Consider the following 70,258-nt stretch of genomic DNA (forward strand, 5'->3'; position numbering starts at 1 on the left):
ATCAAGTGTGGGCAGGGATAGGTACCTCGATGAAATGAAAATAGAGTAATTTAGTGTCGATATTGTCAAACTAGATTGTGTTTGTATATATTATCATAAATTTGATCAATGCATGAAATTTCTTTAGATATGATCAGTGACGACGGTTTGTTCGTCATTCTGGATTTGTGTTTGAATATGTTGGCACTTCATATGGGGGTTAAATGTCTTGAAGAAGGTGAAATCCTTGATCCTCGTGAAACAGAGTTTCCTTTTTATGTTTGGTAACATGGAATTGAGCAAAAAAAAAAAAGAGGACCTTGTAGGGTCAAAAACTCGCAGCTTCTGGAGCTGAAAGAAAGGGCTTTCGTTTTCAGGCATGTGATAAATGCATCAGAAAACCCTCCTTTCTCTTTCTGACAGTAATTAATTGTTTGATGGGTCTGCGATTTTGACCCCACCCGCCTCGACAACGATAATATAACTGCCGGGGTGTAGCGTAAGCATGTGGAAACAGCGAATCAAAGGTATGTGGATGCTGCTTTACCCTTAAACTGGTCGCATACGAGGCTCTGATCTTCCTATGAACAGGCAAACATGAGGAGCAACGAGCAGAGCAGAGCCCCATATTTCATGGAAACTAAAAAATGAAGCTTCTTTCTGTTCTGGTGATCGTCGCCAAAACTCACTTTTGGCTTGGAATATTGCAGGCGGCACGTAATTATAATTTTGGTGTTAGGTTAAATAAAATAGGTTAACATTATGATGCAGGTGAAGAATTATGTGATGATTGTGATAAGGTAGCAGTAAGAAAGGGTAATTAAAAAGGTGGAGTATTTATGTGGGTTTTTAAGATGCTGACGAGGATGTGTCCTTGTGAATCACGTGGTGTCCTTGAAGCTCTTTCAGGAATCATCACTGAGGATTTGCCAGTTGCTACCATTAATAGGTCCCTTTCCTTCTCTTGTGCTGCTCTATTCACTTTCTCAATTTCTTTCTTTCCCTAAGCCATCAGATTATGCTCACATATCTCATATTTATGATAGAATTTGTGCTACTCCTTTTTCATGTAAATAAATGTATACAGTTAATATTCATCAATTAATTACAAAAAAAATTATGAATATCCAATATATCAAGGTATATCCAATTAATCTCAAGGAATAAAACGCCATCTGCAAACGGAACGGAACTGTCTCCCCAGATAATCCCCTTCATCATTTAATTAAACTCTTGCCTCTTCTCCCATGACACCATTTATGATTCCCTTAATTTCCACAAATCTGACATTTTTAATTACATACGAATCACGAACTTTAATTTACTTAAACTCAGCATTTTGTACATGGCAAAAGCAATTGTACGATGTCCGCTGCAACTAATAGAAATTGGTTCTTTATAAGAGATATAGGAGGTGTTTGGATAGAAACCAAACCATGGTTTCAGAAGTGTTTTTACGGATTACGAAATAAATATGTGGAGAAGATTACCTCGTTTTGCGGAAAAGTGCTTCTGAAACCATGGTTTTAGGTTTCCCAAACACCCCCATAGTCACTTAATTAGCCACGATATTTCAGCTTTGAGTTCGTACTTCGTACAGATACAAAAATATGTTTTACATTCAAAAGAATTATTCTTATTTAGGCAATTAAATTGTCTCAATTAGGTTTCAGCAGTTTCCCCACAAAAAGAAAACACACCGACATAGGCACAGAAATCAGGAAATAATAGTGTATACGTCATGATTGAGGATATTTGGTAGTTGGGCTTCGAAATGTGGCACCAGATCTTTAGTGCTTTTTTTATTTATTTGTTTTTTCTTTTGCGTCAAACGAGATTTTGTGGGTGGATTATTTGATCTAAAGTAATCTAAGAAGCGGACCAGGGGGGAAAAGCCAACATAATTTAATTACAGGCTAAAAGTGCATATTGTGTGCTTTGGTTTTATATAAGATTTCAGTTTGATTATATTCTTTAATTTTATAAAGTCTCTTTCCAATTTTCTAATCCAAACAACCTTAGTTATAATACTGAAAAATTAACTTATGTATGACAGTTTTTTTATAATATTTTGTCAATCTTTGAAATTTCAATATTAGAATTCGTTATTTGTGACATTACAGTTAAAAGACTGAAAAGTTATGCTATAGCATAAAATCACAGAGTTAAAATAAAACTTTATATAAAATTAAATGACTAAATATATACTGTTGTCTTGGTCAGTGAATGTTCAAGTCTGCTTAATTAATTAATTCCTCGCTTTTCTTTCTTTCGCAACAACTAAAGTAGATCCACGAGGACCACGGCATAACACAATTTTAATAAAAGAAATGTAAAGTAAATGGGATGAGATAAGATAAATGCTAAGAATTAAGGACCACTTTAATTATCATTAACATACAAGGGGCATGTGGGGACCCAAATATCAGTGTTTATATATATATATATGTATGTATGTATATGTTTGTATATAGGTTCCTTTCCCACACATTTTTTTGACCTACATATGAATGCTATCCATGACGTGTGATTGAAGTGAGAATATAATCTATATGTTCTTCAATCATTAGAATTAACTAGTTTGAGCAACACATGTTCGCTTTACAACCAAACTTTGGTGTTACACATAATTGTTAGTTAGGAGCATTGCTTTAAGATATGTTTTACGAATTGAATATTAAGCATGTTACTTTGGCATACATACTTTGAGCACACTATATGTAAAAACAATATTTCATCATATTAATAATTCTTAATGTCTGTTTTTAACACTGTCACATCATGAAATATGTAGTGTTTGTGCGTAAACTTGGATGACAATAATATAATTCACGTAATTTCAAGTTGCTTGACATGTTTTTAAGAAAATAATTGAGAGTTGATGATAGTAATTTTGGATTTAAGGGGAAAAAGTAGAATGATATTAGTGCATAATAACTTCTTATATCATATTATTTTTATTACTCATTTTTAATAAGATTTTCTTTTTTTTTATGCACTTAATAATACTTTCTTTAATAGTGAACAATAAACACCAAACGTCCAAACCGGATAGTTTTTACCCTTTTTTTTTTAAATCTTTTGCCGAGACGGATAGCTTTTACTCAATTTCAAGACCTCATTTATCAATAATAAAATACAAATATACTGATAAGAATTTGAGTCTAATAAAAAGAGCTAGCCCCTATAATATGATGAATTAAGATTCGGATCTCATTAGAAATTATCTGACAGTGATTCAAACAAACTAGAGGATACTTGCGCTTAGCCAAAAAATAAATAAATACCAATATTAAAAAAATAACATTTTTTAAATAGCATCGTGACTAATCTCAGATTTTGAGCAATTAACTTTACTCTGTCTTATTTTTGGGCGTGTTTTTTATGGTCTTCATGAAACTGTTTTTTTTTAAAAAAAAAATTTCTTGGCACGTCATAAGCGATAAATATAATTTTTCTTTAAGACATTTGAAGATGCTCACACAAGTATACTTCAAAGAAACAGTCCTGCTCTTACAAAGGCAGTAGATCGAAGCAGACACGCGCGCACACATCAATACCGATGCACACATTGTGAATATATTTTTTTTTTGATCTGAAACACATTGTGAATATATGAATCATATGCTGAACACAAGATCGATGAGTGCTACAGGCGAGTGATGTCTAATCAATGGAAGACTCTGGGCACAAAGAATCATTGATGGGCGGCATATAATCGAGCTTAGCTGAAACACGTTGGATGAATTGAACAATACTCTCCTGCTCTTATAAAATACTCCGAATAAAAAAATCTTAAACTTTATTAATTTTTATTTAAAATTTAATAACTATTTAATATATATTATATATCATGTAAACAAAGTCAACACAATAATAAATAAGAGGTAAAAGTAAAATTATATATCCATATAAAAAATTTCTTTCAATTTCATATAAATAGGACAAAAAATATCTTCTCTTTCTGTTATATAAATAGGACCAAAGAAGTATATGTATGTTGGATGCTCTCTTGGATCTCACCAAATTAAAAAATCCACATGTATACAAATGCCATGCCCACCCACACATAAGCGCGTTTGATTAATTAAGCATGACGATTCCCAGTTTCTAACATTTTAATCATTAAAAAAAAGTTTTTCACTTGGCACAGTTATTGTTGCTGACTTAAGACATGCGCTCAAAAAAAGCTTCCCACAAGTTCAAATCGGTAGGTCCACAGAAATAAGGTTCATGCACTAACCCTGGAACACACGGTGGATACACCTGCAACATGAGATTCTTAACTTTTAGCACATTAGCGTGGTTTGATTTCACACTATAGCTTCACAAAATTCAATGTTCGTAACCATATATATGCATCCATTTGTGAGGAAAAAGAGAGGAAAATTTTAGACTTCTCTCTCAATATGAGTCACGTGCATGACATCTTCCATATGTGTATGACTAAACTTCTTACACTATAGACTTTTTGAAAGAGTTTTAATGCTGTCCTCAGGGCTCTTCTCATGCCCATATAACTTTTTAATGTCTAAAGAAGGAGTAGTTAGTGGTTATTGCATACACACGCAAATAATAGTTCATCATAAGCTAACGTCATACATGAGCTTCTCATCTATCACTCATGCATCTTACAAATCGATTTCTGAAAGCAACAGTTCTCTCGCAATGAAAATGCATTGGATGGTCTTAACTTTTGAGGCAATTATATTTGCTCTGCTGTTGATTTGATACCAAATGACCCAAAATAGACCTTAGTTGTATAGGTCATGACAAAAGTTACTACCTCTAATCCTTAATATAAGGCCTTATTTAATTTTTATTTTGGTTTTAAATATAAAACTTCAATATATTTTGTCTCTCATATTTATGTATTTTTTTTCAAGGTAGTCCTTCTAATAATGATAGTTCTAGCCAATACACTTGATTAGCAAGGATATTTTAGGAAAGACAACACATATTCATTACAAATAACTAACTTAACTTCTTTCCTTAATCTCCTCAAATTAGTTAACTAGCTCTGATAATTAGGACCAGAGGTACTATTATGTAGGAACTATTTACGGCTAGCTCTATTCATGACTTAAGTGAACTGTGTGTCTCTTAAAGTAGGTTTTATATATTTATAGATATCTAACCAATCTTTCTATTGTATTTTATATGGGTACGTAATTAAAAATTCTCGCTTTATTGATGCTGCATCTTTGCACTGCTTCCTATTATAGAGGCAGCTCGAAGACTCTATCCGAGCCAGACAATTATTTGTCTTCGATGCCATAAGCCTACTCATCATCACCACATGAGCACCTTTTATAAGCCAACATAGCATCTAAATATCAGTTAATTTGTGCAAAGCACTAGTTGACAGCGAGAAAATCCCAAGTGATTGTTGAAAGCGAGAGATATTTAACGTACTTAATTAGTTGGCAATCTTTTGAAAAAAGAAAAGAAATCAAGAGTCACAGATCACAAATTCGGATGATGGACAATAATTTAGGAACCAGACGAGACAAACCGTAAAGGACACGACCATTCACCCAAATTTAGAAACCGACAGCTAAAATTTGATCATGGGTCAGAAATTCATGCTAAAAGACAGCGATATTTGTTATTCTTAATCACCTAACCGAAACTAAATTTAGAAACATCTCTTCTTGCCTCGTGTATTGCAAATCTAAAATTTAATGATGTATATAAGTCATTCAAACCGAAACCTGAATCCTAAGCATCCTATCAAGCTTCTTCCACCAACCTTCTCATCATAGCCATCTTCCATGCTCTAATATAGGAGCTGGGATTTGGATTTGGTGATTGCTTGGGATTCACGTAACTGCATATCATCTTCTTCATCACCATCACCATGAGTCTCAATTGTCTGGCATGCACCCTAATCCCAAGGACAGACTCCCACAGGGAGCATAATCTCAATGAACGCGCCACCAAACTGCGAGCCCTGATCGCGAGAAGCTGGTCGGGGGCAATGATTCCGGAGGACGACAACCCCCAGAAATGTCATGATCAGCAAAAGAAGGTTAAAGGTCCTTTGGCCAAGATCAAGGCCGATCATCGCCGGATTCATAGCGCCAGCGACGTGGGCTTTCCTGGCAGCCTCGAGCCGAGGTTAGTCCGGAGCTGTGGAGTTAGAAGAAATTGGAGTTTTGAGGATTTGACGACTCAAGATATGGACAATAGGATGGAAATCCATTGAAGTACGAAATTTACCATTCATTGCTAGCTCCACATCGTTCAGACAATATAATGGCAAAGAAAACAGACATGAAAGTCTTATATTTGACGACATTATTGAGTTTTTCCAACTGCGTATATGCGCGATCCGTGTTGGTCTGATTGTCGGGGTTGGTGATGAAGCAGAGATAGATGGGTACGTGGTGGAATATTATTGGATGGGGAAATAAAGTGTAAATTGAATTAAGTTGATAGGGATTTATTTTTATAAGAACAAAAGAGATTGGGGTTTACACTGTAACCTGGTATTATTTCAAGAGAGCCTGATACATATTATATCAAGGCGCTCGCTTTTTTTTTTTTTCCTCCCATCATTTAATTTATATCTATTAGATTCTTTCATTTTGTTTCTTAAAGTGTTCTTCAATGAACTGTTTTTTGATTTCGTAATGCGAATCAAAATGCTGCGCATCTTTTGTTTGTTTGGCAGAGGAAGCTAATGAACGGATAATATTAATTACGAAGGCATGGATGTAACCGGACTCCTTGTCACGGGTTAATCATATTTCAAAAAAAATTATGCCCTCACGACCTGACGTTAATGCATAAGTCAATCCCCAGCCGATTTTATCTAATTATTCCGATGTCACATGAGATCGCCCTCGGGGTGGTGGCGCAGTTGGCTAGCGCGTAGGTCTCATAGCTTCTGAGTGATCCTGAGGTCGAGAGTTCGAGCCTCTCTCACCCCAAAACCTTTTGGTTACTTGATTCATGAGAACAGTGCAATGCCGACCTGTTCTTTGGCACGTCATCTAATTTTGTCATCTCTCTGTTAAAGTAGCAGTCTACGGCTAATGGCATTGTGTTGCTGGCAAAAAAAAAACAAAAAAGTCTATGGCATTGTGTTGAGATGAGATGACCAATTTACCCTGCCAACTCCAAATGTCTCTTCATTTCCACTGCCAAATTTTGAAGCAACAACTTAGATAGGCCCACAATTTAGACACGCATTCCCGCATGAAGTATGACAATGTCTAAAGCTTCAAGTGAATTCCACATTATTCTCTTGTTAGCGAGAAATTAGTTTTTAAGTAAATTAAAAATATTAGTTAAATTAGTTAATACTATCTTCAATTTTTAATATAAGAATTTGTTTGACTTTTATTTTGATAATGAATATAAGACTCTGATCTATTTTATATTTTATATTTATGATTTTTAAGGTAGTCTTTTTAATAATGATAATTTTAACCAATACATTTGATTTGTAAGGATGTTTTATGAAAGACAATACCTCTTTATTACAAATAACTAATTTAATTTATTTTTTTAATCTATTCAAATTAGTCAACTGGTTTTTATATTTAGGATCGGAGGTAGTATAATATTTTTTTAAAAACACACTCTAATTATTTTCTTTAACTCCCTCCTTCCCTCTCTCTCCTACTTGATTATCGTTAAGGGAATATCAATAATATTAATTTGAAAAAAAATTGATAAACATGTGAATTAAGTCTTATATATAAGACCTACAATAACTCTCTAATTAGGTTCTATATATTAGGTCCTATACTAAGAACAGGAAAATTATAAAATATGAAAATTTTCAATTATGAGCCATGAAATTCATAAATTGTAAAGTATGTCTTATAATCATCAGTGACATTATATTGCGTTCAGAGGGACTAGTCACTATGTATCATGTTTATAAAGAGAAAAACTGTCTTGCAGACAGACTAGCAAAAATGTCTCGTAAGTTAAGTTAGATACCAACTGGTGCTTTCCTTGATCAACCTCCATCTCTCAATTTCTTTGAGTTGGAGAGTGATGAAGGAAGTTGATTGCTTTCTTGTGTGGTACGAGGTTGTTTCAGTGGACAATTGGACATTCAGTTTTAATAAAAAAGAAAAGTATGTCTAATAATTTCTTTGGCCCAACTGTATTATTTCCTTAAATGGTAAGAATGCTTATGGCACTGACACAAGTCCGCGTTGTGTTAGGCCCAAAGTGTAATTAGGGTCCAAAGTTGGACTTCGTCATCTTCCAGAAACAAAAGACTAGTGAAGTGGCGACCGCGGACTCAACTCAGATCCACTTCTAGCTTCAAGAAGTCAAAAATATTTATATTTATGATATTAAATAAAGAAATAATCTTGTGGGAGAAATGCAGCGACGAATAATGATTCTGTTATGTTTGACTTTGGAGAAAATTACACTCAGGTCTCACAGAGCACAATTAATATAAAAAAGGTCATTCGAAATCGCGAAATGATTCTAAAGTCCTCAGGGACCTGTATGTAATTAATTCTAATTGTGAAATTACGTAGTTATCCCTGTTAATTTGAACCTATTTACAACCTCAACAGTGGCTGTTAACAACCCGAGAAGAGGTGGTTAACAACCTCAACAACGCTCCTGGCATTCCACAGAGTGAGTTGTCATGAGCATTGCCAAGGTTGTCAATCACATCTTCTCGGGTTGTTAACAGCGACTGTTGAGATTGTAAACGAATTGCTGCAATAAAATTAACAGGGGTAAGTAGGTAATTTCACAATTAGAATTAATTACACACAGGTCCTTGGGGACTTCAGAATCATTTCGCGATTTTGATAGACTTTTTTGATATTAATTATGCTCTGTGGAACCTGAGTGTAATTTTCCCTTGACTTTGGGCGTGACAGGCTCGCAATTTTAATTCGAATCAGCGTTTGCTTCCACACCAAAGCTTCGCAGTTCGTCGAGCTGTTTGTATTGGACGCACTACCTCTAGTTTCTTTCCAAAGTCCCACCCCATGGACCCCTCATAGCCACCTCCTAAAAGCCTAAAATCCTTTTCCATTTCCATTCATTTCTACTTTGACCAATTCTCTACTTGATGTCTTTACCACTTTAGGGTTTTCTTTTCTTCTCCTACTCTCTGTTCTGCCATATACGAGATCCAATTGGGCTTCCCATAAAATCCTCTCTCTTCTTAACTCATTGGTTCGGCGCTCAGATTCATTCGTTTCACGTTTTATCTTTCTCCCCTTTTTTAGCTTTTCTCAAGGGAATTCCGGGTTTTGCTTCGCTTGGAGCCGTGCTGGGTATACGGCAGAACTTTAAAGGGGTTTCCTTGTGGCTTCCGAGTTCTTTTGGATTGGGTTAAGCTCGAATACGGGTATGTTTTCTGCTTCTAGCCTCGGATCTTGGGTTAATTTTGGGGCTGTTGGTGGGATGGATCTGTATGTTGCGTGTAGCTGTGGTAAAGGACAAAAGCGGAATTGAAATCGAAATCAGAAATCCTTTAGATTGAATTCAGGAATGATTAGCTTAGGGCTTTAGTTTGTTGAAGTGAGTGTGCATCAGAGTTCGAAGTTCTGCGGTTCTTTTGGTTGCTTCGAAAGATATCGATTTTTGAGGGTTAGAGCTCGGATTTCATAACTCTGGGGCATCTTCCGAAGTTTATGCATTGGTTTAACGTAGTGGAACAAGAAAACAAGTAGTAGTTTATTGTTGGTGCAGGTTTGGTTTTGTGTACAAATGGATAATTCCAAAAACAGGCAAAGTGATAATTTGGGCGTGAACAAAATGGGAAAAAATATAAGGAAGAGCCCACTACACCAGCCTAATTTTGGTAATAATGCTTCTAGACAACAGCCTCAGCCTCAGGTATACAATATAAGTAAGAACGATTTCCGAGACATTGTCCAGCAGCTTACTGGATCACCTTCACACTCACAGGAACCTCCTCCGAGGCCTCCTCACCATCCACCAAAACCACAGAGCAATCGGTTGCAGAAAATAAGGCCTCCCCCATTAACACCCATCAACAGGCACCCCATGCCTCCGCCAATGCCAGTCCCTGCAGCCTCTCCCCCTGTTCCTTATAATAATAGCTTGCATAGGCCTGCTCAATTAGGGCAACCATCTCCAACTCCTATGCATCCATTAAATCCAGGGGACATGATTTGGTCTCACCCCACTGAGTCACCCATCTCTGCTTACATGCGCTACCTTCAAAGTTCAATGTTGGATCCAAGTCCAAAGGGTGGCCAAGCTCAACCTCAACCTCAGCCACAGCCAAACCTTCAGTTCCAAGGGCCAGGCAATTTTCAGCCCCGACCACCATCATCTGCTTTGCTTCCTAATCCTTCTGTGCCTCTGCTCCCTTCTCCTAGGCTAAATGGTCCTATTCCACCCATGAATGCCGCTAATCCATCTATGCCGCCAAACATTCCCTCCCCGCAACCAAATGGTCCTCCACCTTTACTTTCTCCAACCTCCCAGTTCCTCTTGCCATCTCCTCATGGTTTCTTCAATATGCTATCCCCACGGTCACCTTATCCGCTTTTATCACCTGGAATGCCGTTTCCATCTCCTCTTACACCCAACTTTCCATTCTCACCAATGGCACAGTCAGGGATTTTAGGCCCAGGGCCCCAACATCCACCTTCTCCAGGCCTTTCATTTCCATTGTCTCCTTCAGGTTTTTTCCCTGTCTCAAGTCCTCGGTGGAGAGATCATTAGTCTTTTCATATTGATGCTTCGTTGGGAAGTGCTCTTTTCCAACTGGACTAATCTTGATTCTCGCAAGAGCTTTTGTTCATTGCATGTAATGTACAATAAGTTTTATAAGGTCTTTCTGGCTTTTTCTCGTGTTCCCTTTTCATTTCTCTTTTTTTGATAACTAGAATGGATGCAACCCTTGTACTTTGACAAGTTTTACATTAGCTTATATATTGAAGAACAGACAACTCGATTGGACAATTGGACAAGGGCGACATGGGAGATCTGAACTGTAAAATGAAAGGAAGTAGGATTACGGACAATATTTTTCATGTAGAGTAGATAAAGTTCTTTTATGATATAATGGGGTTTCATATTTTGTCTTTTCTATGGAAGGCGTCTTTAGATGATATTGTGCGCATTAGTCATTACCATGTCATCTGTTCAAAACGATATTTGCTTTCGCAGCTGTACAAGTTTTTGTCGCAAGGATTTCCTTATTTGATTGAGAGGCTGGCTGGCTCGATTGATTTGTTTTTCTGCTTCAATTCGATTTTGCATATGCGCTTGTTTAATAAAAATGATTAATTCCTTTGGATGCGTCTCATAAGTCATAAGGCACTGGAACAATGCTGTGTTAGAACTTAGATTCGATAAATCATCATCAATAAGGATTTGAAAAAATTGCCAAGGGCTTGAATTCAACATTAGTGGCAATGAAGTCCCTTGAAAACAAAAGTCATTTACAAGAGCCGGTGGTCAAAAATTTGAAATGAAAAATAACCAAATGTCATAGTAACGTCTTTAAAACTGATGGTAATGTCAATAAAGAAATGTTACCATGATCTCTAAGTAAGTAATTCTGTCTTATAAAGGACGTTTTGATATAGGTATAGGCTTGGCACCGTTATTGTCAATAATACTTTGTTACAAAGAGAATATATTCAAGCTACAACGTGAATTGCAAATATTTTGACTTAGTGATTCAATTTATGATCACTCTGAATTCGTCATTCGCACTCTCACCTTGGTGTTTCTCCTTCGTATGTTTGGTTTCCTTTTTGAAAAGTGTACTCCTCCTTCAAAATGTCAAAAGTTTAATGATGTCTTGCTACGACCAACATATTAATGTTACATTACGTGTGCTCTCTTCATCACCCCGCCTACGTGTCATGCCCTTCACCATCCCTCTTCCCCTTAAAGCGCCAAGCTATTGATTTCCAATCAATCAGGCACATCAGGCAGCGTGCAACAAAGAGTGATCGCCATTCAAAGCAATCAGCAGGCATGTGGGTCAGCAAACACATGCATCATGAATACTCAGCAGAGCTTTTATCCTTATCAAAAGAGCTATCAACCCTTATAGAAGGTATTGGGTTTGAGTTTGTGTAAATTATTTTTGGAAGAGTTACCCTTTCATTTAGGATATAATTCCGATCAATGTTCAAATCAATCCAAGTTACAATTCGATGCAAAGCGAGGAATCTTACTAGGACTTGACATGCCGCGAATCCTGTTGAAAGAGAGGGGTGCCTTCGGGAACACGGACGCAGGTGGTGCATGGCTGTCGTGAGCTCGTGCCGTAAGTTGTTGGGTTAAGTCCCGCAACGAGCACAACCCTCGTGTTTAGTTGCCAATGTTGAGTTTGGAACCTTGAGCAGACTGCCGGTGATAAGTCAAAGGAAGGTGAGGATGACGTAGAGTCATCATACCTTTTGTGTCCTGAGAGTTGAATATATTTTTGTTATGCCAAAAAAAAAGAAAGAAAAATACAGTTTTGAATATCACATGATTTGTTGAAAACCCCAAAAAAAGAAGAAGCAGCCAACATGGAAGGAGACAGGCAGACGTGGTGATGTTGATATACAGCATACGAACTTCCATTGCTAATCAAGAGATGCCCAACACTTGTTCGCATCATTTTATACGGACAAAAGTGCACATTTATTTATTTTCAGTTTTATATAAAGTTTCACTTTAATTTTTTAATTTTATTAAATATCTTGTCACTCCTTCAATCCTAATAATACCTACAAAAAAATTGATATCAGAATTTTAAATATTAACTGATTAGAGAACTGAAAATACATTTTTACCTTTTATACCTGAGGCCCTGCCCCACAACAGCAACACTCTCCCACCATACCTATAAGCAATTTGCTCACTAATGAATTGCTTCATCCCTCTCCAATGCCTTCCTAAAGCCACACATCCCTTATCTTATCCTTCCAACTCAGCCCCATTTAGATCATTCAACTCAACCTGCTATTACATACACCTCTCAACCCTCCTCATTCTTTTTGTGTGTGTGTTATAGCTTTATGCCTTACAGTTACAACATCTATGCTTTGCTTGACTCTTATATGCCCTTAGCTACATTTAATTTCTACCTCAAATATAATCCACACATATAGTGGTACTAACATCTATATTCAAACTTTTATGTAAATCTGATCTGACAAACTTCCGACCGGAGCACATTCTCTATGCTCTTCAATTAATGCATAGCAAGATTCTTGCTCTGTATGATATCTCCCACATGCGAAGCTGACATGCCTATAATCCCCAGGATTTCATCCCCATTCAATATTCTTTTACTGTGTTCTTTTTTTTCAAATGCGACATTACATTATGTTTCAGTTAAAAAGGTCTGATCTGAAAAATGATTCATCATGTTTCATTGACAGAAGTATTCGACTTTTTTGTTTTCTTTAACAGTTTAATCTTTTTTTTTTGGGGGGGGGGGTGCGTAAGGATATATAGAGAGAGGGAATTAAAGTGAGAAAAAAGGGTCCAAAATGAAAGGAAGAGGCATGAAGCATTGATTCCAGATCTCCTGATTGCTACTCTGCATTACGCTTCATCGGTGGACGATGTGGTTCTTTTCAATCTCACTAATTGACAAAGCTAATTACCCGTTTGTTTAAGCAAAAAATACCTTTTTCTTTAAAATAATCAGTTGTAACAAATTTCAAGGTGTTTGCTTAAGATTTTAAAAATAATCGGAATCTAAACGTAGTCAGATATCTGATTATTTTGAGAAGCGAGTCTGATTGGCTTCTAAAACTAAGTCATATGTTAGAGAGAGAAGATAACTGAAAACTCGGAGATTTCTACGAAGATACTTCCTCTGTAGTTAATATAAAAGCTAGTTTGATATTCAATTTAGTTCTAAATATAAGATCACAGTCCACTTTGTCTCTAATATTTATCTATTTTTTCTAAGATAGTCCTTATAGTAGTTATATAAATGGTAATTCTAGCTAATACATATGATTAACAAGGATAATTTTAAAGAAGATAACACCTAATTATTTCTTTCAAATAATTAACTTAATAAATTTCTTTAATCTATTCAAATTAGCTAACTATTTCTTATATTAGGTACATGAGGTAGTGTTGCACAAGACCACATTTAACTCTGTGTTTGCTCTGCACCTTATAAAAAGGATTACACTATAGAGGGAGTAATAGTGAATTTATTTTTTATCTCAAACAAATATTATAAGATGAACAATACTTCTATGGGTTATATTTCTATAATTAGCAGACAAAAAGTATTGATTATTTTTCATCTTAAAATATAAGGAACGTTTTCATCTTATATCCGTATCATTTTCTTCACAAAACTACGTCTTTCAGCAGATAAAAAATGACACATACAGATTTAAGAAATTAGTTTAAAAATCGTGTTTGCATTAATTTTTTCGCCGGCGGGGCGTCTTCCATCCACAAGTCAAAATTTCTTGTACACATGCATTGACTGAATTACCCTCAACCTCACCTTTAATTGTTCCATCCAAATATACCCCAGTGAGATTACTCGTAAAACAAGAGGATGATCTTATGCACAGTTCGCGGTTAAAACGCGACTCCGCCAAAAACAGAAACAATACAAACAAAAATCTAAATAATATAGTAGTCTCGGGAATCCTGTTGCTCGTATTTTATTTGATTTGTGGGCTTTGACTCTACTTACCGCCGTCACCGCGACAGTTCATCCCTTCCGTGACGGACGCCAGCTTCTGCAAATTGAGCTTCACGACGGTATCGGCAAACAGACGCGTGTCCTCCCTCGTGTTACCTTCTGGTACATCTACTATGTAAGATTCCAGAATAACGGTCCAGATCTTCCCCTCACCCTCGAATCCGTGCACCGTCGTCACCGACCTGTAATTCCTCAGCCGGTGCTCCCCTCCGATAATTCTGAAACCCGTGACGTATCGGTCATCGTCCAGTATATCAAGCCTCTCCGTGCTGGTTTCTGCCGGTAAACCTGATATCACATTCACGTCTCTAGTGCAACCAACGGTCATTCTAAATCCTTCTTTGAGCGCGCAGCTCTTGATGAAGTGCTTATAAACCTGAGGCTTGTCGAAACGCCGCACCACTGACCACACCGTATCGGGCTGCGCGTGGATTCGCTGCGCCAGTAAGGATGAGCATTGGTCAGAGCCCACCATATAGGTGTGGTGCTCCGTCACCGACCGCTTCAGCCCTTCGAACTCGTCGTTGGTCAAGCCGGATGGAGCAGTAAGGTGGTGTTGGGTCGGGTTATTGACTTCGGAGTCCGCTTTAGAGGTGAAGCTTTGGCCTTTCTCCATTGTTGACAGAGAGAGAGCGGGGAAGAAGCGATCGATGCGAGTCACACGGGAAGGAGATATTGAGGGATGAACAGGGGCAATTTTGGAAGAGGGGTACGTAAAAACCAGCGATCGATGCGTGCGATTTTTTTCCTTCTTTTGCCTCGGAGCGTCAAATGGTCCTGGGCTCCTGGCTAAGCTCATGCAAGCCACGAGCCAACTCCAGCTGATTTTGGAAATCACATCTAAAGAGATACTCCTCCGGTCTTTAATATAGGATCCAATTATTGAATTGATTTTGGTCCTAAATATAAGACTCACTTCTCATATTTTTCAATTTTCTCTAAATTACCCCATGGATACTCCTTCAATCATAATCAAATAGAAGAGGGAGGTGGATATTAAGAAAGATGATTATGGTGTTTTAGGAAAAATGTGTCACTTTTCTTATAATTAACTAATTTACCTAACTTCCTTAATCTAATCAAATTAGTTAAATGAGTCTTATATTAAGGACCGGAAGAGTATTTAGATAAAAACCAAATCATAATTTTAAAAATAATTTTATGAAATTTAAAATAAATATGTGAGAGGAGTTTTATCCTGAATCATATGAAAATACATTTTCAAAGTGTTTCCAGCACTTTCCAAACAATCCTATCCGCAAAATTTACAGTTAAATATTTAAAAGTGTCAAATCATGAGCAACAGATAGGTAGTATAATATAATAACTCATTATTTAAAGGGAAAATGACAAAAAAAACTGAAAATTACTATATCTTAAATCAGGTTTGGTAATAACATTTTATTTGGTAATGATAACACTAAATTTGTAAATGACAACAAATTTTTGTTGATATTTTTTATTTGATATTTACAAATTTTCAGCTTTTTTTTTAGTCATTTTCCCTTATTCAAACGTATGGGGCACATTTAGTTATTTTTTTAAGGAAAAAAACTTTAAAATCCTGAGTTTTGATGAGTAAGCAAAAATATTCAGAGATTCAGAATTTAACAATAACTATAGTTTCTTAAGGGATTTCGAAAGATGGTTCATGCCAGATCCAATTTATGGATTATACAGGCTACAAGATAACTAGGTAAAAGAGGATTCGTGTCTAGCTATTTTTTGAAAATATATTGTCGAAGTACAGAAATTTATTATTCAACTTTGATATATATATATATATATTAAAAAAAAAACAGATTGGCTTGACATTTAATCGTCAAGATATTTGCGATTTATCTTTTAGTTAAATAAGATTGAGTTAGATTAATGGAATCCCTGTCCGGACACAAAGAAAGCAGGCAAACACCAAATATTAACAAAGAGTAATTGAGCTGCCAATTAGCCTAAGCCTCTTGTGTCTTTAAAAACGAAAGGAACGTCCCATTCAAAAGCACATAAATAACTCAAGAGTAAAGGCTGGGTGATGAGAAATCACGATAAAATAGAGCTTGGTGGTGTCAAAAGACCAGTAGGTGCATCATATGTAATGTCCAAAGAAATAAATGCAGAAAATATTTAAAGATGTTGAAGGGAAGGGAAGGGAAGGGAATGTGTCAACGGGGAAAGGATTAAGTTAGCAGCCTAAGAGCCTGAAATGTGGCCAAGTGGAAGGAGGCACTGATCTTTTCTTTCCTGCTTTGCTTTTCCTCTCACTCCTCTTTCCTCTGTTCTTTTCCTCTTTCTCCTTCACAGCACTCCCATTTTTCATCTCTTGCTGCTCCTCTCTCCTTGCCTTTTCCTGCATCCTTACACTCTTCGTTTCCCAACACATCAATTAGCAATCTGGGTTCTCTCAAAAAGAAGAACTAATCAAAGTTGACAGATAAATTACCTGTAAAGGATCAAGTGTGTTAAGATGGGTGTGGGGAATTTCTCTGTCTTGCGGGATGGTGAAGGTAGGGAAAGAGTAGAAAATCTCTGTCTTGGTGCTCTGGCTGGACGAAGATTCGCCTGATGTTTGTGTTGAAGCAAGCGACATCAGGTATGAACTGCTACTTGAATCTATCTCCAGGCATAGCTATAATCACATTCCAATCACAATCTTCAATTTTCTATATTACTTGACCTCAACAATTGATATGTGAGTTTTCAATTTAGTCTCACCTGGAAAAGTCTCTGTTCAAGAGAAGCCACTCGATCCAGCAATAATGTGTCCTTATAGTAACTCTGTTTTGCAGTAAAATCCGGAGGCATGCTTCGTTTCTCAGCGTATGCATTGCTCCCCGCTGTTTGTTTCCTTTCTAAGTATTTGATCTGCCATTGCACCACAATAATCAATGGAAAACCCAAAAAAAAAAATGGTATTGATTGATGCAGAAAGTAGAGGGAAATTCAGTAATATGTAGAGAAAAGGATCAAGGGAGAAGCTCACAATGAACTCCAGATGATCTACCCTAGAAATGAGAGGGAGGGAAGAGTTAGATGGTAGTGTGGCTTCTTCCATTACAATACAGGTTTGTTTGTGTTCAGATGAGAATGAGGTCATTATAACAATAATAATTCAGAAATTAGGTTTGGGATTAAAGCGTTATTATTTGATGAGAATGAGATGATTCAGAAAAAGGTAAGTAGATGTTTCAGCTGCTGCAGTTACACTTTCCCTCGTGTTTTTTGGATCCATATGAGAGGACCTTACTGGTCAATCGCTAGTTTGTTAATTACGTGTCACACAGCTAGACTTCTGCAAATTACCATTGTAATGAAAAATGGCATATGGGTGGTCTCAATGATCGGCTTGGCTTTGATATTGAATCTGTTTTATAGGCTTGGTATTTGGTCTTGACTTTCTGATTGAGATCGATTTAGTTGGGTCAGCTTGAGTTTCATTTATAAATATATATATATTTTTGGAAAAAATTGAATATTTTTTATAAACCCATACGAAATCACATATTGCCTTGTGTTTACAAAATTATATTAATCTTTGTCAAACTATATTTTAATCATTAAAAAGTATTTTTTTTATATAGTTGTATAAAAAATTCTAAAAAAGATATGCACGATCAAGCCAGAGAATCCTAATCAAAATGTTACTCGAATCCATCTCCACGCATAGTTAAAATCATCTTTGTTAAAAGGAAAAACGGCATAACTACAAAGGTCACATTCATTAACAATGTTCTATTCATTAGCTTCAATGATGGACACAGTATCAGAAGTCATGCAATCCCATCGCAAGCACAGCGTCGGAATCCAGCGTCATATCCATGCCTTTTTACTGTGTTCATGGCAGAATTTAATGATTCGGAAAATGAATGATTCAGTATTTCTGATTCATGAAAGATAACAATCCCTCGCTCGGAGCACTTTGAGGGCATATCTACGTGGCAAGCATCCTTGTCAGTTTTATAATTTTACTTATGATCATTTATTATAGCTGTCTATCTATTAAGCAATTATGCCCATTCATTATCAGACCTTTTCACCTTTCTTTTTCTATTTTTTTGATCAATTTTGAACTATTCGTGGGGACGGGCGACTCAAAGCATCGTTTTTATGCGTGATATATTTCAAATAATGGTTTTTGTTTTACGTCACTGTTCGTGCCAAAGCAGCATGGTTAGATTCCAAATCTTCTGTGTGTGTTTTTTTAGAAAATCATGTTTGATCCAGATAACCGTAACACTTCAACTTTTTCTCTGCCACATATTTCCAACGCATAACCATTTATCCGTCTCTGAATGAAAATATGCCAATCCACTTCTAAATCAGCATCAGCATCTTGCACGCTTTCTGGCACTGACAGATCAACCAATCCAAGCCCCTTTATAAAATTTCAAGCATGAACATAGAACGAAGGTGTGGAGCGAGAAGTAAATATCACTGCTGATAAAAGAATGATTATTCCTCGAAGACTAAAGATTGAAGAACTGACAGAAGATGAACGGGTGGGGCTGTATTGCAATGAACATAAATATTATGGCTTTTGCCTTTTTGGGACCAGACTAAGAGAAAATGGGAGACCTGGGCACTAAATGGTATCCTCATAAGAACTGATCAGCCCAGAGCTGATCTTGTCATCTCAAAAGCCAAGAAGCAAGCGGCATTTGCAGGAACACTTCGCGCCATTGCAGGACCAAAACCCTTGTAGAGGCCTTTGAATCCCTCTGAAGCTTTAATCTTTCTAAAGGCATCCCATGAACCAGAATACCTGGGATTTTTGTGATCATCTACCTGAATCACACTCTTCACAACATCAGTTGGGTACACTAAGAACCAGAAGGAAGCTCCTCCCAAGCCTCCAGCAACTAGCAAAGAACCTCTACCAAGTCCAGAAGTATCCTTGCCTCCAGCAATTAATTGCTTTATTGCTTCATATACACCAAACATAACAGCATTTCCAGGTACTTCACGAGCTAATGTCGGAACCAAGCCCTTAAAAAGACCTCTCGCACCCCCTTCTGACCTGAGAACTTGCCGGGCCACATCCATGGGTCCCCCATACTTCACAGCCACAGTAGCTGCTCCAGAACCTGCCAGCGCACTTTGTGCTTGCAGCCTGATAGCATCAGGAAACGAACAGTTAACTGAAAGATCAATATATAAGTCCAGTACTAATGTATCAACAGTAACAATGGCAGAGAAAATTAATCGAGACTACAAATTTTAGGCTAAAATTTAGCTTATTCTCATTACTCATTCTTCTGTTTCAGCCAACAATTAGAGACAAAATCAAGTCTGGTAAGGCCCTTTATAGTTCATATGTTATAACAAATGAAACAATAAGATGCATGCATACATATGAACTTGGGACAGTGAATAAGTAATTATTGCGAAGCTCTCATAGAAATTACAGAGAAGTAGAGGGGGAAAACAAGCAGTCATTCAAAATAATAAGCTATATCAACACAGAGATTAATTAAAAAACACCTCAGGTAGAAAACGAAATAAAAAAGGCCGTGAACAGAATAACAGAATCAGTGACCTGCATTTGATTAGCTCAGTTGGGCACGCTAGAAAGGAAACAGCAACTCCAGCACCAGCACCACAAACAAACTGCTGATTTACTGTAAGAGGGGCACCGGGATGCGATCTCAACAATGCCTCCATTTGTCCCCTTACTGTGAACAGGACAGCATTGAAAGCTGCCACTGTTGCAAGTGGAGCGCCCATACCTTTGTACAAGCCCCTTGGGCCTTCAGCTGCTAATGTTTGCTTGACTGCATCCATGGCGCCAGCATACTTGGGAGGCTGGCCAGGGGCTGGTGCGGGCTGGCTTTGAAGCTTGACCTTTATGGTGTCAAATGGGTGTCCACATATCAATTGTGCTGCCCCTCCAACAGTTCCTGCAGTAAGGTCCTTAGCGACGTCTCCCATCTGCAAAATAAGGAGGAATAAAAAGGATTGAAATAACGTAATATGAAGCATGAATTTAAATTACCATATGATAAATTTAGGGTCCTTGAGAAAACCAAATTGAGCAAAGTAAGAAAGTCGGGTCTGAAATCAATAATGTTACAAACCATTCAACCAAATACAAATCCAGCAATGGAAAGGCCGACAAATAAAAAATTTCACTCAGTCAGCTGAAGATTGATTAACTAAAAAGCATCTAATATAAAGAACTATAACATTCTAAGTTATAGTTGATGCATCTACATTCCTTACAGAAGCAATGTTGGATTAATTAGTTATGTTTTAGCGGCTCAAATCCACCCTGTATCCTTTTGTTCTTCAACGGCCAAGAAACTGAACCGAGGAGCAATACAACAAAACAACTTAGAAGTAACACAATGGCAACAGCTGAAAGGACCTGTTCGATCCAGCCATATGTTTGAGATAAAACCAATTCACATAAGTCCTCCTTTCCGCATTCAGACGTTACAAACTTCTGAAGGGTAAGATAAGAAAACATCAACTGTCTCAACTCTCAAGTAGACAGCCCAGGCCATATTCTTTTTCATCCAAAAGGGATTGTAGCTACTGAAAAATGTTAAACAAAATTAAGCGGTCTATTGACATTTATACCTTATGCACTAATGCTACGTGATATGTTTATTGCAACATCACCACCCGATGATTACAATGACACTCACAGGCTTAGAACGTCTGAAGAGACAAAATTTTAAATATGCAATAGTTCCGGTTTACCATTTCTTTCAAATGAAATAGATGGAAAGCTATTACGGCACTTTACAAGTTCTGCTTGACAGAAGCATTGCAACATCGAACAGATGTTTTGTGAAAATCACCGGGACACTGTGACTCAATAATAAGGAAAAGGTGCAAGTCCAAGGAGAGATTTCAATCAAATTTAATAATTATTCTTAATAAGAAATTTAATCCCTAAACGACTAGAATCAGGTGTATCAATATTCTACTATCCGACTAGATGTATGCCATGGAAAATTCCCTCAAAATACCCTCCACGTATGCGCATGCCTATGGTCCACCTACTCTTTCAGAGTATAGCACAAGCATTGAAGAAAAGTATAATAGAACTTGAAAGCGAATATGAATAAATTTTAGTTCAACCTATGACAGGCGAAAGAAAATGACTCTATATCTTCGCTTCTTGCGTTAAAGATTAGGAAAGAAAACAGTGACAGAGAGCCTGACATTCAATTCCTCAGTATGTGTATTGAAACCGATACTACTATACATTTTAAAAATATTTTATTTAAAAAAAAAAAAAGTCGCACAGCTAGATACAAGCACCCGTTAATCACAGACACACAAAACAAGACAAATTAAAAAAAAAAAATTATGTGCAATACAATAGTGGCACTAAGCAATGGAACAAGCAAGTTCACTGATGGTCACCAGAAAAAAAGATCAATTCGGGTATGGAGACCTGACACCAAAACTTCGTAATCTCAGATTCAAGATCCAAACACAACTTGCATAGGCTGTTTCCAATGCAGCAACTCAAGCCAAAACTCATATGGAGTATCAGGAATCAAATTATCGATGGCATTCGCAAATCAATAGTAATTAATTCTTTGAACTTTCAGCGTAGAAAAGAGACTTCGGACAGAAGCTGGCATCTTACCGTGCCCCTAGTTGTGTCCCAAGGAATCAGATGTAAAGCAGAATGAAAATGAATCAGATAGACGAATCTGAGATTAAACAAACAAGACAGAGTAGAAAAACTATCTATCCACAATGTAAAGCCGTAACGAAGACTGTAGCTTTACTAAGCTCGAAATGTAAAGTTGGGAAATGGGTTCGTGAATCAAGATATAAAGAAACGGAAAAAAGGGGAAAACGAAACCTTTGCTAGGGATACAGAGCCACAAGCGATAAGTGTGGGGGGTAAGGAAGAGCGTGAGTGTGGCTGAGACGCAGCCCAGAGAGAGGGGGAGAGAGAGGCACACCCGTGAGAAACAGATACGACAGAGATTGTCAGAGAGGGGAGAAAGGGGGCAAGAAAATGGGAGCAAAAGCCAATCTCAGCCACTCTCTCGCCCTCCAGCCCTCACCAAACAAGCCAGACTTGAAAAGTACACATATTTTGGCAGTGGTTGGTGGAGAATGGGATAGAGGGGCTCCTTCACTGCCACTCGCCAAGCGGCAGGCGCATGACATTTGAGTACGCACACAAGAATGAATTTGTTAAGATATACATTATTTACAAAATACAAACCATGATAAAACTAATCAGCATTGGAGTGCTACTTTAGTTACAGGCTAAAAGATGATTTATTAAATTTTAGGAAAATTCATATCTTCTGTTATTTTCTTAATATATTAATGCAGGGATTTTTAGGATTTCAATATCAATTTTCTATATGAAATAACCTTTCCAGGTTGTCAGTATAAAGATAAAATTTTTAATTTTATAATCAATCTAATATTCAATTAAAAAAAACAATATATATATATATATATGGAGCAAGCGGCCTAATTTAAAAATCATAGGCAAACAAAGATGGATCTGAGTAGTATGAGTTCATATTCTTCAAACAAATATTTAGGGATTTGATTTTCTAACTTTTTAATATATGAAGCTTAATTAAATTCAATATTTGTCCTCTTTACCTCAAAGGATACTCCTAGTGTCTGAAAGGGGGGAAACAGTCACGCTAATTAAATAATGAATTACGTTATAATCACATATATAACTTATGAACGCATGGCATATTATAGATTTCATATATCATCGTAATTATTTTTTACATTATTAAATTGAGATGAGAATTAATCTTTTGGGACAAAAATTAATTTGTTTTCTTAGTATGAGAAAGGGAGTAAAATGGACTAAAATATCGCACGGATTGCGTTAATCGTTTCCTTTTTCGTTTAAACCATAAATGTGCGAATAATGGATCGTTATTGCGGTCAAATTTTAACAAATCGCGGAAAACTACAAGGGTAATGACCGGAGTTATTGGGCCAGAAATCTAGATTTTAATGGACATGAACGACGATTTTTTTTTTTAAAGATTAATCTGGGTTTATTTTGGAACCAAATGATGCTAAAAACAAAGAAAATAGAGAATACAATATTAATATATTATAAATGTACAACCCTTGTTCCCTATTGGCGAGTATGAGTAGGCAGATACTTCTTATATCTGTCAATTGTCAATATGCTAATATTGATAGTCAACAAAAAGCATTAGCCCTTAAAGGCTGAACTGAGTCAGATAGTCAAAGCCAAATGCCCGTCCAATATGAAACACTATCACTTAAGCAGATAGGAAAACTTAGTTGAACATGGTTGTAACCAGATTAATGGCCTCTCCAAATTTTCTTCAGTGGAAAAGCTTTGTACGGATCGAGTTGGTTTCCGGCAATATTGTGAAGATGGACAAGTTGGACTCGGTTTAAATGGCTTATTTAGCTGTCAAAACAGGAGGTATATTTTAACAAGGACAATAAATACAAGCAAAGATGGTTAAGTTTACTGGTTGCTTTGGTGTTAATTTAGGCTTATTCAAGTCTCTTTAAGGAAGTGGCTTCTGCACACTACTTACAGTCCCCTATTACATTACCAAGCTGTTCCAAGATTGAAAGTAGAACTGTGCAAGGTGGTTAGATGTCGGGTGAAAGAAATCGAAGACAAAACAAGCAACAAAGAATTGACATTTTCCATCCAAAAGTAGGGAATGCTTATAGCTCCATCTTTGGGGTGCTTGAGTGCCCGTTTGGATCAGCGATTGGAAAAGCAGCTTATAGAAAAAGTAGCTTATGAAAAAGTGAAGTTGGTAAAAGTTAAATTGGATAAGCTGAATTGTGTTTGGATTGAAATTCAGAAAAGTTAGTTTGTAAAAATAAGATTGGTAAAAGCTTGTTTGGATTATAGTTAAGCAAAAGTAAGTTCGGCTGAAAAATTACCAAAATGGGTATGAGTTTTAATAAATAATGAAACATGATAAAAAATTGATTTCACATAATATAATGAAATTAAAATAATTTAATTTGAAGAAATCAAATTTAATGAGTGAATTAAATTTTAAAATTTGAAAGAAATCATAAAAAATATTTTAAACATAAATTGAAACATAAAAAAAATTGAGATAATATAATGAAGAAGTCAAATTTAATGAGTGAATTAAAATTGAGAGAAATCGTTAAAAATATTTTAAGTATAAAGTGAAACATGATTAAAAAAATGATAAGAGAATAAATTCAAATTAATTTTATATGAGTAAATAAAATTGATTAAGTGAATTAAATTCGAAAACATTAGAGAAATGAGAAAAAAAAATAAGGCAAATAAAAACGAAACAAATAATTAGTTAAAACTACTATATAAAATAAACAAGGATTTAAGATAGGGAAAACAATAATAGAAATAAAAAATATTATAAATTTAACCTCATCCCATACTTCTCTTTTTCTTTTCTTTTATGTGGTTTTTGGAAGAATTAAAAGAATATGCTTATAATATAGAGAGGGGGAAAAACATAAAGAAGTGTTATAAATTTTTAATAAGGGGAAAATGTGAATTTACTTTATACCAGTAGCGGAGAAGCGTGGGAGCTCTCAGTGAAAACGTGTGAAGATTGTGAAAGTGAGCTGGCTCGAGGGACTGAGGGAGGAAAAGGCATATGAAAAAGAAAAAACAAAAATTATTTGACATGGCAGAACGGCTTTAAGCTCCTCTGATATAAGAATAAGCTCCTTCTTGGAGCTTATTCTAACTAGGCGTTTCAGTAGCTTAAAATTGGATAAGCCCAGTGAACTTCAAGCCTTGCCAAACGCCCTCATTCTCTCAGCCCAACTTAATTTAAAATTTAAGCTGTTTTTGGGTCAGCAAACGCTGACCCAAACAGACCCTGAATCACTCTAAAAACACTTTTAAAAAGTGCTTTCATGTTAAGATAAAACTCTTCTTTTATATTTACTGTAATATTATTTTTAAAATCATGACTTAATTTTCACCCAAACATTTTTCCCGCATTGCTATTTGAAGTAGAAACAGAGGGTCACCAATTTACAGTAGGGAACTGCAAGTATGAGGAATTTGATCCAAGATCTGCTCTGTTGGGCATAAAGACACACCCAAATCATGATATAAAAGAAGCTGATTTTCCGTCTGTATAATTGACGAGGTACCTCTCTGAAATTCTTTTGTCCGAATTGTCTATTCATAGGACCAGAAATAATGATTACCACATAGGGGTATTGTCTAATCGCGTTGGAGTCTATGAATCTTCTTCTTCATTCATGTGACAAATCGTATTAACCAAAGCAGTGTTTTAAGTTCGGTTTACTGGAGTTTACATTTCTTGCTTGTAAACTTTTTTCCTCTCATTTAACTCAATAACTCACACTCATTTAAACGCCCCTAACTTGTTAGCTTACATTGAACTGTCTCCTGTTGACAACTTTTTCTGTGGAGTTCATAAACTTCGGCTTCCTTCGTACAGCGTTACAAAATATCTTGTTTGATCAGGGAACAAACAGAGCTCTATTTGATTGATCACTGGTTCCCACCATATCCGTGGAGTGGGGCAAATAGAACAAGATATTAATGCTCCGTGGTTCTTTTCTTTTCTTTTGTACTGTGTTGTAAGTGCTATTGCCTCTTAGGGAATAAAGTAACTCCATCGTCCTCTTTAATTTCAATCTGCCAGAAGTTTCAAGTTTGTTATTCTTGGGAGAGCTTTTTTTTTCCCCCACTTAATTCGACAATTGACTTGTCAAGCATGTCCGGTTGGAACTTGAAGGCCTTTCGGATGAAGGGATAGTCGTACAATTTATGATGGAGAGTTTAAATGGTTGTGTGGGAAAAAATCGAGTATCGTATATATTACTATTGCTAGTTTATGCCATACAAATGTTGAGTGATCAATATTTAATTTTGTCATTAGGATTTAGGAAGCACGCGTGGTCATAGCTATAACTCCTTCATTTTGTATAATTTTTTTTATGTTATACGCGGTCATAAGCTTCATCTTCAACAGTTAAGGCGAAGTTAAAATACTGCTAAGCATTAGATGCCCATAAAATAAAGCACCCAAAACTGCCGTCAGGTTCTGAATTTAGCTCAGTTCTTCCCTGCTTCTCTCTTTCTACCAATTAATTAAATTTATGTCAGTGATAATGAAGAGTTGAACCATTTTTGCTAGAGTGAAAAGAAAAGGATTTAACTAAAACTTAATCTCAAGAATATAATAGTGATAAATACATATCAATCGAACGGGGCAATACCAAAGAAAATCTAACGACTCTTTTATTCTGACATATAAGCAAGCAAGCCCCATTCAACTTAGCAGCACTCAAGTCCCAAGCATTAGAAGATCGGACCGGCAGCAAGAATCTCTTCGGTCAAACTGTTGTCATTCCCCTTCGCGTAGTTTGTGAAGGTTTCAAAATTTTTCTTGAACAAACCAGCTAGCTTCAACAGAGTTTCGTTGTATGCCCGTTTGTCTGACCACTGCAATCCAACAAAAATTCCATGTAAAGAGATATTCTGGAAAGGATATTCTGGAAAAGACCACAACAAGAGGTAATGAAAACATAGTTCAACTTACTGTGTTCTCTGGTTCCAGAATTTCAGAAGGAACTCCTTCTACTTCAGTAGGAATCGCGAGCCCAAAAATCTCAGTCTTTTTGTAGTTTGCCTCCAAGAGGCTTCCCGAGTGAATGGCATCAATAATCTTCCTTGTGTATGACAGTTTGATACGACTTCCAGAACCATAGCTGTAATTGGCCAAGGCAACAAGTTCAGATTTTGCAAGACACTGTTTTACTCAAGTGATCAGAACTTATTGAGCTAAAACTTTAACCGTACCTCCCACCAGACCAACCAGTGTTGACGAGCCATCCAGTAGCGCCATGCTTCTGCATCTTTTCAGAAAGCATTGCAGCATATTTAGTTGGGTGTAGCATTATAAATGCTGCACCAAAACAAGCTGAGAATGTGGCCTGAGGCTCCTTTATACCATCTTCAGTACCAGCCACCTTTGGTCATTAATTGGCAGGAGCAAAAAAAATTAAGGAGGGTTTGAGGTGTAATACGAAAAAAACAAGAGTGTAATAAGTTAGTTGCGATAAATTACCAGGGCAGTATATCCACTGATGAAATGATACATGGTCTGAGACAAGCTTAGCTTACTCACTGGTGGGAGCACGCCAAATGCATCACAAGCCAAAAGTATAACATTCTTTGGATGAGGTCCCACGCATGGTAACTTTGCATTTGGTATATACTCAATGGGATAAGCAGCTCGAGTGTTTTCTGCAATAAGGAGGGGAAAAAAAAGTTGGAGGTGTTTTACTCTGTTAGACTTTTTAGTTTGATTCTTAATATTTTAGAAATTCGCAAGTGGTCCTTATAGTTTTAGATTATTAATTAGGTGCTGTGAAGACCGTAAACAATTTAACCACAAAGTCATTTTATCAGCAGCTATATTTTGTATTGATAGTAAACATGCTTACGGAATCTTGTGTTATATTGTAATGAGTTGACTTTACCCAACAGATGAGGTGCGATTACGATCCCCACCACCGTACAAGCAAAGTCAACTCATTTGTCATCATAATCACATTCACACGTCAATTCCTCAAAATTATTTAATTGAAACAAATCAAGTCATCACTCAACGTTATCAAAATCGTTTCAAACATGTTAAACAACGGCAGCTAAGATAATTTTGATTTAAGAAATTGGTACTTGCCTGTAACTGACTTGTCAGAATAATCTACTTCGCGTGTATGCTCATCAAATACGACGTTTTCCAAAACTGACAGTAGAAAAACATTATCATTAAGAATTAAGAAAACATATATAAATGGGAAAGGATAGTTTACATCGAAGTGATCCTGAGATATATATTACCTGTACCGAATTTGATTGCATTAAAAATATCGGGCTCTTTCTCTCTGGATAGATCAATACACTTGGCATAGCAGCCACCTTCGATGTTTGAGACACCATTCTCACTCCAACAATGTTCATCATCTCCAATCAGATACCTATTATGATCCGTAGAAAGAGTTGTCTTTCCCGTACCTGATATGGATGAAGAGAAGTAACCATGAGAACAGATCAAGGGAGGCTGGAAGAAGCCATACCCCATACGGAGTAGTAAGCATTATTCATACAAATGATTCAAGTATGGCTACAAGGAGGATTAAGAAGAGGAAGATAAGGCAGGGCAGCGTCCGGAGGCACCGTATTCCGACGTGGATGGTTATGATACTCTACCTGACAAACCAAAGAAGAGAGCAACATCGCCATCTTTGCCCATATTGCAGCCAGAATGAAGAGAGAGGATTTGACGCTTAGGCATGAGATAATGCATAACACTGAAAAGACCCTTCTTCATTTCCCCGGCGTACTGTGTGCCGAGGATGACCATTTCCCTCCTAGCAAGATTAATGTCTATGCTAGTAGAGGATGTCATGTAGTGAGTATAACGATTACACGGGAACTGCCCAGCATTGTATATAGTGAAGTCCGGAGTACCGAATTCCTCCAGCTCTTCAGGAGTGGGTCGGATACACCTGCCACCCACCCAGTTATCCATTTTGCACACTCAACTAATACACATTCATTTCTCACCCTTTTCCTCCACTCAAGCATGGATCATAATATAAATTAAAGCTTAATTTCAACGATGAGGAGACTTATCTGGCGGCCTTATCTGAAAGAATAAGCAAATAACAGTTGATAATGGCGGTTTATCATTCTTATGATTTACTTACATGTTGTGCATAAACAATGAATGGTAAGCTCTGGCAGAGACTATCCTGACTTTGATTCTGTTCTCAGGGTCCCAGTTCAAGAATTGATCATTGACAAAGACCTGCAAATTGAGAATTATCATCCATGGAATTAGATTGATTAAAAAAAGGCATCTTTCCAAGGAAAATATATTCCTATCATGACAACACAACTTGGTGTTACAACTATTTCTCATACTGTAGATGCCATCCAAGCTCAGCTGGATTTTTATTCTAATGCTGCCAATCTGTTCTATTTACAATCAGGCTGCTCTGAGGGCTCAATCTTGCAAAAGCATATATCCTTAATAATTTTGCCCTGGCAGGGAAGCTAAGGTCCCAACAGCATGAATACGACTTGTGCATAATAAATACAAGGCTCCGCCTAGGAAAACGATACCTCTCAATAATAGACACAACGACTGTGTGTGTGACACGTCATGTCACTACACCCAAGAGATAAGTTGTAAGGGGATGTTTCGCCAACTTGGACAAATGAACGATACCAGCACCATCCCCACGTTACCATCATATAAAAGCAAAATAATATCTTATAATGGTGGATCAAAAAATATATATATTTGGTTGGCAATATATATGTTTCATAATGTATATTATTATTAACTAATAGCTCTTTCCTTTCAGGGAGGCCTTTTTTCAAACAAGTACCATGCCAAAAGAGAAAAAAGATAGAGAAATGACCTTGTCCAAAGAGTTCAAGTAATCAACAGCTCTTTCTCTGTTTACCAAGAAAGTATGCTCGTCCATCTCAATATTCGGCGAACCCCTATAAAGCACCAAACACGCAGAAGCTCAATATCAAAACGTATAAAAATAAAAGAGAAAATGGAAGAGGAAGTGGGGAGAGAGAATTACGTACTTTCCCCACCAAAGCTCAGCCTCAGTATCGTCATCCTTTACAACACGTTTATCCCTGGGAGATCGTCCGGTCTTTGCACCAGAAAGGGTTCCCAAGGCTCCCGTAGAAGTGATGTAAGACCCTTTCTCATACTTAATCGCCTGCTCATACAGTTCTGCATCAAGCCCATAAAAACACTCAACGGTCGTATATTTTATTTTTATTCCAGATTATGACGTGTCGTTATGTATCTGGAATTGTACGGTTACGAAATTCGAAGATTATACGTAGACTTCCATAAATCAAGGCGAATATTTTATTCATCAGTTGTTATTATGCTATTGCTGACTAAGTCCGTTCAAAACTCCAAACACAAAATATGCAATTGCATAAGGGTGAGGCTTAACTCATTTTCGTACGCTACATGTACTTATTGACGTAACAGGTGAAAGAACAGAAAAGGAGGGAAAAACAGACCAAGTGAACCGCAAGATACAAGTAACGCCGAAAGATACGATTTTTCAGGAAACATAAAAGCGCAAAGGATTAGAAAATACCAGCTGGGGAGAGATTGTAGAGAACATGCGTAAATTTTAAGGAACTGTCGCTGACGCTGATGGTGGGTGTGACATGGTGGTGCGATACATGAGAGACCGCAGAGCGTTCCGATTTCCTAGCCGGGTCTCCTTTCACCACCTTGGGTCCGGTTTCCCTCGTCAGCGAAGCCAAAGAAGCACTGTTCCAACACCCAAAAAAGGATTAGTTACACAAAAAGATAGTCCAATATTTTGTTTCGTCTTCAGTAATACATTTTCTAAGTTGTTTTGTTAAACCGCGTTAACTGGATCCAGTTTTACAGAGAGATCATATAAGCGAATCGTCTCGGATAGTGAGAAATAACAGAGCTTGGTAAATGATCCGACTTAGTTTAATGGGAAAGATCCGTGTTAGCGCCATGATGGAAGAGGATCCGAATTGGCCGCAATGGGGCATCTGCAAAGGTGTCGTTTTTATTACAGGCCCGTCATCTTGGGTCCCCCATCAATATCATTCGAGTCCTTCAAGATCATCTCCGCGTGACGGTTTTCTATTTTCCATTTTCCTCGGTTTACATCTCGGATCGGGCCCCACATACACATTGTATCGTTCCCTTTCTGATTAAAATGTTTTAATTAATAACTTTGAATATTATTATTTACCGGTGACGGTGATTATGACGTTGTGTACCTGATGGATTGAAGCTGCAGTTTCTGGCGCTCTTCTTCGGACAGAGAGGCGAAGGTGGTCTGATTGTTTTTTATGGGAGTGTTGGGAGCAGACTTCTTCCTCTGGAGCGAGTGAAGCTCATCGATGGTTTGAGCCTTCACCGGAGGAGCACTGTCGTCGTGGCAAACCTCTCTCTGCTTCTTGTGCGTCTGAATCTTCGTCAGTCCGTTGCGTGCCGTCCCGTTACCATTTTCGAAGCTGAAATCTCCGTTACCATTCGCAGCCATCTTCGTCTCCCTGCAAACAGAAATCCATCGTCACATATAAAAACAGAGCACAAAAAAACTGCCTTTAAAAACCCCGAAGGAAGAGAGAGAGAGAGAGAGATGACCTGTTGATTTGGAGGAGGATGCGAGAATGAGGAAGGGGAAGCTAATGATGAGGGAGAGGGGAAGTAGGTCGTGAAATTAAATGATGGATCATATGAGGAGAATGCGAGTGAGAGAGATAATGAGCAAAAACGAGAGGGTGTTGCAGATATGCGAGGCGGAGTTGCCCTTATAAAGGGTTCAGTTGGGAGCAGCTCTTAACCAGGGTCAACATCTAACCATACTTGGTTAAATTTTATCCCCAGTCAGAGTCAAGCTCCGTGTAATGAAAATCAGAGACTCTCAATATCCGATACATGAGAATCGGGGTCAGACAAAATCGTCCTCAATTCCGATCCTCTGCTCCTCATCCCTACCGGATCTAATCCTGGTCTCTAACTCTAATGAATCATACGGAGTGGAGTATTCATATAGTACGAGTATTATTTTGGTTGTTACCTATTTGTTTATTGTATTCTTTGCTTTTTACTTTATTTTTCAAAAAGTTTCCCTGAAACTGACAGATTTTCAACCAATATATCAATGAAATTTAAAAGATATTTATATTAAATTTTTAAGAAATCATGGAGGTACGGGAAAAAGGGAAATTAATTTCGAGAAAATGGAAGAAATGTGATCAATGAAAATTGACGGTGTCTAAAAGATAGGGAAATTCGGGATGGAATTATTAGGAATAGAGATGGAGGAAGAGAAAGGATGACGGCGTCCGGTCGCCGCGAGAATGGAAGATGAAGTTAAAAGAAGGTGGGGCCCATTTCTAACCAGATCAGCCAACAGCCATTGCTTCGGTTTATGCTCATGCTCCGAGTAGTGTGCGCTTTTATTTGCCTGTCTGATTCTTCTTTTGTATGGTCCGAGAGGGAAATATTATCATGTCAAAACCCAACACCCCCCCGGGCCGCCCCCGGCGGGAAAATAAATGATTTATTTAAATAAAATAATACTCCATGCCTTTCGTGTCTGAATTTTGTTTTATTTTTGGTCAAATTTTCAATTTCATTTTAATCTCTTATAAGCCTGGATGAAATTACCTTCCTACCATTTTAAAGTTACGATAAACTCTCTTAAACTTTATTCATCTCCCCGAAAACCACTTACCATTAATGTTTCAACTTGTTTGTCTCAGGTTGATTAAGAAAACATGACATCATTAATATTTCTGTTATCTCATAAACAAAACTGTCTATCTCAGATTAATTAAGAAAACATGACATCTAATGTAGAATACGTGATAATTATGTACTCCTCTGATTTTTAATAAATGACCTAATTGTTGAGTTGGTTTTGATCCTAAATATAAGACCCATTTTTCATATTTATCAATTTTCTCTAAATTAGCCTTATGGATACTCCCTCAACCATAATCAAATAGAAGATGGGGTATTAAGAAAGATAATTATGATATTTTAGAAAAAAAAACGTGTCACATTTCTTATAATTAACTAACTTACCTAACTTTCTTAATCTAATCAAATGAGTTAAATGAGTCTTATATTGAGGACATGAGGAGTATTTATATACAACCTCTAGTTTTTAATATAAAAACTTGTTTAGCTTTCAAATTGGTCTTAAACATAAGATTCTAATTCACTTCTTTATATTTGTTTATTTATTTTCAAAATAGTTTTGTTGTAGTTGTACAGGGTTCATTAAATAGTAATTTTAGTTAATATACATGATTAGTAAGGATATTCTAAGAAAGACAATAACTATTTATAATAAATAACTAACTTAACTAATTTTTTAAATTGATAAACTAGATTTTATATTATGAGAGGGGTATTGGTTTTTTTTGTATATAGCTTGGGCAAAGGGCTAAAGTGTCGTTCTCACCTTCCACCCATTTATCATCATAGAGAAATTGTCTGCAGAAATTGCGCATGACTGGGACGAAATAAAAGGAGAGGAAGACTAGAAAGTGCAAATACATAATTACACTTTTGTCCTTCACTCAATTCTTATCATCTAATATGCCACGGGTTCTTCATTAATGTGATTTGACAAATTCCATTTGCGTTCGGGGATCACGGCCATGATAATAGTAGGGTGTTTTTTGTTTAAAAAAAAAAAAAATAGAACTCACCAAGTTGGTCGTTAACTTTAAAACGTTTGGGAGATTATTTGCCATTGACTCTAAATTAAGGATAATTATTTACATTTTAATTTACTTTTTGTTCTTTTGATATTTTTTAATTTTTTTCTCATAAGTGATCTAAGCTTACAGGTCAAGCCTCGCCTTCCTTTTATCATCCAAGCTAGCTCCAGGTCACTTCTCAAATTTTAATTTGATCCTTTACATTTAACTGGCCATTTTGTTTTCGCTGCTTTATATTTAACTTTTTAATCTAGATTAATTTGATTTGATTCTTTTACTATATTTAAAATTTCAATTTGGTTACTTGACTTGATTTTTTCCTCTGATTTACTCGGATCTGATTAATAAATTCATTTTATTATACTGATGAGCTGCATGAGACTTTTTTGTTCAACCTTCCACACTTTAATTTGAAAATGTCAAAATTAAAAAAAAAGGCCTTTTGAGAATAATGACTGGATTATGAAATAAAATTGAAATCAAGAGTGAAATATAACACAAAGTAAATGAATCAAATTAAAGTCCAATAAAATTAAAAGACACAAGTAAACTTCAAAACAAAATCAAGAGGATCAAATGGAGGCAAGATAAAAATCAAAGTAAGAAAATGAAATACATGATCAGAAGAGACAACTATAGGATAAAGCAAAAATAAATAAAAATAAACCAATGAAAAAATATATTAGAGATAAATAAAAGCAAAGAACAAAAATAAATTTTATAACATTTGTTAAAAATTAATTTAACAGCAGACACCGAGCAGTGACTCCATGTTAAATCAGGTCGAGGCATTGATCTAATCTAATCAGATTATACATTATAGTAGCATTCATATATTTTAAGAAATTATAAAAAGTAAGCTATAATGACTATAAAATTATGTACAAAAACTCGATACGTTTAACCTATTATCTCTGCCCAAAAAAATAAGTGATATCTATCACCTGTTAATTGAAGTCCTCATAATAAAAATATAAGAGGATAGGATAACTCAATTTTAATATGAACACGGGAACTGTACAGCTGGTAAGGGAAATATCAAAAAGCTTCCAGGTTTTTCGTTTTTAAAATGGTATTAATCCATAAATCCAACAACCTTAAATTTGTAACTTTTTATATTTTTCGTTTGTGCGTAATCTTTTAAAAATGTCAAAGGAAAAGGGAAAAGGTCTGCACTTGGGTTGGGAGGGGCGACGAATCGGTCTTTGGTCAATGAGTGAGCAGCATCCACGTCAGCCGCCTAGTGCGCTGGGATATGGCAAGATGAGAAGTGGCCGAGCCGGCCTCCGACTAAGTGCTACGTCATGAGCAAAAATTAAAATAAAACAAAGCAACATTGAATTTAATTACAGTTAATTTAAAAAAAGAAGAAAATGAGCTGTAAATATTAGTTTTGGATAGTTATGAACACAAAAAATTTTGGTTGAAAAACTCGCTTGATTTATCATTGAGACTCTCGTATTCGTAATTTTATTTTGAATAAATTTTTTTTGATACTTAGTTATAATTAAATTAATAATTTGATTCGGTGTCGGTTCCCCAGACTACGACGGCACAAAAAAAAGAACCAACCACGTCATTGAAAAATTACCACCGCTGTATTTTATTGACTCCATATTTTAATTTTAATCCTTTAAATTTTAAATTATAGATTTATTTTTTAAAATTTTTTAATTAAAATATTAATTATTATAATTTAATAAAAATTTATACCTTATTATTCTTGAAAAACCAAATCTAAAATAAGAACAAATTTAAAATACTGAAAATTATATTAATCCTATTTTATTCATCAGGCTGGGTACGATATATCCAGGTTCCAGGTAAAAAGGCGGCTCCACCAAGTGGTTAGAATTTTTTTTTTTTGGGGTCAAAAGTGGTTAGAATTATATGGGAGAGGAAAAAATGAGAATGAGGTGGAACCCAACGGAGAATATAAAATAAATGGCGAAGAAAAGAGAGACAGTGGGTACATTCTAAAAATAAAATGATGGCATCGGATTCGGAGAAAAGAATGGACGCAAATCTCAAAGTAAAATAAATACGTTACATAATACTACCTCATCTCTTTAACATAACAGTAAGTCTTATATTTAATTTAATTCTACATATAAGATTTTAAAATAATTATGATAATTATATTAGTTATACATGTTAAAAGTTCTATCAAATAGTAGTTAGTTAATACCTGTGGTTAGTAAACGTATTCTAAAAAAAATAACACATACTATTTCCAATCCTTAATATAAGAGCTAGTTGACTAATTTAAGTAAATTAAGAAAATTAGAAAAATTAGTTCTTTATAATAAATACGTATTAATTTTTTAAAAATATTATTGCTAATCAAATGTATTGGTTATAACTATCATTATTATAAAGACTACCTTTAAAAAAATAGATAAATATGAAAGATAAAGTGAATTACGATATTATATTTAGGATCAAAATAAAATTCAAATAAGCTCTTATATTAAAGATTGAAGGTAATATTTGTTATAAATAACTAACTTAACAAATTTTTTAATCTATTTAAATTAGTTAACTGGTTTTTATATTATGAACCAAAAATGGTATAAGACACTAGTTAAAAAAAATTGTGATTGCATGATGTTGTTTGGATGATTAATGTGCTTTTTTTTTTTTCAATTTTGTTCTATTAAATATATGGGAGATATGAGAAAATGAGAAATAATTCAAATATAACATTTGTTGATATATGTATTATAAACTAGACGTACCAACGAGGGTTAGGTCTAGCAAAAGGGACTAGTCCTTCACAAAGTGACGAACTAAGGTTTGAATTCCTACTGAAAGAGATGTTTACATTTAATGCCTGATAGTATCTAGAATAAAATTACTTCTAATAAAAAGATACCTATGCTTTACTTTAAATAAAAAAAAAAAAACTAGATGTGGTATCATGGGTAACATGACGGACAGCCTCCGTGGTGCCATGATCTGATGATGGATTTTCGTAAGCCTTTTAAAGGGGTGTTTAGAAACCCTCAAAAGTGCTTCTTGCGGAAAACGAGGTAAACTCCTCAATATATTTTTTCGTAAACCGTAAAAGCACTTCTAAAATCATAGTTTGGTTTCCATCCAAACACCCCTTAAGATTCCCACGCGTTCTACTGTTTTGCCCCGACCAGCCCGGCTACACCCTTTGTTCCTTCCTCTTCTTCCTTTTTAATTTTATTGGTGAAAACTTTTGACATTACTTTCTTTTCGCCTTCATGTTTCAGTGCAATGTAATATTTCATATTGAATTACAGTTGATTAGAGGTTTTGTTATTCACCAAAATTTTCTGTTCGATTAAGTTGACTTAATCACAATCAATATATTTATTGTAATTGATTGTATATTTATTTGGCAATTATTATTAAAGCTTATTCTCATTGTATAAATTCCTCATGTTTTCAATTAATCATGATTAGGTCAACTTAAATAGAACCATAAATTAGGCTACGTCGAATCAAATCATTTTTAATTCCATTAATACAATTGATAAGTGTATGAGTCGCATCTTTCTGGGATCAATTACACAATTTTTTTTTTTAAAAAAAAAAGCGTAAACAATTGTCTGTTTTTGAGTCAACGAGTTGGGTTCTTGTTTTCATTTTCGGCGCTGAAATTTTTTCCTTATTATTTTGCATCTATAAAAGTTTCCGAACAAATTCTCCGATTTTTTTTTTTGGATACTGCTGAGATAACACTCATTCAAACAAGTGAAACAAAATAGCAGTAAAAGCAATCTAATATTAATGAAACCAGAAGTTTATCTATGAATTTTTATTAGGATAAAGGTTTAACTTTAACTCGAATCTTATTTTTCATATGTAATTTTATTCACAATTTTTTTATTTGTATAATTTTAACTATAATCTAATTTCTCCGGTCTAATTTTACGTCTAATTTTTTGATACAATTTTATCCCTGACCCTGGGAAAAAAAGATCACGTAATTTTATATAAAAAAATAAGTATCTTTTTGTTTGCTTTTTTTTCTTAAAATCATCCATTAGTTTTTATTTTTAAAATGGAAAAAAATTAAAAATACCTATTTGACAATTTTCTGGTTTAACCATGAAAATTCACTGTAGTTTAGATAAATCTCACATATTAAAGAAATTTATATAAATACTTATGAATTATTTATGAATAAAATGTATACTTATTACTTCTCCGATCCTTAATATAAAACTCATTTAACTAATTTAGTTAGATTAAAGAAGTTAGGTAAATTAGTTAATTATAAGAAATGTGAAATGTTTTTTTTCTAAAACGTCATAATCATCTTTTTTAATATCTCCTCTCCCTCTTCTATTTGGTTATGGTTGAGGGAGTATCCATAGGAATAATTTAGAAAAACTTGATAAATATAATAAATGGGTCTTATATTTAAGACCAAAACTAATTCAACAATTGGGTTTTATATTAAGAACCGAAAGAGGACATTAGTCTTGATGTGACAAGTCAGTCGGCCCAAATGAAAAAAAAAATGATATGACAAATTAATTAGCCAAGAAATTAATGTCAAAATCAGACGTAACATAATTAGCAGGAAATGGTTGAGACGACTATAAATGCATGCGTTCACGCATAGAAATAGATGATTAAGAAATGCCACGCAAATGTAAATGAAATTTTCCAGATCAAAAGCTTCAATTACCTAACACCCCCTTCACGTGAATATGTTCACATAAAAGATATTTATAAAAAAAAACTTTGACTAAAAATGTGTAGTTCGAGGCACACAAATTGATGTAAAAAAGTTTCCGGGAAGATCAGAGTCACATAAGTAATAATTAAATATTCATCATCACGTACGCATATTCATATATTCTGCAACACTTTTTTCCACAAAATCCTTGAAGCACTAGCAAGGGCGCGCGCGCGCGCACACATATATATTTATATTTATATACAAGTTTTAAATTTGAGTAGATTTAGATTTTTCTTAATATATAATGCATTTTTTTTAATTTTTCTGTTAATTATATATTATCTTTTCTTTACCATATTTTTTCTTCTCACATTTCTTGGCACAATTTTTTATCATTTTATCATTTATTATAAGGATATATTTAAAAACAAAAATATATTTCTAATTCTAACATATTTATTAATTTTAACGAATTTTAACTAATACTTTTAAATGATTTTAAATGATTATTTATTATTCTTAAATCAGTTATATACAAAATAAGAGGAGTATACTCTTTCGAGGCAAATAAAAAAGGACATATTAACAACTAAAGGCAAAGAGAGGCAAACTAGGGGAGGCATTATGTGGTAGAGGCCCAGCCTGGTGACGTTAATTAGCACATCAGTTCCTGCACATTTTTAGACTTGTCTAAAGTCTAAACTATCCATTTAACTTACACTGTTAAGTTCAACTTTTTATTCGTTATTTTTTTCTAAAGTTTAAATAGTACAAATTAATTCAGGTCAAAAAAAGTAGGGCAAAGTAATTCCATTTAGATGTGGTAGAACTCAAATTAACACACAGGTGCCATTTAAAATGAGCTAGAAATACAAGATTCTTATACCGTACATTAGTAATCCTCTAAAATACTTCTTCTATAATTTGATAACTAATTTACAGAAATTTAAAAAATTAGTTAATTTAATTATTTATAACAAGTATTTGCTAGTTTCTCTTAAATATATCTAATTATGACTTCTTTTTTTATGAAAATCTCTTTAATATATATATAATAAATAGGGATGATTAAAGGGATAAAAAAATTATGACGAAGTATATTGAGAATTTGAGGTCTTTGCTTGTTGATGATTGAAGTACATAGTGTAATATAAATTCTCTGAAGCATTTGAGAGATATAAAGTTTAAAAGAGGGAAACAAAATAATGGATTCTACCTTTATACATGTCAGGCTCACATTTGTGGGACTCACTTTTAGCTCCCTAAGCTACTAAGTCACGACGTACTCTTTTACTTTTTTTGGTGATAAATTGACGACGTACCCTTTCTGTGTCACAAAGCTGCATGACCTGGTTTTGAAATTAGTATGGCCAGAATGGGGTGTTATGTGGGGGAGGTTATAACCTTTCTTGGGGACATAAATGTACATATAAATTATTCGCAGGAATGAAAAGGATATGGTGTGAGTGAGGTAGTTCCAAACTTGGAGGAATTTTTGGCATTTTCCATTAAGTTCACGTCGTTTTGTGTAGCCCATTCATTCCTCACATCCCATCCTCAGTCAAATAATTCAATATTATCTCTTACCCTAAATATAAGAGGTAGTTGACTAATTTGAGAAGATTAAGAAAATAAGTTAAGTTAGTTATTTATAATAAATAAATATTGTATTTTCTAAAATATCCTTACTAATTAAATGTATTAGCTAGAACTACTATTATTAGAAGGACTACCTTAGAAAAAATGCATAAACATGAGAGATAAAGTGGATTGGGATCTTATATTCAAAACCAAAATAAAATTTAAATGAAGTCTTATATTAAAGACCGGAGATAGTATTGTTTTATTACCATAACGGCTCTGCTTCTGACGCCATTGCAACATTCAATCACGCCATTGTGATATTCAATCACCTTGATATAGAAAGGGAATTTAAAGTATCTTGTTCATATATTTATTAAAAAAAAAAATCACTTGGCATGAAACTTCAACCCAATACGTAACTCATAATTGAACAAATAATACGGGGATTGGTTTAATTTGGTGCTATGTGTATATATATGACATGCTATGAAAAGGCCAGGAAATTTCTTGCTTAATTATAGAGCAATATTATTGAACACCGTCATCTCTTTTTAAGTAAGAGCTGGCCCAACCTCATTTTTTTCATTACCTAATTTTAAAGAGTGAGCTTTGACCAATTCCTTTCTTAGTTTTCATATTGAAAACGAAGTTCAAATTACTTCATTAAATTCTCCTGGAATTAAGGCACCGTAAGAAGCTTAAAATGAATCTTTAATTGGGGTAGCCTTATCTTGTCTTAGGTGGCGCGTGGTTGGCAGTGGGAACGATAATATTAACAAATTTTTTTTAAAAAAATTGCGTTAAATATCTTTTCAAAGCTGTGTCGAGAATTGAAATATAAAATTGTAGTACAACATTTCTTTTAATTCGCCAAGTGGCCAGCAACAGTTTTTGGTGAACAAAAAATGAGAATAGGTTCCATGAAGGTGGGATTTCTTGATATTTTTATGTCTTTTTTTTTTTGTGGAGCAAAGTTTAATGGGTATTATTTAAATTACAAGTCAATAGCAACAAAATTATTTGGTTAAGGAAGGAAGCAAGCGTGCTTCACAAAGCAACCTCATTGGGCATATTACAAGTTGACATCTCAATTTGCAAATATAGAGTAAATTACATCACATTTGTATACTATATGACTCGTTTGCCATGACCTATAAACATCTTTTTAATTACGATTTATAAAATACTAGATAAGCATGTAAAATGAATTTATTTCGATTTACATAAAACGTATTTATAAGTGATTTCAAACGTGATTCTAAATAGTACCATTGTGTTTTGAGCCATACTTGCAGCGAAATATTGTCAACATTTTCGGTTCCTTTCAACAAAAGCAATCCAAGCAATAATATCCCTAACAACAGTTGAGCTCTTTTTTTCGTTTCTCTGCAATAATTATGGTTTTCTCTCATTGCATGAATTTTTTAAAAAATTATACTGCTTATAATTTGTGAAAAATACACATCGCTAAAGATTCCATATCTTGTATTAATATTAATATTCAGAACCACCAACTTACAAGGTAAGGACCGCGTAAGAACAAGTTGTGTCTGAATAACATATGAGGCGGTTCGCCATTTTTAAATAGATATATTAATATCTGATCAAGATTTGATATTGACATGCAAAAAAGGGTTAGCTTCACCATCTAAGGCTAAACTGAGACACAATAAGTGAAACTTGTATCATGCCCTAGGTTCTAACATAAATCATGGAGTTTTATGTAAACCTCAAATACAAAATTAAAAAAGATTGCTTTCAAATTAAATTATATGTCCAATTCGTTCGGCGTCTTCAAAGGCTGAGTGAATGATAAGATATTAAATTAATTTTTTTAATAAAAAATATAACATGTTACCACTTCTATATGGCTCTCAGTAATTCAGGCAGCTAAAACAACATCAGCTTACACGAAAAAAATAATAATAATAATAACGGCATTTTAAATGCCTAATCGGTTGGTTGGTTGCATTTCTGTTCATGTTTTCTAGTAAGAGATTTTCCTTCTTTCCAACCAAAGAATAATAATACAACTTCTGAAACACGAGGCCAACGTTATCTATGCCCATCAGCACTGATTCTGGTCTTGTTGACAAATTGATAGTAGTCTTCCTCCCCGTAGAGTCGCCTGAAACATCAGAAACTCACATTTTAAATATATGAAGACCTCCACACTCGGATCAATGCAAGATTCAAAACTTACACAGCAAACATTACCTAATGAAACACATCTTCCTAGTAATAGCTATAGAATTCTCAATAACAGGAAAGTTCATTTCTCAGAATATTAAATATATGTAACATTCTAGCAAAGTGACTGGAAAACTGACTTACGCTAGATCTGCCAGGGACTCTGATTTGATCACAGCCTTCCCCTCCGGAAGTTCAAGGCAGGAATAATGCATTATTATTTCCTTTAATGTATGCTTTGTGCTTTTAACATCATTATCCCATAAGATGCACTGAAAGTAAAAGCAGAAGGCAGTAGTATACAGTGCCGAAATAGACAGAATCTAATTCTAATGCCCTTCCCTATAAAACGAGAATAAGTAGGGCCGGAAAAAGAGAATCATTTAATGAAATGGAAACAACACAAAAGAGCAGGAAAATTAATCTTTCATGATGGTGGGCACTGCTCTGTCATCTCAAGCCACAAAGATCCAAAGTGAATTTTGCATTTAACTAATAATGTACTTCTCCAGTCTTAAATATAAGATAGTATAAGGGTCTTATATTTAGGACCAGAGGAATACAACAATTATACAACAAAGAATACCTTCCTAATATATTCTCTTTTCACTTCTTCACAAGAAACTTTGCCTTCAGGTGAAAATACCGAAGCATTCCAGAGTGCCCCTCTGGCAACCATCACAGACGATGCACCTTCAACCAGACCAGAATTACATTAAAAGAAAAGTAAAGTAAAAACTTAGCCAACGTAATATGATCAAAGAGAAGTACAAATGTGATGAGAATTTATACCACGAGATGCAATTATTATTATTATTATTTTAAAAAGGGTTGTAAAACACTAGAGAAATATACATCTACCGTCATGCTACTGCAAAATAGTGCCTGCAGCTGATCAAATCTTGTTCAGCTTAAGATTCTACGGTAACTGAATGCTTATCAAGCCTACCTTTCCTTAAAGGTTGACTAAGTCAGAACCAAAGGTTGAAAACCTAGTAGAAGCCATAACCCCATAACAGCCATAGTAACAGCCTAATAATAAGAGCATAGCAGCAGTGATTTTGGGTATCTATGCACTATATATATATATATATATATATATATATCGTGCTAATAAATAAGGAACAGAATGACTAAGGTCTCCACATATCCCTAGCAAAGTATCCCTTAAGATAGGAATCTACGAAAAGCTAAGAAACACCAAGCCATAACAGCCATAGTAACAACTTGATAATAAGAGTATAGCTGCAGAAGTTTTGGGTATCTATCACAGGTCACATGGCACTCTATATTTATTGTTTTTAATAGATAAGGAAACAGAATGACTAAGGTCTCCACATATCCCGTAGCAAAGTATCCCTTAAGATGGAAATCCACGAAAAGCTAAGAAAAACCAAACCCTTGGTAGAAATTACTTATCACCAATGATCAATAACCCTAAGGTAAATCCTTAAAAAAGATTGTAATGATAGGCGTAAGTTCTGAGGTATAATTACAATAACATGTTAACTAAGATAGCATGCTTAATACAAAATATATTGCATGCGTCATTGAGTTGCTTGTATAAAAACTCCAACAAGTAATCATTCAGTTTTCCCTTCTTGCTGCATCATATATTAGCCAAGGCATAATTTTATATCAGATATAAGATTAAGATACAATCCAACTCCCTGAGACCCTGACACATTTTATAGAATAAATTTCTATTAAAATTTAAGTTTGCCTTACTGTGCAGCATCCTACAACTCAAGCAAAACATAACTGAAAAATTCTTGAAAGGGAATTTTCATTTCAGCTACCTGTAGCAGATTTGATGCGTTTAAAATCATTGTACTCGAAGACATCTCCGTTTGCTATAACTGGAATAGATAGTGCTGATACAACATCAGCAATTTCATTCCACTTAGCAGGATCTCTAGGTCTATCTGGAACTTTTCTGCAAAATAAATTAAGAGAAATAAAAGGTATGATTTGATGTAATAAGGATACAGGAATTACTCTATTTTTAAAAATTCAATTATGCCATGCTATGGCCTCAACTGTGCTTGTGGTGAATGAATCAAGTTTTTTTCGTTAAAAAAATTATTCATCAAACCAGAGCTGCTGGTCTAGAGTCATCGAAGAATTGTTAGACTTCCAACTGAAACAGTCGGCAAGTTACTTCTAGTCAGTCAATCTCGGCTTTGCTAATAAACAGGACCAATATCTGTCTCCCAGTACAGAAGGGTAAGAAACAGTACATAGCCATGACACAGTGAGCATTTTCCAAAGGGACACATATCTGTAAATACAAAATGTATATCTTTTGGTGGGGACTCCATTGAATTTGTTTTGTTTTGAATATCCATTTTCCTTTGAAAACATCACAGTGAACGATGCACAGATTGTGGTTTCCACAAAACTTGAAAACAAAAAAATCACAAGAAGATCAGAGGAACTAGAAATCACCTCCCATGGACGGCAACAGCTGAAACACCGGTCTTCTCAATTCGCCTTGCTAATTCCACCGTGTCATTAGGTGACTTTAGAAGTCGAATCTTACATGTCACTGGAATGCTCAAGTTCCTCTTCAATGTTGTTAAGATCTGGATTTTTTAAGAGGCAATAATTAATCTCAAATTATCAAAGTACATTCGCAAAAAGAAAATCACAATTTTAAGGATTACATCATGGATAACTTCTGGCTTGGTCAACAAAGCAGCACCCATTCCCCCACTGACAGAAAATGACTTCGGGCAACCCATGTTGATATCTACTGCAGCAACATCATTACACCTGAAACCCCATATCCATCCCCAAATGAATTTAATGTAAAATGTCAACAGCGTTTGAAGGTTATAGATAAAAAAAGAAAAGAAATGAATGTAAAATTATACAAATAATAGCAATTAGTACTTCAAAAGTTACGAAAACTATTCACTTCAAGATGAAGCTTACACTAGTTGAGCAGCTTTCAGGGCCCTCACAGCATCAGACGTTCCTAATTGACAGACAACCCTGTCCTTTTCTTCATTGCAGGTGCTGAAAACAACACTCTGTGTTCCCTTCTCCACAAAATCAGTGGATCCAATGATTTCTGAACAAGAAGATCACGCCTTTGTTAGATTACCAAAAACAGGATCATAATGGATGTTTCCACAGCCTCTAGTCAGCCACTAAATAGTCAGTAGTTACCAGTCACTTTTGAGCCGCAATAAGAAATAAAAATGAGAACCTTTCTCTTTGCGTTTTTTTTCACCCTAACAAAAGACAATTTAATCAAAGGGAGGAAGGGCAGAAGCAAAATAAGAAAGGCAAGAAATCCTCAAATACCCATGACGCATCTTCGATGTGAAACATCATACACGGCTCAATCAAAAGAATGACAAAACAAATGAAATAACTTTTTCTCCTTATCTTCAAGACATAGAGTAGAAATCACCAAAATGAACAGCATTTCAAATACATTGACTAGAATGAGGCAGGATAAGTCCTTGTTGTGTGAAATATTTGCATCATCATGACATTTCCTAACTGGAATAATAATTTAGAAAACTGACTAAAGCTATAAGCTTATTTTAGAAGCTAAGCAAATATAAGAAGTTCGTTTTTATATTCATCCAAGTTCAAAACCCTTACCATAAACTATGCCTAACAGTATCTTTTTCCCCCCCCTCTGAGCTCTTTCATACCAATTCAATTTTGACATTCTCTCACATATCACCCTCTTTCACTACATTTCAATTTTATTCTGTGATGGAGTTCTCATATCCAAATTTAGTTTTGGGTCGCCGATGTATCAACTCATAATCAAGACCGTCCATCGATACCAACAGGCCATCCCAGTAGATGACCACCAAGATTAGCCTTACAATAACAGAGAACACTGATCCCATGTTCCCATGGTAAAATTTGAATAGCTAATCAACTCTTTTTCGTATTGTCAAGAAGAAAGGCAGTTCGTTTGTGTTTTTACCTATGAAGCACTGACACTTTAAAAAAAAAAGAGCCTAGCCTTGTCCGGATGATCGACAAGATGCAACACTGTGACACAAGTTAGAGTCAAACTACAAATAACTCTGAATACTTCATATAATGTCGTGTTTCCAAGACTGCATCAGTGTTTATTCTTCGTGGGTATCTACAATACTCGGAAGAAGCAAAACATGGCGCGAAAAGCCAATGACTAGCAAGAACAAATAGCGACTCAAACTTACAGTAACTGCAACTGAGTTGTTGCATAACTACCGCATCAAAAACTAAAACCAAGAACTTAACGTGATGAAGAAAATCACAAATTTAATTATTATAACAATAACTGTACCATTGAATCGGCGCTCACACTTGACAAGCTTGTGATCAATAATTTCCTCACCGTAAGTAATATCTGCACCATATTGAGCAGCTAGTAATCTAAATGGCAGAGTGCCCTGCAAAAGGTACGGATGGTGAACGAAATTTATATTTCTTTCCCATTCCATTCCTCAATTTTGTACCGGCAACTAGATGAAAGGAAAGGGGGGGGGGGAAGGAAAACTTACAACTCGAACCATTGGAGCAAGTACGAGTTTGTTCTCGTACTCCATCTTCGTCGGGTGGCTTGACCAGCCCCGACTTCGGCCTCCGGCTTCCAAAAATCTGCACGGAGGGAAGGGTGGGGGGGAGGGAGAAAGGGAGGAAAACGATAATAACTTCCTTTTTGTTTTCTTAAAAACGGGTTTTTTTTCACTTTATTTTCTGGGCCAACTCTTAGTGGTCCTAGGCTAAGATGAGCAAGTCGAAATTGGACCATGAGAAAGAAAGCCTAGTCCATTTCCTCTGACGGAAAATGTGATGAAAGAGAAAAACTTCCTTTTGGTTTAGGCGTTAAAAAAAAATAAAAAAACCGAAGAAAGACTGAAATTGTGCTCTGTGATCTGTCTGTAGTCCTTTTTTTTTGGGGGGGTCAAAACTCTGTAATTACTACTCAATACTTTTGTTAAATTTTTCAATATTTTTAAAGGTAGGGGACCAGGATAAATTTTCAAAGACAATCACATTCTTATTGAATTTGGGAGAGTTTGGATACTTCCTAATCTTACAATCAATTAAAAAAAATATTTTCATACAAATCGAGATTATATTACTCTCACATATTTCTGTATTCTACTTTGTATATGAAACAGGGTCAAATGCATTAATTTTTACAGAGCAAAAATTTTGTAATCAAAACATGACAAGCGAATCGACCTGCGTGAGGGGTGTAATACGTCAGACAGTGTTGATAAGAAATAAGGAAGGAAATTTGGAACTTAAAAGCGCCTATGAAGACCAGCTTCTTCGTTTGGAAGGTTTTGAAAGAGGCTCTCTTCGGCTTTTTTACCAAAATACGATAAATAGTAAACTATATACTAATATGTTGAATTTTTAAAAGTATTTATTAATATATTGTACTTAAAATCGTTCTTGGTAAGAACGACCTTCAAATTATATACAAGTCGCTCTTTCCAGGAGATTGATTTGGCGTGAATGATTTACTTTTAAAAATTTTTTTTATTCAAAAAGTAAAACGTTCACGCCAAGAACGATTTTATTTTTTCATATTCACTCAACATGCAAAGAGAATCCTTGTCAATTATGCGTGTAAGAATAAGTATACGTGCAAGAATAAGAATATTTGACAATGTATGCGAGAATCCCATTGCTCCCATGAGGCTATAGCATCTATGGCTTTATATATATTACATGTAAATTACTTCATGTCTTGTTCTCTTCTTCTTTTTCTCTTACTTCATCTCTAAAATCCGAGTTCTCTCTTCTTCTTCTCACTTATTTCATTTTCACTATTCTCTTGCACTGTTATTTTTTAACACTTGCTTCCAAACAAGACAAGCTCTTTTACTGATACTGTAGATATATTGTTTCTCTTCTATTTTTTCTTTTAAAAAATTTACAGTTGTGATATACAATTTGATTTTTCATCCATACTACCTTGATGAGTTAATATCTCATTATTCTAATTTTCAGGAAGTGAGTGGTGGTGGGTTCAACAATCTGGAATATTTGTACTCTTTCTAACTAGATACCTCTTATTTTAACGGTTAAACTATCATCTGTTATATTGTTTTAAGATGTTAAGATTTTGATATAAGCTTCATTTTTTTTAGTATATGATTATTATTCTTTCTTATGAAAGTATACTTTTCGAGAAGTTTAAATTCAGTAAGATAAAACTGAAAAATAATCATATATACACCCTAAATATCAAATATGTGGTATATATTAAGTTGGCAATTAAAAAAAAAAGTGCTCTACCCACTTCTAATGAACTATTGCCTTCATATATTTTGTAGGTAAAAATAAGGTGCAAATAATGAAAAATTGAAATGAATGAAGGGTACTCATAATTTCCTTTTTTCATTTTGCCTTTTCCATGCTATTTGTTATGTTGTATTTTTTAATTGGTGATGCCATGTCATGATATGAGTGTTTTGAATCAAAAATAAAATACTCCGACTATCCTTTTAGTTTGTATCAATTACATAGATCTTTTTTCTATTTTAAAAGCATACAGTTTAGTCCAATTAGTTAACATTGTTAATAGGAGTATTCTAAAAAGATTCTAAAAATATTATTTTTAACTAAAATTTATATTAAAATAAAATTATTTACTATTTTACTTCTGATTCTAATAAATTCCTAAATTATATTTTATAGTTACATTAATTTCATTCAGCAAGGCAAACATAAAAGATTTGATTAAAATTTTAACTATTTTTTTTAATAAATACATATATTTAACTAATTATGTTTATAAATCTTTGTAATAAAGAAGTGTTTAAAAGTTTTGAATTATAAATTGAAATAACTTATAAAATCTTTTAAACTTATATCATTTAAATTCTATGATAAATAAAAACTACAAATTTGAAATATATTTTTACAATTTAAAAGAAATCAAAGTAAATAATTTTTAATGAATGTGATAAACTAGAGAAAAAATCTTTATTTTTGAATCCTTCATTTCAACCCAATGGCCTAAAAGATTTTAGCCCAATTAAATTTTTAATTTCATGCAATAAATTGATATTTATTAAATTAAATTTTACAAAAATAATAACTATTGCTTTGAATAATTGGTCTTGCACATATAATTAAATTTTAGAATGATTTTATTCTCGCATGCATTGTTAGAGATTCTTATTCTTGCATGCATAATTGGTCTTACATGCAAACTTGGAAGAAATTCTCTTGTATGAGAGTGAAAAGGAAAAAGTAAAATCGTTTTTTAGCGTAAATGATTTCAAAAATCATTCATTGCTTGAACGATTTCTGAATCGTTCAAGCCAAGAAACGATTTGTGTGTAATTTGAAAGTTGTTCGTGTCAAGAATAATTTTAAGTGCAACATATGGGTATAATATTTTTAAAAGTGCAGCCTATTGAAACTTAAAAGCGCGTATGAAGACCAGGTTCTTCATTTGGAAGGTTTTGAAAGGGCTCTCTTCCAACCCAAGAAAACGTGCCCCACAGCCTCTTTGTTTGTCATGTTGAGCGAAAGTAGAATCACTGCTTTCTCCGATGCTGCCGGCTTTTCCAAGGTTATCCTCTTCTCATAGTAAATCACAATGGCATGTGCCCGGATTGGCCTAAAAATGTTCAAAAAAGTAGTAACTCAACCTTGGAGATTGACAGTGAATGAATCTCTAGTGGATGTGCCTCCTCAAAATATGTCACAGAATGCACTCTATCTTATGCAGTGATTTAATACATATATAATCCATCCCACTGGATTTACTTTGTCTGGGACAGATTTGTGAAATAGATTCCCCTCTTTTGAAACTCCTCGTTGAATCCAAGAAAATTCTGGTCCCTTTCTGCACCAGTTGGTTCCTGCAGCACCAAATTGCACATGAGAGTAAATTCAGTGCCGTTTTCAGCATCCGCATAAGCTGGGGCAGTTTTTTAAGCTATGATTCATCTTTGAAACCACTGCCAGGCTGACACAAACTACAAAGTGAATGGCTTTCATGACACTTAACAAGGCTCCATTTTTATGCCTTTGTCCGCTTTCTCTTCTTCATAATTAGAAACCATTTAGAATGATTTATAAACAAATTTACATTTATAAAATATGAGATAAATATAAAAAAAATATCTTAATTTGTGTAAAATGTATTTATGAATTCCAAAGGAGCTAGCAATCCTTGGGCAACGAAGCTGAAGTTCCTAGCCACACAACATTCTGGTTATTTCAAAATTGTGCACCACCACCGATATCACCATCAAAATAGACAAACATGCCGGCTAATTATATCCCAATAATTTCGCATTCGGGCCTCTCGTACGCGTATACATGTCATTTACCCACACACCCAGCCCTTGTCTTCATCCCAAGCAGTAGGACCTCACAACTGACACCTCACACACTCACTTATCACAACACCTCCAATAATACTCTTATCACTTTTCTCAACGTAAACCCCCAAATTTGGACCACCCAACTTCATTGGCATTTTCGAACATTAGAATTACATTCAGATCGTACCTGCCTCCGACACACAGACGGCGCTCCGATACCCAATCTACTACTATATTCGTGGGTCACTTTTGGATTACAATAATATTTTCTATTCAGAGTTTTTTTTTTCTTTTCTACAAAGTTACCAAGTACGACAGGCAGGGAGGAGGATTATCGCTAAAATCTGGCGTTCTCAAAGCCATGCAAGTCGCTGACTCTGTTCAAGGACTTCCTCATGATTGCCACTTTAGCCAACCTCTCGGCGGCTCGCCAGGCTGACGTCGGCGTAAGTAGCTCCATCTTCTCCGCGCGATTATTTCGTTGGCTCCCGCTCTGAAGCTTCTGTCTCCGCCGCTGTAGCTCGAACAGCTCGGCTTCCAGCCACCGCAAGTACTCCTCAGCCGATTTTGAAGCCGACTGCGTCAACAGAGCTCGAGCGGAGGAGAGTAGGTAGCCAGCTCCGCATAGATCGCGGTGCTCGGCTAGCCGTCTTGACTCGGCTATTGCTCTTGCGGTGACGTGGAGATTCCGCAATCGTTCGATCTTCGGATCCGACGAGCGGACGGCGTGGGGTCGGGGAATGGGAAGTGCCTGCTCTCTGGGATATATTAACCCTCGAGTAGGTGGGTCCCGGTAAGATGATCGTACGGATAGAACATGGTGGGACCCAGCCGAAGCGGCGGGCACTTTCAACTCCACCAATAATGCTCTCTCTTCATCCGCGTAAAGATCGCCTAAACGGACCAGACCCGCCCCAATGGCAGTAGGCCCACCCGAGACGCAGTACACTGCGGCGATCTCCGCCGGAAGGGGGCGGGAGACTACCCTTAGTTGAAGCCTCAGGTCTTGCGCCACCATATTTAACAAACCATTCAAGTACTTGCCAAGAGAGTAATGTGGCTGTGCGTGGTCAAACGTGGTTCCTCCGTCCGGTAGTCTCACGGAATGGACAGGGATATCAAGGTGAGGGTGGCGCGTAGATGACACACACGGACGTTCTTCCACGAATAAAGGATTAGTTATGCATTCATTTTCACCATCCGATAGAAGAACGATGCTTGCTACGGGGTTCTGCTCTCGTCGATCTTCTAGCACCTTCGCGGCTTTCCTAAGCGCGTCGTCTTTAAAACACGATCCTGCTCGGCTTTCGGCAATCGCGGTCAGTTTGTCCACAATCCGACGCGCCGATCTCTGCGCACTGCTGGTCATTCTTCGCAACGGAAGAAGCCGTTTTGACCCCAACGAGAAAGCAACAATGGAGAGACGATCAGTGGACCCAAGGGACGAAATCACTAGTCGCATCGACCGTTTTATTACCTGAAGCTTTGAGCTGGCCATGGTCCCACCGACGTCGAGCACCATCACGAGGTCTATCGGTGCCCGGCATGCCAATGTCCGACAAGGCGGAGCCTTGACCTTTAAGACCATAACGTAAGTCTCATAATTTCGATTTGCCGCCATGATAGCAGCCTCGGGTAACAAGGACATTTCAATGTCTCTGGTCTCTGGCGAAAACAGAGGATTCCGAACTGGATTCACGTTAAAACCTTGGAACTCTATCGATTCTTCTTCTGAAACTTCGTCATTCTCATCTGATTCAGGTATTGGATTGAAGCGAGCGACAGAAGTGGGAGACATGAGGGGCTCGTCATCGCTGTATACTTTCAAAGCCTTAGTAGTCCTGACATTTCTGGTAACCTTGTGTGCTCTGTTTTCCTCTGATGATTTCTGGTAGTTGTTGTCATTGTGCATGGAGAATGACGGCAGTTCTTTCCAGCTCGTGCTGCAGACAGGACAGAGAAGGATTTGTTGCTTGGTGACATGAGTAGCTACGCAGTGGAAGTGAAAGGTGTGAGAGCATTCTGCTGTGAAAATCGCTGTCCCCGATCCAGCTTTTACATTCTGCATACAGATTCCACATTTACTCTGCAGAAAGGGGAAAAAAACAGGAGTCCAAATGGAATGTGAGACAATGAAAATGAATCAACTTCTCAAAAAGACATAAGCGCAACTCAGATTACCTTGGATAGTCGTAAGCTGGCTTTGAGAAGTGAGAAACTTGACGGCGACTTTGGTGAGGGCGGATCAGAGAGCTTCTTGGGAGTTTTGGCAGTTCTGCAACGGAGTCTAGGGCTATTGGGAACTGAAGAAGTAGGAGCTGCCTTAGGCACAGAAGTTCGACACCGAAGTCTAGGGGTTGAAGGATTAGAGAAGAAGGCAAAGTTGGAACTTGCTCTCGGAGTTTGGTTGGTATCATCATTGTCGCAATGTTGCTGATGCTTCTTTCTCAAAGCTTTAGAGTCCGTGTCCTTGGAGATGGAAGTGCAAAACGCCTTTCTCCAACCAGTGATCATATTCTTACCCCCTCGATCTCTTTTCCTGTAATTTTTTTTCTGCCAAGTTTGATGTTTGGCAAAAGCCTATGTGCTATGAGCGTAGATATGATTCAAAAGCCCTTTTCATCTCTCCTTGCCATCCCTATACCACCTATTTATCGCTTCTCGGACTTGCTGTATTTTCAAAATATCAGTATCTCTGTTTCGAGAGCCCCAATGAAAAGGAAAGCCTTCGCTGAAGGTTTCCCACGGCCGTTTAATAATAACTATAATTATTATTATTATTATTATCATGGGAGGAGTCAATTGTAAGTCATCAGTGTCAATGTCCATAGACCACAAATAATATTATATGCCTTAGAAGCACGGTCTAGTTCTGCATCTGAAAGCAAAAACTTCAAAAAAGCGACCTTTATTTGAAATGTAATGGACTCGACTTTAATTAAGTTCCATTTAAAAATTAAGGTGATTGGATATTGAAACAAATGTCGATATATATCTATGAAGCTTAATTTTATACAAAATATATTCAAATAGAATGTGTTTAGATTATATTTTGAAAGTATTCTTAGCACAAGTTGTTTTTTTGGGGGCAAATCGCTACCTCCCCTAGTCCCATCTCATCTCAAGGATGAAAAGTTAATCCTGATGTGAAACTTCTTATATCCGTCTAATTGGCTTTCCCGTTTGAATTTTTTTTTTTTTAACTCCAAGTACACATTCGGGAGTTGACATGGTAACGGACAGGTGGAGGTTGTAAATTTGTAATATACGTGTAATGAGGTCAACCGATATAGGCTTTGCCTTAGGAACTGTGCATTACTGTTACGTAGCCACGTTACCATGTTCAGCACCGACCCATGCAGGCAGCCATATTTCTTCACAAGAAGGGTTCATCCCTGGTTGCTCTGGTTCATCCCTTGCGCCTCAATCTTGCTCATATTTCGTTCTTTTCACCCAAACAAATCTCTATCCACCGTTTTGTCTCGTTCTTCCTCCTTTTTTAAATATCAATTCTGATTCTGATTGATACCGACCTGCGTAAATTACTTACTCACGAGTCACGACGGTACCGACTAGCTGAGCTATGATATGATTCCTTGATAATGGAGTCCATTTCGTTGTGGGAAATTGTGATCATGACTAGTCCTTTCTCTAAAGGGAGGGTGAAATTGTCATTTCAAGCAAAGTTCATTTATTATCTTCACGATATCCTAAGTATATTTTAAAGTTTATATTTCTGTCCTTTAACTATTAAACAGTTAAATAAGAATAACGGCTGTTTTGCACAAGCAAGCATCGATCCCGATGGAAATGACGAAACCACTCTGATCGTTGACTAATTCCAACTGCCAATGGCTTCTTTCAAAGTTTTTTCAAAAAGAACACAGACATAGGGTTTTGGCTATTTTACAAGAATTGGTCGCAATATTATTCTCGGTACCCTATGAAACTTTTTTTAGCGAATGCGGAGTGAGTTTTTAAAAGACAAACAACCCTATGGTTATTTGTCAGTGCCCCTATTGTAGCAGAGAAGTTATTCCACCAAGTACCTCTGAAAAGTTGAAAATGGGACATGTCTTAAGGACACAGAGCCATATAGACTTTGTCCTATATTCTCACAAATCTCAAATCCCTCGGCTTTCATGCATCGGGAACAAAGTGCCTTGAAAGAGGACAAGACCCAGAGAGCCAAACACCCATTTCGAACTGATTTGATGGCAAACAAATTGAAGCTCAAGCCTTTGTGCCAGCTCTGGTCTGATGTGAAAGGGAATAGGAAAAACAAGGCTTGCATTTAGGCATTAGTAGCAGGAGAATCAAAATATATATGAAGAATTTTGCAGATACTGGTCATTGGAACAAGTGAGAGGTGTGAACAGATATGAAGAGAAAGGGGCTGAGTTGCTTACAGCATAAAAAGCGAAGGCTATGAGTAATAGGGGTGGGGTAGGGGTTTGATGAGAGTGATTAATAAGGGGCATCAAGCAAAGTATCGATTAGGGTAAAGCCATTCTTGGCTTTACTCAAATAATCTTTCTCCTTCCAAATATATCATGCCAGTAGTACAGCCTGACAACAATGAACGAGGTTGTGCTTAGCTTAATTACTTTCAGCTCATTCGTAATCATCGCATCACCTCCACCCTCCTCGCAGAAAGCTTCCCCTTTTTCAAACAAATAAATATGCTAAAATGTCCAAGAAAATCCCTTGGAGGAGGGAGTAAGGATATTCAAAATTCAAATTTCAACTTTGAAAGAAGAAGCCCTTGTCATCATAGAAGCAAGTTCGTCATAAAACGACACCTGTGAACACAAATATAATATTAAATCCACAGGCGTCCCGAAATAAGTATAGACCCAATAGAGTGATTGGTTCTCTATACAGTGTGTTGATTCAAACACTACAAACTTGACAAAAAAAAATCAAATATTTTTTATTGATTATATATTCGATCTTATCTGTAAATTGTAAGCTCCAAATTTAAAAAGAGATGGTCTATTTTGTAAATTTTAATTTGGATTTCTCTTAATATTTAATTTTTTTTAATATTGTCCTTAATTATTATTTTTTTGTTACACTTTTCCGCACATTTTTTTAATCTGTTTTCTCGTTTATATTATAAGGATATATTTAAAAATAAAAATATATTTTAAACCTATTTATTATTTTTAATTAATTTTAAATAATTATTTTTTTCTGTAAATTAATTACTTAAAACTTATAATAAAAAACGGAGAGAGTATTATATTATTTAATTCCAATGTTTTATTTGTTTTTATAAATACTATTTTTAATTTCTTATGCAGCATATGTTTTGGCGTGAGAATTCACATAGGGTGAGAGTAATTAATGATTATTGAGTCGAGTGTTTAAAGAGTCACGTGCAACTTGCCTCCCGAGACTTGACGGCGTTTGTCACAGTTCCTTGCTAAGTGCGCTCATGTGGGACGGTGTTAGTCAACTCTGGTTATCTTTTTTTTTTCCGTCTTTTTCAAGCTCGCCCCCTCCCCACTTTCTTGATTCACGAACTCTTGTTAGACTCCGTGATTTGTGAAATTGCGGCGACGTGTCCAATTTGATCCCCATACAAAAGAGAAAATTCAATGAATCCATTGAGAAATTATTTTAATAAGACTTATTCTGCAGATAAACTGATAAAGATTAAGGATTCGTAACCATTTAATTAAAGAATAAAATGGTATTTTCTGAGTAATTATTCTATTCGGACTCAAAAATACTGGTATAATTCATCATTGTCTAATTCGCCAAAATAACAAAAAAAAAGTTTAAAACTAATTAACTTTGACACAGGTCTAAAATTTTAAAAAGAAAATGAGAAATTTTAGTCTTGTCTGCACTGCTTCTTTTTTTTTTGGATTACTCCATCCGATATCCAGGGAAATAGGCGTCTTTCAACCGTGACAACGTTCCAGACTAATCCGGATTCGGGGGCTTGCAAGGATCCATACGGACGGCACCCTCTGGCCCTTGGAGTGCTGCACTGCTTCTTTAGGTGTTGTAAACATTTTCACATAAATCAAATAAAATTCTTCTCACCTACTTACTTTTTACTACCTCCTGTCCTTAATATAAGATCCTGTTGATTTTTATTTTGGTTCTAAATATAAAACCCCAATCTATTTTGTCTCTCATATTTATATTTTTTTTTCCAAATAGCCTTTCTAACAATTATAGTTCTAGTTAATACACTTGATTAGTAATGATATTTTAAGAAAAACAACACCTATTTAGGACACATAACTAACTCAACTTACTTTCTTAATCTCCTCAAATTAGTCAACTGGCTCTTATAATTAGGGTCGGAGGTAGTATTTCGTAAGTCATAATTAGAAAATTGTGTTTGAAGGCTCCTACGTCATTTCAAACAAGTCATTCTCCTCTTTTTGACATAAATCAACGGGGACAACACTGCCCCAAGACACAATGAACACTAACAATTTGAGGCTGCAGACGAGTTTGTCTCACTCACCGACAAAAAAAAAAAAAAACTAAATTACAAGAACATGGATGATAATAAGGTATTATTAGGTGGGGAAAGAGGATAATAATGAGGTGAGCATAGGAGCATCATGAGATCCGTGAAAATTGTTTCGTGTTCATTGCCGAACTTGAAACCGGAAGCATGCATACATTAACATCATCAAGTTTTAAAACCCCTTTTTACGCCTCTCTTCTCAATTTTTTTTTTTTGGGGTAATAAGCCTTTCTTCTCAAGTTGTTACATTACGTATAAGAGCCTAGTAGACAGGATATGAATTAAAAAAAAAATTACTCACATTGGTTGAATGAATTAAATCTGTAGTCAAATATTTTTTTCCAAATTTATTATCTGATAATAATGGTTGACATCTCTTCTCATCAATCCGAAATTTCTCATGCTTTATCTGGTCAAGGGCATTTCCAAAAAAAATAAAAATCTAAACTGGGTCTTTAGTTTTGAATCACCAACCAAATATGTTAACAAATACTCTAAGCTTGAGGCCTCAATCCGGGGGGAAATTTGAAACCAACCCCTTAAAAAATAGTACCTCCAATCCTTAATATAAGACCCTGTTTGACTTTTATTTTGATCCTAAATATAAGACCCCAATCCATTTTGTCTCTCATATTTATACATTTTTTCCAAAGTAGCCCTTGTAACAATGATAGTTTTAGCCAATACATTTGATTAGCAAGAATATTTTAAGAAAAACAACACCTATTTAGGACAGATAACTAACTCAACTTACTTCCTTAATCTCTTCAAATTAGTCAACTGACTCTTATAATTAAAACCGGAGGTAGTATGAGTAAAATATGGTCGACATCTCTTCTTTAATGGCATCAGCACGCACAAATTTGACTCGTTTGAATTAGCATTGACAAAACCAGTTGTTATCTCAACTGAATGCTGCAAATTAAATGTTAAAATAAAAGTTTAGTGTAATGTAATGTTAAACTAAAATTGAATAATCAACATCGTATACAAATCATTTCCCAATCCATGAAATCTGAACCATTTAAAATAGTTTGGATAGTTCAAATTTAAAATTTTTCAGATGTGTCAGTTCTAATACAATTTTATTTTAAATTCCACATCAATTAAAATAAAAAAACTACTTAAATTGAATCCAAAACAGACAAGCACTTGGACGAGCATCATCCCCCTGGCTATTCTATCTTTTGGTAGTCACGAACGTAGTTTGTGGTAAGGAATGACCGAATGAGTTGCCTTCAGCACTCCCATCAGACACGCACCCACCATGTTAAACCCGTGAATCTAAGTATCTAACAGACATGACAAACCACGCTCACTTATGTGATGATTATTTTGATGATAATTATTCAAATCCATATATTGCATTACTACATGCTCATGATAATGGCCATTCTCCTGACACCAATATAAACCAACATTACCTAATCACAGGCTAACTATGACATTAACAACCACGTAGCTTGTAACCGAGCAGCTTCAGAACAACTACTCGCTGGAGGTATTTTTGTAAATATGTTCCTTCCAGGTACCCTTACTGCAATTCTCCCAAAACTATAGTATAATGCATTGTGCACCGTTAGGTGAAATGCAACTAGGAACTGAAAACTTGAATAACGTTAGCACCTTTGTAGTACGGAAGAAAATAAAAGCTAAGACTTCCAGGAAAGACCAGCGTAGTCTATATTGTAAATCTGGGGGAATCCAAGGGCGTGGACACTGGACAGTGGCCCCGAAACAGTGTTCAGTGTTCTGGTAAAGAAGTGTTAAAAAGAACAAACAATACACAGGACAGGGGTGTCAAATCACACACGGATATAATATTGGTGGTCTTTGATTTGATGGTAACAAGTATTCAACCCATTTAAACAAAAAAGCTCCCATCACGACATAATATAGACTTCACAATTGCTGACTTTTAAGATAGAATAATATATTTCAAATAATAACAAATCAACATCCAACACAACCTTTTAGTGTATATGTTATAACCAGAGATAAGGTAAGGTTTGTATTGTTGACCCTCCGTCTAAGGTCGGAGATTCAGTAATTTACAGCGTACTTCACATTGAGTTTTTGCAGACAGAGGAGTCAATAGTCCCCGATGTCATTCTAGCTCCTGCTCCTGGATTTCTCCATAGCCCTGGGTGCTGCAGAGAAACGGATCCACTTAAGCAGACAAAAGATATTTCATTTGAAAATACAAAATTAACTAAAATCAGCTTAATTCGAATTAGCTTGTATTCCCCCAACAGAGGCAATCAACTGTAGGTCGATGTAGATACAAAAATCCTTTATAATAATAACTTGTCTACAAGACCAATCCCATGCAATAAATTCTACTCTTCCCAATTTTCATACTACGCTATGATTAATCTACCAAAACCAACGAACAATACAGACAATCTAGTTATAAAAAAGTTGCATTCGAATAGCAGAAACAATTTAGGTTCCTAGTTGTGTGTCTGTCTAAAGTAACCATATATGGTATGGCATTTATTGACACTGTCAAGATTTAATGGCCTCGTTTAGACGCACCCAGGTCCCCATCTACTGCTGCATACCCAGCCTTTAGACATGACTGCTGTCTCATGTAAAGCAAATGGTCCCATTCCATTATTTTACATAACAACAATAATCATCATTAAACATGTATAAAAGACTACAACAAATTATCATTGTCGGGTACATACCTAAGCCAATCGCATCAGAACCTTTCATGATTTTCAGCCTCTTGCAAGTCTCAATAAACATCCTGCAACACAAGCAAATTGCATTAGGAAAGGGAGGCAGACTAGAGCCAGGTACAGAATTCATTCCATCAGAAATACAGTTGCCATCTACATGATGATCATACATGACCTTATACAGTTGCCTTCAATTCTACTCAGAAGCAAATCTTCTAGCCATGATCAAGGCCTTGATCATAACTAATATACAAGCCCATTATATGATTGAAAATATGGGTACGATGTATCACAGTAGATCAATCGCACATAAATTTTACTTTTGTCAAATGCCCGGAAAATAAAGTTATATACAGAAATCCATGCATGACCTTATCCAGTATAATATTTGCACAGCAACACATTCTTGGTGACACAAGCTCTTTAGGTTCTATTTGAAATGTTGCATTGTGTTTTATATAAGCATCTATACATGGTAGAGATGGAAAAAGGCTCGTTTCCTTTTCTTTGTTTTATTTTTTTCCTGAGTTTTGCATTCTTCATAGTCAATGGAAGAACATTCTTGCTAGTTCAATAGACTCAGAACAAACAGAATATAAAGCACTGCACCGCAGTCAAAAGTGTATTTCATCAACATATCAATAATTATGACAAAAGTTAATTTGCTATAGCATCTTGCACTAGTGTTTCATAAAACAAGATTTATGAAACAGCAGAAAAGGACATGGATTGTTCAGAAAACTTACTCCCATGGTACATCCCCAACAAGCATCCAATCACCATCTTTATCTTCATAAGTGAGTACATATTCTGAACCATGCAGGAGGTCCCTCAGCTTGCTCTCACTCAACATCTCTCTTCCTGGAGCTCCATGGGAACCACATTGACCTGCAAAATTATAGAACGTGTAGTAAATCCATTCCAAAGATACAGCTTGAAGTACGACATAGCATTATAATGAAATACTTAAAAAAATTCGAGTAGTTTTGTTTTCAAGACAATATTAAAATTGTCGCAGCTCACCTAGAGTGAAACAGCTGAACATCTTCTCAAGGGCAGAAGACAGATCCTGGTATGTATTGTAACTCCTAAGATCAACCTTCCTTAGATAGGGAGCTCCATCCATGCTCACCTTCACAAAGAGAGCAGCAGGACATGGTTTTCCATCTACTTCATCATTGTTCTTCGAAGTGACAGCCAATGAGTTCTTCCTAAATGATCTTATTGGAGGCCAACCAACAACCTGTGCCCTGAAATAGTTGAGATGTACATTGAGGTAACTAGTGATAAATGGAAATTCCTTCAATATTTCAAATAAGGTTATCCAAATTCCAGTTGCTATTAACAACTATTAACCCATGAATCCTTTATGTTTTACTCACTTAGAGGCAGGAGCACTGCCACCAACAGAAGCATCCGTTTTTTTATGGCCTGTTCCGTTAGTTGCACAGGGTCGTTCTTGCAACACCTTAGTCGGCATTTCTTTTGTTGTGGTTGGTTGAGCTCTAGCAGATCTAGGAGACAGCAGCACATTTACACCCGAATTCCCCGGAAACTTTCCCTGAACGACAGGTTGTGGGAAATCATACTCCAATTCAAATATAAAACATGTGCTCCCCTTAATTTTAAGAAGAAATCTTTACCTCAGGTAACCCATTCATGGTGTCAGAGAATCCCCTTTTGTTGCCTGTAATCACAGTTTTCTGGGACAACGAGCAGATTCCATCTTTAGCAGGAAGCAGAGGAAACAGCGGCTTCTCATTGAGTTTTGTTGAGCTGTCATCCCTTTCAGGCGATTGGGATCCTGGAAGACCCAACCTTAATTCTGTAGCCTTGAAATTCAGATTGTCCTTTTTCTCATCTGAGTCGCTTGGAACAGTAGAGCTGTCCACTGATGAACAATCTGATAACCCTAGGTAATTACGTTCCTTTAATCCAGTCACATTTTGGGAGATACGATCCGAGGAAGTTATTGTTGAGGTGTTGCTCTGCCCTTCCTCCGGAGCAATCAGAACTAGTGGAGACATTCGACTCCAACTATACACACTGCGTCACATGAAACCACCGGGGGGAAAAAAAAACTCACAGTATCATTCGGGATTTAGGAAAAGAACATACACGTCTAATTTGCTGGCATGCAATTTCAGAGTGGAATGCAAAATGCATAATGATGCCAGAAACAGAAAAACATTAAATTAACATATTACCTTCAAAAACATAATCATAATCAAGTTAGAGATTATTTTTAAATAAAATTTTTGAGACATTCGAATCACCCATCCCTACTCCACACATTACTGGAGTTGTGTCCCAGTCGATCGCGGGAAAAGGAAAAAGCCACAAAAATTGATAGAGAAAAATAAGAAAGTTAAAATACAATACCGGGGGGGGGGGGAGGGGAACTCAAACACAAGGAACACATTTCCTAAAAGCAAGTCAGCGAGTTCATCCGCAGATTGCATCAATGCCAAGGTTTCAATTTAGAGCAGTACTCTTGATATTGTAATCAACTGAGCTCATTTAGGCCATTAAGATCCCATGCGTTTTTAGTTTCAATGCTGCCTTTTTATTCCAAACTAAAATCCTACCAGGGCTTTATGCGCTCAGTTTTCCCGCAAACGAACGCCGAAATGTAAAAGAAGAAAACGAAATCGTCACTCGATTGAAAGAACTGCCGCTCAATAGATCCACAAGATCACTCGTCCCAAAAGAAAACATAACAAGACGCCACGAAACGTCAGATATTTTCCCAAGAGGCAAGTTAGCTCACAAAAGTAAAGGGCAAGGGAAAATAAGAAGTTGAAAGGAAGATTTCAAGTCTAAACTCAAAAGGCACATTCTAGTTGAAAGTGGGAAAAAGGAGTAAAACATTCATTCCCCAACAGTACAAGACCTTCATCAACTCTACTCACAGTGATTCAAGGAAAACAAAGAGCTGAAGATGTAAAGAAAGAGGTGGAGAGGAAGATTTCAAGTACATACCGAACGAAGTCTTGGTAGATCAGCAGAGAAGAAGTCCTCTCCGATTATTCTTCAGAAACTTTTTCGCAGGAAAATGCTAAGCGAACGCATTGAATGGAAAAGCAGAAAGAGAGAGAGAAAGCTCAGGGCCCTTCCATTAAGCACAAAGCAACAAATGCTTTAGGCTATGTTCTTTCGAATACAATATGAAATATATGGACGATGAAGCGAAAAGGGCCAAAAAGGACTGAGAAAAACGGAAATTACGTATAAGGACTTGAGTTATCATCCTCCCTCGAGAAATGGATTAACTTTTAAAAATTTAAAATAATAAAATTTTCTAATTTTATTTTAAAATCGTTTCTCTCATATATTTAATAAAATAAAAAATTATATCAATTATCCTAACAACTTCTTCTATTTTAGATTACAATTTTGTTCTCATCAATATTATCTTATATTATGCATCAGAGGGAATGTTACCTAATTTTAATATGTTATGAAGTTTAAGGAAATCAGTATCCAAATAGTTTAAATGGTGTTTTCATTAATATTAAATTTTACCAACTTTATACTCCCGGTCTTTAATATAAGACTTAATTATTAAGTTAATTTTAATTTTGAATATAAGATTTATTTCTCATATTTGTCAATTTTTTCTAAATTACCTTATAGATACTCTATCAACTATAATCAAGTATGCGAGGGAGGAAGGATATTAAGAAAGATGATTATGGTGTTTTAGAAAAAAATATGTTATATTTCTTATAATTAACTAACTTACCTAACTTCCTTAATTTAATCAAATTAGTTAAACAGATATTATATTAAAGACCGGAGGAGTAGTAAATTTCACATTATTGAATAATAATTACAGCATTTGAAAATAACCATGATTATTGAATATTTTTATATTGGATGGAAGTAAAACGAATTTTGAGTCTTTAGATTTTTTTAAAAAAAATTACGATTCATTATATGAAACTAATAGTCAAAATGTTAAAAAAAATATCAAAATAAGATGAAGGAAATAAGTATCAAAATGATAATATTAGGAGTGCACTTGTTGAGGAGGATATTTTTTAACTGCTCCAGATCTGAAAAAAACTAGTCTCAAATCTAACATTTTTTAATTTTAAATATAAAACTTATTTTATAGTGTAAATAAGAGGAATATGATTTAAGACACTCCTGTTTTACCCTAAAAAAACGTTGACATTAAAATGGTTAAAAAAAATACAATAAGCCGGGGGGTTAAAAGGGTAAATAAGGAAAAGGCATGGCGTCAAGCAGAGAAGTGCGGCGATGTACGAAGAAGTAAAGCATCGGAGGGCGGAGAGTGATTGAGAGGGAGAAATCAGGGAATTGCTGGTGGGGGAGACCGGGATATAAATAAGTTGTCGCTGTTAACAGGCGGGCGTGAGCGGGGGAAGAGACAAAAGTGAAATGTCAAAGCTGACCTCGAGGTATAAAAGGCAGGGGTGGCTGAGGACGAGAGGGGGAATGACGGAAAAGAGGAAGGATAAAAAAGGAAAAGAGGGGGGGACAAGAAACAGGCATAACAAATGGGCTTGCCGGGTGGTGAGCAGGACACATAACCTCCTTCTTCTCGTTCATTATGACTTTGCTTTTCCCATCATTACCTTCCTTCTTCTCTCTCCTTACATCTCTTCAAACATCATCATTATGGCAATGATGCATCTTAGCCTTTTAATTACCTTATACCCATATTATACCATTATTTTGAATTTTAAAGTTAACATGATTTTCAATATATTTTATTTTTTATATTTAATCTATTCTTTAAATAGTTTTTATAATAGTTACACATGTTAAAGATCCAATAAAATGATAGTTTTGACTAATACATAATTAGTAAAAATATTTTAGTTTAATCTATTCAAATTAATCAATTAACTCTTATATTAAAAACAAGATGTAGTATTGTCTAACCAATGACATCATCTATTCACCCTTGGCTAATGGTGTGTTTTGATTTAAGTTGGAAGTAATTTATAAGATTTATTTACTAAAGTTAGTTAAAAAAAAAATGTTACCTGTTAAAATTAATTATGAGCATAGTAGAACAAATAATCAGTGTTCCTGCTTTATTCACTTTATAATGAACTATAAAAGCAAGAAATAATAATGTTCTTGAAAAATGTCCAGACATTCCTAGTAAACAGACTCTAATGTAGAATATAAAATATAAAATGTAGATCTTCAAGATATATAGAAGGAAAGCTACATACTACAAAACGAGGGCTGCAAATAATTTTACTTTTTTTTTTATTTACAGATAAAAAAGGAAAAGAAAATAGGAAGCATGCGAGACAGAACCCATACTAAGCCTTCATGCACATGCGTGTTTGTTTCCGAAGTGGCCTGAAACACATTATGGATTTGGAATGTGTTGGTGGCAGACCAAACACTAACCCAGTGCAGGTGTCCCGTTTTTAGATTTTCTTCTGTTGCCTCACATCATTTTCGCCCCTTTTATTCATCTCAGTTTATCCAATCTTCATTTTAGGCAACTTCACAATTTTTTTTGCTCATGTTGTTTTGCGGAATACGTTTGCTTTTTTTTTTTTTGGGGGGGGGGGGGGGGAGGAACTAGAAAGAATGAAAATTGGAGTGGGGAGGAGCGTCGTTGGTGGGATTTAAGCGGAGAGAAGCACCAAAAAAATTGCATGGGTGTGCCTCGACAGGGGGACCCACTGGCCCCAACGCCTCCGCTTTTGTCCCCTCCCCTTTTCTTGGGATTTTTACCAAAATGCTATGAATAGTGAAATAAAATACCAAAATGCTACAGTGCAGAAAGATATTACCAAAATATTACACTTGAAATTCATTACCAGGAGATGAATTTATAAACTTCATCTGGCCTAGAACGAGTTCTTCAATAAAGTGGGAAAATTTGCAAATTCATCTGGTAGAGATGAATTTGTAAAGTTCATATTTGAGTGATGAACTTCAGAAAAAGTACTTTTGTCATTTTCTCCCCATTTCCATGCGTTTGAGCATCCTCTCCCCGTACAAATCTCTCAAAACCACTTTTGTCTAAGTCAAAAAAGCAATTGAACTCTTTGCATGCGTTTGAAGCTGGGAAGAATATTAAGTCATGGCTTGCTATATATTTTGCATCTCCTCTTACACCCATGAATGTGTCTGAATCATCCAAGCTTTACTTATACATTTTGCATCTCCTCTTATGCCAGTAGCCCATAAATGCGTCTAAGTCCTCCGCATGTTGAGCTTGTGTTCCCACTTTATGTATTCAGACTTCTCTCTTCTCTCTCATCATCTTACTCTCTCATTTTATTAGTTGCTCCAACCTCTTCCATTCTTTTGCTGTCTTGTTTCTCTACTCTTACTTGTAAACATTTGACACATACTTTTACTATTGCTGAGGCCCTGAGGGTATGTTATTTCTCTTATGTATTTTTTATTTTGTCATTATAATATTTAATTTGATTTTCTTCTTTATTTTTTTATTTGATAAACTATTATTTTAAATCTTCAAGTGCTAAGTGGTGGGTTGAACAATTTCAAAAATCTATACTCTTAGGTGCCTCTTATTTTGCAGATAAGAATCCTCTATTGTATAGTTTTAAGATCTCAAGATTTTGTTTTAATCTCTATTACCCATTTAGTCCTATTTATAAGGCACTTTTAGTATATTTCATACAGAGGATTAGTGGCACTTCATGAGCAATAATATTATAACATAAATAATGCGTAATGTTTTTTTAAAATCTTTTAAACAAGGAAAGATTTTTTTAAAAAATTTTAAATTTTAAGATCTCAAATTAATATTTGTTGCTATACTTATAAAAAAAAACTACACTCAAAAGATAAATAACAACATACTTTTATAGTAATTCTTGATTTGAAATTTTAAAATTTAACAGTTTTTTTTTGAAAAATTTTCCTTTAAACAAATATTTGTTCTTTAGTATTATTAAATTAAAATTAAGTATTGGAAAAATCAATTCATAATAATAGGCGTCCCAATATTATTTTTTAAATAAAACTAGGACAGTTTTAATTTACGTGAAAGAATAAAGTGGATTTCATTTAATCTAATTTTTTTAAAAAAAATTCTCTTATACTTATAGGTATTTTTTTTTACCAGATCTTATATTTATAGATATAGATTATGATTATTGCCTCCAAAAATATTTTCGTGTGACTTATTTTAGGGAGATGGAAAAGGAACAAGGAGCCATAACTGACTCGCGTGTGATAGCTATTGAAGGCGACTAAGACATCCCTCCCGCTCCTCCGACCGAGCATTTCACGCTCCTAATAAATCTCTCTTTAACATGTTTTGTTGGTACTCACTAATTCATAATGGACAGATTTATCTCACTTATTGATTCTATTCTTAAAATTTCGTTTTTATTAATTAAGTCCCTAAAATCTTGTAATCATATCCAGTTAGGTTTAATAGTTAAAAGGGAAATAAACCATGTATGATCATAAAACTTTAGTTGGTTCCCAACCTGAATTGGCCGGGCGGGATCAGACCAGGCTTTTGGGGCAGGAGCATTCTGTTAAAAGCCTAAAACCTGTGCTCTGAGGGGCCTCAGCTTCGCTAGAAAAGTATATTGGACCAGCCCAACCTAAATAAAAGCCCATCTTTTGCGAGCGATGGTTGTGTGTGCTAATATTATACTATTAGGACCAACAAGGGTTGGGTCTAGCAGAAGAGATTAGTCTTTCACAACGTAACGAATCAAAGTTCAAATTCCCGCTAAAAGAAGTATCCACATTTAGTACCCGACAGTATTTCGAATAGGACTGCCTTTAATAGAAAGATACTTACGTTTTGGGAGGGGGAAAAAATTTATTAGGGGGATGGCAATTTGAGGCCATATTAATATTTAACTTCAAACATAAGAGGATGAATGATAACAGTATAATCTTATATGATTACCAAGGACTAGATGTTCTTGACGATAATTTTAAAATTTACTGGTCTCAAGCTGGAATCAAATTAAAACATTGGTCTCCAATGTATCGCTCCTCCTGTATATTATGTATAGTGATAAAATTACGTCTGCTACAATTGACGTATTGGGAGAAAGAATTTCCATATTTGAACCAAAAAAAATATTAAAGTTGTGATGAAACTCTTTGTTGTCCACTGGATCTGACCATATCATACAGCAGAGTGTCAATTTTATGAGTGTTAAACGTTCAAATCGATAAAATCAAATCACAAAGAAAAAGTTAAAGCAGTTGGATTTCCTAATCTTATTCGTGAGTTATGAACAAATGAGTGAGAGGCACACAGAAAAAGCTTTATCTGTCCTGTGCTTTGCTTTGTGACAATACCATATGATCAGCCCCACGTTTCATAATATATGGTCTTAACTTGTCTTTGATTCAGAGGCAAAATTAATTTGAGTGCAAATATGCTAATAATATATCCACACACGTCCCTATGAATCCTGTACCATACACAGACCCAAGTTCAAAAGGTACTCCGCTCAACATAGCTTTTTTGAAAGAGAAAAAATAGATATGCTTTCTTATTGCCTTTCGATAGGGACGTGTCCATTGTGTTAGGTATAATAACCTTTCGCCATCCTTACATTAGCCACGCTCCATCTAGCTTTCGCTAATTATTATCACTTTAGACCTTTTAATATTTCAAATTCATTATCTTTTTTAAGCTTATTTTGAATAACACAGTTATTTTTGCAACGTTTCGCTCCTAAGTTGGGTAGCCCAAATATTTAATTAAAAATGTTTATAGTAACAAAACAATATCTAAAGCATTAGATTTCATCTTTCATAGTGCTAGAACAGAGCAGTTTGACTTTAATATTGGCATCATATCTTTACATGTATTTTTGTTTTTTCATGTAATATGTAACAGACTATGTTATGGGAAAAAAAAGTGTCTCTTTAATTCATTTAAATATAATTTTATCCCAAATTTTTGTTATATAATTTAATTATAATTTGTTGTATAATTAAAAGTGTGTTGATAAAGTGGGGGGGGGGGGGAATAAATTAGGGAGGGTCCAACCAGAAAGTTGACATGTCAACAGTGATTGTGTTGAAAAGCCCACGCATTGATAAAAACAAATGCGTGGTTGGTGTAACCCATTTGGTGTCCAAAAAGCTCCTCCCCTCACATGGACCCATTCACTATTGCCACCTCACCCAACCACGCATCATTTGAACTCCACATTATAATTTTGAGTTTCTCCCGCATGATCTGTTTTTGTTTTTTCACTTGAGTTGGAAAGTATTTCTTTCAATTCTTAATATAAAATCTAATTTGATTTTTATTTTAATCTTAAATATAAGACTTCAATCTGTTTTGTCTTTTATATTTATCTTTTTTTTTTTAATATAGTCCTTATAGTAATGATAGTTCTAACCAATACATTTAATTAGTAATGATATTTTTAAAAAAATAATACCTATTTATTATAAATAATAAAATTTCTTGATTTATCTAAATTAGTCAACTAACTCTTATACTACATCCGGTTCTAAATATAATAGCTAGTTGACTAATTTGAGTAGATTAAGAAAACAAGTTAAGTTAGTTATTTGTAATAAACATGTATTGTCTTTCATAAAACATCTTTAGTAATCAAGTTTATTAGTTAAAACTATCATTATTAAAAGGATTATCTTGAAAAAAAATAAATATAAAAGACAAAGTGGAATTGAGTTTTATATTTATAACTAAAATAAAAATCAAACAAGATCTTATAGTAAGCAGCGAAGGTAATATTAAGTAGCAACAACTCAAAACTATAATTGAAATCAGGCACATGACTTTTTACTTTCATGACATTTTTCATGTCACTGTCTATATTGCAAAATTACTGAGTTTCACCTGCCTTGATAAATGCGAGAAGTAACGAGAATAGAGTCAAACCCCATCAACATTCATTTCTACCAGATTGCTGAATTTGAAACACCACATTGATATGTGCCCGTAAGCTCCAAGGCATGAATTTCAAACATACTTTTTTTTTTTTGAGACAAAATATGTTAAACATAATTAGAAACTGCCCATATGCGGTAAATTTGATTCCCTGCTGATATTCATGGAGGCGTCATTTTCCCATTCACGAGCTCACATAACCTCTCACGAGCCTCAAAACGTTCATCATTGCGAAATCCAACTGTACTGTTCTCCATATCAAACAAATCATTAAAAAAAACAAAAGATCTGATGATATCTATTGGATATATCCAGCGAAGTGGCGCCACATCTCCACATTACAAGTTAATAAATTCTATTTTAACCATGCTTACCCGCTCCCCCACAATTAATTATGCTTGATTTGAGCTTAAGTAGTTATATATATAAATTAACCTCAACCACGCTAATTAATTCCCGATCCTCTCGGCTTGGATTAGTGATTTGTTTTTATTTGCTATATATGTGATGTGGCTGTTTGAAATCAATGGTG

At 35.3% G+C, this 70,258-nt stretch overlaps 9 protein-coding genes across 12 annotated transcripts in view; 2 read left to right on the forward strand and 7 right to left on the reverse strand.

Annotated features, from left to right (window-relative positions):
• LOC114739985 (transcription factor MYC4) overlaps nucleotides 1–123 on the forward strand; it is a 2,474-nt gene extending 2,351 nt beyond the window's left edge. For both annotated transcript variants that reach the window (XM_028928099.1, XM_028928098.1), the window contains exon 2: nucleotides 1–123. This exon is cut by the window's left edge. The gene's annotated coding sequence lies outside the window, so the exon portion shown is untranslated.
• Nucleotides 124–9,214: 9,091 nt separating this feature from the next.
• LOC114739983 (protein HAIKU1-like) lies at nucleotides 9,215–11,159 on the forward strand. The gene has a single exon (XM_028928095.1). It carries the CDS (start codon nucleotides 9,685–9,687, stop codon nucleotides 10,669–10,671), a length of 987 nt encoding a protein of 328 aa, XP_028783928.1. The 5' UTR covers nucleotides 9,215–9,684; the 3' UTR covers nucleotides 10,672–11,159.
• Nucleotides 11,160–14,429: 3,270 nt separating this feature from the next.
• Nucleotides 14,430–15,254, reverse strand: LOC114739984 (abscisic acid receptor PYR1-like). Its single transcript, XM_028928096.1, has one exon. It carries the CDS (start codon nucleotides 15,252–15,254, stop codon nucleotides 14,622–14,624), a length of 633 nt encoding a protein of 210 aa, XP_028783929.1. The 3' UTR covers nucleotides 14,430–14,621.
• Nucleotides 15,255–16,817: 1,563 nt separating this feature from the next.
• On the reverse strand, nucleotides 16,818–17,687 carry LOC114739979 (uncharacterized). The gene is made up of 4 exons (XM_028928092.1): nucleotides 17,616–17,687; nucleotides 17,348–17,497; nucleotides 17,076–17,261; nucleotides 16,818–16,997 (listed from the first exon to the last, which is right to left on the reverse strand). Exons 1-4 carry the CDS (start codon nucleotides 17,685–17,687, stop codon nucleotides 16,818–16,820), a joined length of 588 nt encoding a protein of 195 aa, XP_028783925.1.
• A 1,296-nt stretch (nucleotides 17,688–18,983) lies between these two features.
• Nucleotides 18,984–22,651, reverse strand: LOC114739976 (mitochondrial carnitine/acylcarnitine carrier-like protein). Of its 2 annotated transcripts, XM_028928090.1 has the most exons (4): nucleotides 22,458–22,651; nucleotides 22,236–22,242; nucleotides 20,169–20,560; nucleotides 18,984–19,742 (listed from the first exon to the last, which is right to left on the reverse strand). In XM_028928090.1, the coding sequence occupies exons 3-4, from the start codon at nucleotides 20,558–20,560 to the stop codon at nucleotides 19,241–19,243; spliced, it is 894 nt and encodes a 297-aa protein (XP_028783923.1). In that variant the 5' UTR covers nucleotides 22,236–22,242; nucleotides 22,458–22,651; the 3' UTR covers nucleotides 18,984–19,240. The 2 variants fall into 2 exon arrangements, with proteins under 2 accessions (XP_028783923.1, XP_028783922.1); XM_028928089.1 differs by lacking the exon at nucleotides 22,236–22,242.
• A 4,102-nt stretch (nucleotides 22,652–26,753) lies between these two features.
• On the reverse strand, nucleotides 26,754–31,947 carry LOC114739986 (phosphoenolpyruvate carboxykinase (ATP)). The gene is made up of 13 exons (XM_028928100.1): nucleotides 31,819–31,947; nucleotides 31,449–31,724; nucleotides 30,779–30,957; nucleotides 30,243–30,396; nucleotides 30,065–30,149; nucleotides 29,345–29,445; nucleotides 28,845–29,143; nucleotides 28,476–28,649; nucleotides 28,315–28,380; nucleotides 27,697–27,875; nucleotides 27,429–27,598; nucleotides 27,169–27,337; nucleotides 26,754–27,071 (listed from the first exon to the last, which is right to left on the reverse strand). The coding sequence occupies exons 2-13, from the start codon at nucleotides 31,712–31,714 to the stop codon at nucleotides 26,928–26,930; spliced, it is 1,986 nt and encodes a 661-aa protein (XP_028783933.1). The 5' UTR covers nucleotides 31,715–31,724; nucleotides 31,819–31,947; the 3' UTR covers nucleotides 26,754–26,927.
• A 10,040-nt stretch (nucleotides 31,948–41,987) lies between these two features.
• On the reverse strand, nucleotides 41,988–46,973 carry LOC114739988 (tRNA-dihydrouridine(20) synthase [NAD(P)+]-like). Of its 2 annotated transcripts, XM_028928102.1 has the most exons (9): nucleotides 46,869–46,973; nucleotides 46,652–46,757; nucleotides 45,286–45,424; nucleotides 45,015–45,123; nucleotides 44,797–44,933; nucleotides 44,148–44,284; nucleotides 42,935–43,041; nucleotides 42,493–42,620; nucleotides 41,988–42,286 (listed from the first exon to the last, which is right to left on the reverse strand). In XM_028928102.1, the coding sequence occupies exons 1-9, from the start codon at nucleotides 46,911–46,913 to the stop codon at nucleotides 42,214–42,216; spliced, it is 981 nt and encodes a 326-aa protein (XP_028783935.1). In that variant the 5' UTR covers nucleotides 46,914–46,973; the 3' UTR covers nucleotides 41,988–42,213. The 2 variants fall into 2 exon arrangements, with proteins under 2 accessions (XP_028783935.1, XP_028783936.1); XM_028928103.1 differs by lacking the exons at nucleotides 41,988–42,286; nucleotides 42,493–42,620 and adding an exon at nucleotides 42,682–42,859 and having other exon boundaries at nucleotides 42,910–43,041.
• Nucleotides 46,974–50,961: 3,988 nt separating this feature from the next.
• Nucleotides 50,962–53,403, reverse strand: LOC114739978 (E3 ubiquitin-protein ligase WAVH1-like). The gene is made up of 2 exons (XM_028928091.1): nucleotides 52,848–53,403; nucleotides 50,962–52,752 (listed from the first exon to the last, which is right to left on the reverse strand). Exons 1-2 carry the CDS (start codon nucleotides 53,178–53,180, stop codon nucleotides 51,004–51,006), a joined length of 2,082 nt encoding a protein of 693 aa, XP_028783924.1. The 5' UTR covers nucleotides 53,181–53,403; the 3' UTR covers nucleotides 50,962–51,003.
• Nucleotides 53,404–58,960: 5,557 nt separating this feature from the next.
• Nucleotides 58,961–62,848, reverse strand: LOC114739980 (auxin-responsive protein IAA9-like). The gene is made up of 7 exons (XM_028928093.1): nucleotides 62,832–62,848; nucleotides 61,493–61,895; nucleotides 61,232–61,410; nucleotides 60,873–61,099; nucleotides 60,596–60,737; nucleotides 59,856–59,917; nucleotides 58,961–59,312 (listed from the first exon to the last, which is right to left on the reverse strand). The coding sequence occupies exons 2-7, from the start codon at nucleotides 61,874–61,876 to the stop codon at nucleotides 59,275–59,277; spliced, it is 1,032 nt and encodes a 343-aa protein (XP_028783926.1). The 5' UTR covers nucleotides 61,877–61,895; nucleotides 62,832–62,848; the 3' UTR covers nucleotides 58,961–59,274.
• Between the last annotated feature and the right edge of the window lie 7,410 nt (nucleotides 62,849–70,258).

Source organism: Neltuma alba, unplaced genomic scaffold, assembly GCF_004799145.2.
Source record: "Neltuma alba isolate B1F8T4 unplaced genomic scaffold, ASM479914v2 tig00003003_pilon, whole genome shotgun sequence".
NCBI lineage: Eukaryota > Viridiplantae > Streptophyta > Magnoliopsida > Fabales > Fabaceae > Neltuma > Neltuma alba.

Coding starts and splice junctions, on each gene's coding strand:
- LOC114739978 (XM_028928091.1), bottom strand. CDS start 53,180: ATGATCACTGGTTGGAGAAAGGCGTTTTGCACTTCCATCTCCAAGGAC. Junction 52,753..52,847: donor CCAGCTTACGACTATCCAAG/GTAATCTGAGTT, acceptor CCCTTTCTGCAG/AGTAAATGTGGAATCTGTAT.
- LOC114739976 (XM_028928089.1), bottom strand. CDS start 20,560: ATGGGAGACGTCGCTAAGGACCTTACTGCAGGAACTGTTGGAGGGGCA. Junction 19,743..20,168: donor ACTGAGCTAATCAAATGCAG/GTCACTGATTCT, acceptor TGATGCTATCAG/GCTGCAAGCACAAAGTGCGC.
- LOC114739980 (XM_028928093.1), bottom strand. CDS start 61,876: ATGTCTCCACTAGTTCTGATTGCTCCGGAGGAAGGGCAGAGCAACACC. Junction 61,100..61,231: donor GGCAGTGCTCCTGCCTCTAA/GTGAGTAAAACA, acceptor CAACTATTTCAG/GGCACAGGTTGTTGGTTGGC. Junction 59,313..59,855: donor TTCTGATGCGATTGGCTTAG/GTATGTACCCGA, acceptor GTTTCTCTGCAG/CACCCAGGGCTATGGAGAAA.
- LOC114739979 (XM_028928092.1), bottom strand. CDS start 17,687: ATGGAAGAAGCCACACTACCATCTAACTCTTCCCTCCCTCTCATTTCT. Junction 17,498..17,615: donor TAGATCATCTGGAGTTCATT/GTGAGCTTCTCC, acceptor GTGCAATGGCAG/ATCAAATACTTAGAAAGGAA. Junction 17,262..17,347: donor TTGAACAGAGACTTTTCCAG/GTGAGACTAAAT, acceptor ATGTGATTATAG/CTATGCCTGGAGATAGATTC.
- LOC114739984 (XM_028928096.1), bottom strand. CDS start 15,254: ATGGAGAAAGGCCAAAGCTTCACCTCTAAAGCGGACTCCGAAGTCAAT.
- LOC114739986 (XM_028928100.1), bottom strand. CDS start 31,714: ATGGCTGCGAATGGTAACGGAGATTTCAGCTTCGAAAATGGTAACGGG. Junction 30,958..31,448: donor CTGCAGCTTCAATCCATCAG/GTACACAACGTC, acceptor GTGTTGGAACAG/TGCTTCTTTGGCTTCGCTGA. Junction 27,338..27,428: donor ACTGGTTGGTCTGGTGGGAG/GTACGGTTAAAG, acceptor GGCCAATTACAG/CTATGGTTCTGGAAGTCGTA.
- LOC114739983 (XM_028928095.1), top strand. CDS start 9,685: ATGGATAATTCCAAAAACAGGCAAAGTGATAATTTGGGCGTGAACAAA.
- LOC114739988 (XM_028928102.1), bottom strand. CDS start 46,913: ATGGAGTACGAGAACAAACTCGTACTTGCTCCAATGGTTCGAGTT. Junction 46,758..46,868: donor TTGCTCCAATGGTTCGAGTT/GTAAGTTTTCCT, acceptor TACCTTTTGCAG/GGCACTCTGCCATTTAGATT. Junction 42,621..42,934: donor AAAGAGAATATATTAGGAAG/GTATTCTTTGTT, acceptor TTTTACTTTCAG/TGCATCTTATGGGATAATGA.